The 72,089-nt window shown below is 35.8% G+C and overlaps 1 protein-coding gene across 1 annotated transcript; it reads left to right on the top strand.

Moving 5' to 3' along the window:
- The first annotated feature begins 31,180 nt into the window (after window positions 1-31,180).
- Window positions 31,181-51,120, top strand: LOC149829857 (polygalacturonase-like). The gene is made up of 3 exons (XM_090015316.1): window positions 31,181-31,600; window positions 32,200-32,413; window positions 51,059-51,120. The coding sequence occupies exons 1-3, from the start codon at window positions 31,181-31,183 to the stop codon at window positions 51,118-51,120; spliced, it is 696 nt and encodes a 231-aa protein (XP_089871442.1).
- Window positions 51,121-72,089: the final 20,969 nt, after the last annotated feature.

The following is a 72,089-nucleotide window of genomic DNA, read 5'->3' as shown; positions in this document are numbered from 1 at the left end:
ATGAAATTTGAAAAATTTGTTAAAACTTGACAGAGATGAGCAATAGCTTGAAGAAAATTTGTTCCAACCAAAAGTGAATTAGATGAAATGAAAATAAAGATCACAAGATCAATTGAGAATTAACAAAATTTGAGGAAAAGAGCTTTCGTCTAATCCTGCCTGCATATGATGAAAGAAGATGATTATAGATCAAAATAAAAATGCCCCAGTATCTTGGAGAAGAATGTGAGAATTGATAGAAGATCATTATTTTATTGAAATAGCTCTTTGAATAGTACAAAAAGGCTTAGAATGAACATTTCAGGTGTAAAACTTCTTCAGATGCAGAGCATTGATGGGATCTAGCATTTCCACTCCATCTGCGTTGATTAGACGATATGAATTGCGAGGAAGCACTTCTTTAACCACATAGGGGCCTTCCCAATTGGGTGACCACTTGCCCTGTGGTCGGTGCTTGAGATGGGCTGTTGATCTGAGCACCAAATCGTTGACTCGAAATTTTCTCTCAATGACGGACTTAGCATAGTGTCGAGCTATCCTTTGTCGATAAGCTTGAGCATGCTCTGCTGCCTTGAGCCTTTTTTCATCCAGTAAATCTAGCTGCACCAATCTCTGTTGCTGATACTGATCGAGTGGCAATTCTACAAGAGAAGCAAATTTGAGAGCGGGCTTTTGGACATGGAGAGGCAATACCACTTCAGTTCCGTAAACAAGTTCTGAAGGAGTGGCATTAGTCGGAGTCCGAATGGTGGTCCGATATACCCAAAGTGTGTCATGGATTTTCTCATGCCAGTCTCGACCTGTTTTCACAGTCCTTTCCAGAATACGGATCAAGATTTTATTGGTAGCCTCTGCTTGGCCGTTCCCTTGGGGATAATAGGGAGTTGAGAAATGATGGGAAATTCTGAATTTAGAACAAAATGTCTTCATCCTCTCATTTTTGAAATGGGTTCCATTGTCTGAGACAATATCATGTGGTATGCCAAAGCGGCAAAGAATGTTCTTGTGAATAAAAGAAACCACATGGCGGCCTTCTACTGTACGTAGAGTAACAGCTTCGACCCATTTTGTGAAATACTCCATCGCAGCCAGGAAGTATTTGTGGCCGTTGGAAGCAGAAGGAGTAATCGGGCCGACGATGTCAAAAGCCCACATAGAAAATGGCCAAGGAGAAACAACTGATTGTAGATATGCGGCCGGAGCATGAATATAAGGTGCGTGCAATTGACACTTGAGGCACTTCTTTACAAATCTATGACAGTCCTGCTGCATGGTATTCCAATAGTACCCTGCTCGAACGATCTGCTTGACGAGAGTCTGATAGCCGATATGGCCACCACAAATCCCTTCGTGTGCTTCTTGGATAACTTTCATAGCTTCTTCTTTGTCTAAACATCTGGCATATTCAGAACTGAAACCACGGCGGTAAAGGACATTGGCGAGAATGAAATAGCGGGTAGACATGCGCTGAATTGCACGTTGCTCCCTTTTTGGCATTTCTGGTGGAAATTCACCAGTCTCAATGAAATTTTTGATATCTTGATACCAAGGTTTCTCCTTTTGATTAACCTGGTTTACTCGCATAACTGAAGCGAAAGCAGGTTGCTCAAGTCTGCCGACTTCGAAAGAACGACATGATTCACCACCTTTGAAGGACAAAATGGAGCCCAAGCTGGCTAAGCCATCAGCTATCTGATTATGCTCTCTTCTGATGTGACTGAGCTGAAATTCTTCGAAGCTGTCCACAAGAGCTAAGACGATCTTCTGATACGGAATCAATTTGGAATCTTTCACTTGCCATTCAGTGTTAACTTGACTAACAACAAGTAATGAGTCGCCAAAAGCATGCACCCTCTTAACATTGAAACTTTGCAGAATTTTGAGGCCTTGTATTAAAGCTTCATACTCGGCCATGTTATAAGGGCATTGGAAACCAAGTTTGAGGGAATAAGGGATCTTTTCTTTTTCTGGAGTGATTAACAAGACTCCAATTCCGATGCCAGACATGTTCTTAGAACCATCGAAGAACAAATTCCAAACTGGGGGCTGTTGGATATTACAGATGTGCTCATTAGGAAAATCATCTTCTGCTTTAATTTCTTCTGTCAAGGGAAATCCGCCAACTAATCTGCGATCGCTTGGCCTTTAATCGACTTTTGAGAAACATACTCTAAGTCATATTGCATTAGGAGGACCTGCCACTTCGCAATCCGTCCAGTGAGAAATGGTTGTTCCAAAATGTATCTGAGAGGATTAAGCTTTGATAGGAACTTGATTTCAGAAGCCAACAAGTAATGTCTTAACTTCTGGCACATCCAAACCAGAGCTAGACAAGTTTTCTCCATCTGAGAGTACTTCTTTTCATAATCAATGAATGTTTTGCTCACGTAGTAGATGGCGTGCTCTATCAAGCTGCCCTCTTCATACTGAGCGAGGAATCCACCACAGGCATTCTGATTGACTGAAATATATAGTAGGAAAGGCTTTCCCAGCTTAGGCGGCTTCAAAACTGGCGGATTAAGGAGATACTGCTTGATGCGCTCAAACGAGAGCTGACATTTTGATCCCCATTCAAATTTAACTCCTTTTCTTAGTAAATGATTGAAAGGTTCACATCTCATGACCAAATTGGAGATGAACCTGCGAACAGACTGAATACGCCCTTGAAGACTTCGTAGTTCTCTATGATTAGTTGGAGGCGGTATATCAATAATGGCTTTTGCCTTGGCCGGATCCACCTCGATCCCTTTCTTGCTGATTATGAAGCCGAGCAGTTTGCCGGACTCCACTCCAAAGACACATTTTTGAGGGTTAAGTCTCAATTTATAAAGAATAAGTCTTTCAAAAACTTGACCAAGAGCATCGAGGTGATCCTCTTCTTCCTTAGACTTAACCAGAATGTCGTCCACATATACATCCATATTTTTATGCATTTGATCATGGAAAATGACGGCCATTGCCCTTTGGTAAGTTGCCCTGGATTTTTTGAGCCCAAATGGCATGACTGTATAGCAGAAGGTTCCCCATGGGGTAGTAAATGAAGTCTTGGACTGATCACGAACGGCCAGCTTGATCTGATTATAACCTGAATATCCGTCCATGAAAGAAAACATGGCATGACCTGTTGTGCTATCGATCAAGAGGTCAATATTAGGAAGTGGATAATCATCTTTCGGGGTGGCTTTATTGAGATCCCTGAAATCGATGCAAATCCGAACTTTTCCGTTCTTTTTAGGGACTGCCACGATATTTGCCAACCAATCTGGGTAATCAATGGCTCGGATGAAGCCTGCTTTTAGCAAATCTTCAAGTCCTTCCTTGACTTGCTGCTCAATTCGAGGGTCTAACTTCCTCAGTTTCTGCTTGATTGGTCTGGCTTCTCATTTCAACTTGAGTCGATGCTCAACCAGCTTGATATCCAATCCTGGCATATCTTCATAAGTCCAGGCGAATACTTTTTGATGCTTTTTGAGGAATTGGATGAGTCTAGCTTTTTCAATTTTGCTTAGACTCGACCCGATTTTGAGAATTTTCGAATCATCTTTCGACCCAATGTTGATATCCTCAGTTGGATCTTGCACCAAAGATGAGGGTTCATCCTGCTTCTGAATGTGAGCAAATTCTGGCAATTCCTGAATAGTGGAATCAAATTCGGCTAGCTCTTCAGTCTGCTCTGCTGCCTGAGTGACCTCTGCTTTGTCTTTCATCTCAGAAAACCTCGCCAATTTTAGATACTTGGGATTGATAACAAATCTGGTCATTGATTCAGGAGTTAATGGTCCTGAAAATGTAAGAAAGGTTGTTTAAGAGGAAGTACGAGCCAAATCAAATTTTTTTGTATAAAGCAAGAGCAATGACATAGACAAAGTATAAGAAGGAAATGATGGATACTCGAAGAGAAAATTTGATCTTTCATTGATTGAAGTAAAGTATTCACAAGACTTTAACAAAAGATGGGACTGTATTGTCCCTACAAGATAAAAAGAGAAGAAAAGAAAGCAGGAAAACTAAGGCATCATCTCTTCATTGGCTTCCTCTGACAAAAACTGTCTTTTTGCTGAAATCCTGGCTGGTGAACCCCAACCCTGAACTGTCTGAATGTTGAGCAGGAACGATTGGCTCCACTATACCATCTCCATTCTTTCCCATGCCCCAGAATGGCTGATATCCATGTTTTATCAGCAGATCAAATCCCTTTCCTGCTTTGGAAAACTGAGGGAATAAAGGATGATCTTTGAAGGAGGTGTAGTTAATGCGTCCTCCTAGCTTGAAGAAACAAGGTCCCTGCCATTGGACCGTGGCTGCAACATTCTCGTCTTCCATGACATCTTTTAGTTTTAACATCTCTAGACTGTCACTGAGATTGATTTCATCCGCTTCCCGGATACTGGGAATATCTGCTGTAAATGTCGGACGAGGAATCATAGGCTGTGGCAGCCTTTCCTCAGGATCCTCGCCCAGGATAGTAGTGATCATTCCGCCTTTGGACCTTGATGCATTGGTGGAGAGTTGATGGAATGACATTGGCATTGTGGATCCATGTTCGTCTCAACAACAAGTTGTAAGTTGGCGGCACATTGACGACATGGAATAAGACGGTATGCACTGAGTAATTGATAAAAATTTCTAAAAAGACTTTGCCTTTTGCAGTCTGCCCGTGATTATCGAAGCCATAGATAATGATGGGATCAGGCACATATTCTTCTTCCTTCAATCCCAAGGTTTTTGCTGTCATTTCTGGGCAAATATTTCAACTGCTGCCCCCATCAACAAGTACATGCGGGACAGTCATGCCCCTGGTTCTGACCACAATGTATAGTGCATTATTGTGGAATGAGTGAGGCTTTGGCAGGTCCTCATCAAAGAAGGTGATAGGCGCATTTGTCATCGCCTGATTTACTATTTGTGCCATGTCTTCGGGCGTAGTGCTCGGCTTTACCTTGATCTTCCTTAGTAGATCATCCAACTTTTCTTGATGTTTAGGAGAATCATGGGTTAATTCAAAAATAGAGATATTAGAGAGCGCTGTAATAGGCTTTTGAAGGCTTTTGGCCTGCTCTTCTGCTGCTTCTGAGGTTTTTGCTTCCTCTGTGTAGGTCTCCTTTCTCAGAAATCTCTTTGGAAAAACTTGGGTTTTCCCACTCTCTACTGACATGTTTCTTATATTCAGAAATGAGAGGATATCCCCTCTCTGAGATGCAGGCTGATCCTGACGTAGAACCATCACCTGATGCTGCAAACTTATCTCCTCGCTGGAACAAGGATGTATGTGACTCTGTGGGAGAAAAGAATCTTCTGAAATGGTTGATGCTGAATGCTTTGGGAATGGGGCGGACAGGATATCCATTTTGCCCTCTTCTTCATCCTCGATGAGGATGCTTTTATCAATGCAGTCCTGGATCAGATGCTTCAGGACGAAGCAATATTCAGTGTCATGGCCCATTGCCCTGTGGAACTTGCAATACTGTTCCTTGAATCTTCCCATGAGCACTGGCGGATCTGCAACCTTGGGAAGTTTTACCATCCCGTGAGACAGCAAGTATTCCAGAATTTTCTCTAAAGGCTGATCGAGGGGAGTGAATTTTTGATCCCTGCTCCAGTTTATATGTTTCGGCTTTTCTTGAAGGTCCCCTTTTTGTTGAGGACCGGTCGGGAGAGGTTTATCATTGTTCTTGAAGAATTTGCCCTTTCTGCCTCTATTATGCTCGGGCTTTGTGCCACTGCCGCTGCCTTGCTTGCTGCTACTGCCCTGATCATCCCCTGGAACCTCGGCGGAGTGGGTGAAGTGTGCCTTTTTCTTTGGGTCTGGGATATTTTTGGCCAAAGCAACACCCTCGTACATCCCGTTTTCTACCCCCATCTCGAGCCATTTTGCTCGCTCTGTTAGTTCAATGAATGATTTGGAGGGATATGGGAAGAGGAGGCTTTTTAGGGGTTGTGAGAAGTTATTGAGGATGACTTGGAGGGCATGTTCCTCAGAAATAGGGTTCCTCATTTTGTTGCACAGGCTCCTCCATTTGTGAATGAAGTCTCGGGCCTTTTCATTGGGCTCCTGTTTCAGGTTGCACAGGTGGTTTAGGGTGGGTAGAGCTTCCGTGTTGAATAGGAAGCGCTCAACAAACATGTTGACGACTTTGTCAAAATCTCTCAATTTGATGGGATTGACATGCTCAGCGAACCATTTGGCAGCTATCCCCTCCAGACTGCGGGGAAAACAGAGAAATAGGGCACGATTGTCTTCGCTGAACCGGGCGCATTCCGCAAAGAACATGGCAAGGTGAGCCTTAGGATCCCCGGATCCATCAAATTTAATGAACTTTCTGGGGAGGTTCTCCAGATTGATGTCCCCCTCTAAACCGAGGTAGAAATCCTGCCTGGTGTATGACCTTTTTCCTTTATCCCGGACTTGCAGGTCTTTAAAGATTTTGGTCAGTGCCTGGATCGAGTCCTCTGCAGGGGCCCCATACTTGGGCTTGTTCATTGACACTGGCTCTTCTATTGGCTTCTTGGATTGCCGCAGATGTTTCGGGATGTAAATCAGCTGCTCTTCTTCGGAGTTCTCTTCTGCTGATTCTGAATCTTCCGAAGTACTGTCACACTGTACTTTCTGCTTGTTGATCTTGACTGGCTTCTTCATGGGCTTCTTTTTAGTTTTACTCTTAGAAGCCGCCTTCTTGGGACCAGCTTTGGCCTGCTCGACCATCATCTTGGTCATCATTTTTTGAAAGATCTGGTACATAGCCGGATCAACGTCGCTCTCATCCCTTGAATCATGCTTCTTGGATAGTCTAGGAGAATTCATCTCCTCTGTTTCGCTGTCACTGTGTCGTTGTGCAGCCTGCTTACCAGCCCTTATCTGAACCATTTTCAGATGCCAAAGTTTTCCCTGTAGAATAATGGGAATGGTTAGAATATGGAGGAGATTTTTCGAAAATTATAACTTTTGAAGAAAAAGAATGAAGGATTTCGATAGACAATTTCAAGAGATTATCCCATTATCCGGGATTGGGTCATCACACGATTTGTGATAATTGTGTTATCATTTGATGATAACAGAGAAATGTGCCTTGTTACCTAGGCGAGGTCGTCAACCATGAGAAAATATATTTGAAGAAAATGTAGGAGGAATGTCCCATTTACCCGGGATGAGGTCGTCACCCAAAATTTGTGACTTTTTGTGCTATAAACAAAATACAGAAAACAACATTTTTTGCCAAAAAGTAAATTTTTATTGATATTTTTAACATTCAAAGACAAAGAGAGGGTGGACAGACAGTTTGCCACCACTCTTGATATTCAGATGATACATTTAGTCCCAGAAATATAGATAGAGAAATAAAGGAGTCCCAAGTATATTTGGCGACATGATATGCCCCAGACCACTGATCCGACTGCAGGTTGAATTCTGGCACGTTGCCTGTCGGAAAGCGGGTGTTGGCACAAACCTGTCGCTGTGAAAACTGCCTCAGACATTGTTCCGGCTGATAATCAACACAAAAGAAAGGGCCCATCAACTTGTAGCGCTTGTCTCGAGCATAGGTGTATCGAGAAACAATCTCTCTTCTGTCAAAGAAGTCCCAGGTAATCCCCTTCTGATACAGCTTCTCGATCAGAGCTCGGCATTGGATGACTGTCTTTGGCTGCTTACTGTTGAATCTGAAAGAACTGGCCTTCGAGAGAACGTGGCGTAGAAACCACGACTGCAGGGCGTAAGTGCATCCTTCTACCAGAATGGTCTCCCCAAGAGCAAATCGAGCCAAGCCTCTGTAAAGGAAGGCTAACACGGCCATGGAAACTTAAAGCTGACGGGTCTGTTTACTTCCCATCTTCGAAAGAGCTGGGCGACTCTGATATCTATGAAATTCTGACCATCTTGGAAGAAAGTTAATCCTACTGTGCATAGGATCATGGCATGCTGAATTCTGTCTTTCGCTGCTCGAGACAGAGTGCCAACCTCTTTGTAGGCTCCGTACTTTTGATATAGTTCGAATAGGTCGATGAACTGATTCCCACCAATCTCATTGAGAGGCCAAGATCTGCTCCCTGTTGCTCTGGCCAAGGCTTCTCGAACATCCACCCCTTTGATGTTGATCAAAAACTGTTGCTCGACAGGATCGTCTGGCTGACCAGCTGGTTCGGGCAATCCCATGATATCGTTAAACTCATCCATCAGTAGAGTCATCTCTCCCTAAGGAAACCAGAATGTGCAGGTACGTGGATTCCACCGTTCTGCCATAGCCTGAATCAGGGCTCCATTGATGGTTCGCTTGCCTGCTGCTGATGCCATCTCCAACCCACAGTCATCCAAGTGGTCTGGAAACATACGTGAGAAGGTGGCGAACCAAGAATAATACCACCGAGGGAAGAAAGGACGAGACTGATGACCCGCAGATCCGAGGATCCATCCCGAATCTGATAGAAGACATGATCTCGGGGAAAGACAACATCAAAGGAATTTGACGCCATTTGAAATGATACTGGGGTAAAGAAAATAAGAAGAGTTTAGATAGAATGCAGGACTTATGGATAGACTCTTGAAGAATCAAATCCTGGAATATTTTTGAAAAGGTTGATGAATTTTTTAAAGGAATTTTCTAGGGTTTTTGAAGAAAATTTGATCTAAAAGAAAAAAGAAATGTAGGTAGAGAGAAATATACACCTGGGGTTTTTGAAAATAAAGGTAAGTTTTGAATAATACACCCAGGGTTTTGAAAAAGGGTTTGATACATATATATGAAAGAATAAAAGAATTATCATACAACTAAAGCTGCACAAACAAGGATGCGCACAAAGCACTCCCTAAAGGCTGACTCTAAATGCAATATTTGAAATGGCTTGTAGGACCTTAATCCTAACTCTAGGGTTCAGATCATCTGATTCCAATCAAGATATGCCGATATACCCAAGCCGAAGCTTGAAGTACATGACATAGAAATATTTCTCCGGTTCTTAAGGTAATGGCTTCCCAACATCCTTGAGCACCTACCGATATACCTCGGACTATGGCCCTTAGGTACGTGGTAGGGGGGCGCAAACCCAAATAAGTGGTCCAGTTGTGAGGCTCTTTCCCAAACTATGGTTTAGTGAGACAGCCCAGCAACGTGAAGACCAGGACAATGTAGGTAAGGGATGTTTTTTGAAAACATGTTCAACATACAAAAATAAATCAGATGGCTCTAATGCAAGTCCTAAAGAGATAGATTAAAATGAAGAGAAGCATACACTTGCATACATTGTTTTGCATTCAATCCCTAAAATTGAGGAGAGTTGTATTTCAGACCTAAGTCTAATGTGAACATGGAATAATCTCCTCAATATGGTCCTACCAAACCATACTTAGATCCTATATGCAATGATGTCAGCTTAGGACAAGATCTAGGCTTCCTAAGGTTTGCATGGAAATGAAGCTGACATATATATAGAATAAAAACTTTAGAAAATATCAAAGCAAAGGAAAAGGCATTAAATTCGACCGGACGAAGACGAGTTCCATCACGGTCGCCAAAACTGTGATCATCGCAAAAATTTTCCTCTCGTAATGTTCTCTCTTTTCCTTTCTTTCTCCTTTTTGAAGGGAGAAAAATGAAAGAGAGAAAAAAAAGAGAGAAGAGAAAAGAAAGAAGAGAAGAGAAGAGGAATTACTTTGCGGGTTTCACTTGACATTAATTTTGAGAATATTTGAAATAACTCGCCTCCGTTTTTGAAATATTTGCGGGAAAACTGGGAGACAGGATCCGCTCGTCGGTACGAGGTTCGACCGTTCCTGGCGCCTTTACCAGGGGTAATCGAACCAAGGGTCGAATTAATGCCTTTTGCTTTGCTAAGAAATTATCTAAGAATTTATTCTAAGTCTAAATGCACAAAGAATCATGCTTGTGCAAAATGCAAAGATGTATGCTCTTTTTGAAATATTTTGAAGAATTCCCAAGTGTTTCTGAGATGAATCTGATAAAGTGAAGAAATGATTTTAACTTAGAACTTAAGATTTAAAGTTCTAAGTTTTTAGAATAATCAAGAGCTTGGGAATATGAATCTGGATTTTAGAAAATGATTTTGAAGTTTTGAGATAAAAGGAATTTTCAAAGTCATAAATGGACTTTGAATCAGAATAGAAATGAAAAAAAGTGGAATTGAATCAGAAAGAAAAGATAGAATTGGGAAATCTGAATAAAATTTTGGGAAATGGAATTGATTTGGAATTTCAAGATGAAATCCGAATCCAAGATCTGGATTCTGAATAGAGTTCAAAGTTTGGGCTTTGAATTTAGGATCTAAAATGAGAACTTGGTTTGAAATCTGGAATGAAATGGAATTGATTTTAAGAGTTGGAATTAAAGTGAAATTTGGATTTTGGAATTTTGAATGGAATTGGATTCAAGATTTGGAATCCAAGAAGGTATTTAGATCTAAAATCTGAGATCCAAGATAGGGTTGGAAGATGGAGTTGGATCTGAAGTCTGAGATCCAAAGTAGAATTGGATTCTGGATCCTAAGAGTTGGAGTTTGGATCTGAATCTGAGATCCAAAGTAGAATTGGATTCTGGATCCTAAGAATTGGAGTTTGGATCTGAGATTCAAGGTAGAATTGGACTCTGGATCTAAGATCCAAAGTGAAATTGGAATCTGGATCCTAAAGAGGAATTGGATCTGAAGTCTAAGATCCAAAGTAGAATGGGGATCTAGATCCTAGAATGGATTTTGAATCTGTAATCTGAGATCCAATGTAGAATGGGGATCTGGATCCTAAGTGGAATTTTAGATCTGTAATCTGAGATCCAAAGGTGGATTTGAACTCTGGATCCTAAGATAGAGTTTGGATCTGAATCTGGGAACCAAAGGGGAATGAGGATCTGAATCCTAAATGGAATTTTGGATCTGTAATTGGAGATCCAAAGTGGAATGAGGATCTAGATCCTAAATGGAATTTGGATCTGTAATCTGAGATCCAAAAGGGGAATTGAGTTTATACTTGGAAATCTGGATCCAAGTTGAGACTAGGATTTAACTTTGGATTCGGATTATGAAGAGTCCAAATAGGACCTTTAAAGATGGATTTGGGTTTTAGAAACCCAAATTTAAACTTGAGATTCAAATCCAAACCTTGATTGAAGATAAGGGGATGAACTTGATTTTGAAATCAGAAGATAATTTCAAAGTTAAATTGAACTTTGAAATTGGATTTTGAATTGAGTTGGAAATTTGAAGTTTGAATATAAAGGAGTTTCAAAGTCAAATTAGACTTTGAAATTAAAATTTTGAATCTTAAAATGAGAAAGAATTGGATTTAAATAAGATCTGATGAAGAAGAAGAAACACTTGGGATTTTGAAAAAGAAGTTTTGAAAATATGATGCAATTCTACCCTATATGATGAATGAATTTGAATAAGTTGAAATTGGATTTGAAAATCATATTTCATTCTTTAAATGAATTTAAATAAAACTAATGATATAATACACCCCTGACTATGGTCATTGAATGTATTATATAATAGTCATATCTAAATTCAAATGAAGGATACAATATCTTTTTGGTGCTTTTATAGAATTTAAAATGAAATTAACCCTCAATATACCCTGACTATGGCCATTGGTATATATTTTGGGTTAATTTTAAGTTAAATTCTGATAAAAGAAGAAAATATTTAAGAAAAATATGATGAATTTTGAAAATGGATCCGGTGTGGATCTAATGTTATTTTGTAAAAGATAAAAATGCTAAGTTTTGTTTACACCCCGACTATGGCCGTTGATGTAAATCATCAACTTAGAATTAATTTACCTCTTACGAAATGGTGCACGTGCCATTCGTGTTTCACCATTGTGAGCATTTTGAGAAATAAAGAAAAATGTATGAAAACAAATAATTCATGATATTTGCAATGCTCATTCATTCTATCTAAGACAGGAAATGTAAATTCGCATTCAAATCTAGCTATTACAATTTGATCTGAATTTGAGATCATAATCTAAGAAAGACATCAACATCTCTAGGGATTCCTGCAAGGATTGAGTTAGCCTTACCAAAAAGTATGAAAATGTAAAGAGATGAAGTTATATTGTGATTTAGAAGTGCCTATGGAAATGCTTATATACTAATAAAGGGGGAAAATGGAAACATAGGTAGTGAGTGTTGTGATGGGTGGTGCTAATGAATAAATGGTTTGAAGATGTCAATTGAGATGTAGTGATATGAAATAAGAATTAGTGTGGAAATAGTAGCAAACATCTAGGCATTACACAGTGTGAAATGAAAGCATTGTGAATAGTGCAGAAATATGATACTTGTAAATGTAAGAATTGATGCATACAAGGATACTGACACTAGTGGAAATGTGGGATTGAGGGAGATGTTGCAGAATGTATGCTAATACTGTTAGTGACATATGGAGTGTTCAGCAATGTGCTGATATGATAAAAAAAAATGGTGATATGCTGTGCAAGAGTTTAGTGACACTACAGCACCAAGGTAACAGGATTGGACAAAGGGGATAGGATCAAGTTTTACAAACTCTTCATCCAATAACTTCACCAAGCATGGCAAACCGTAAGCATTTGCCCTTGGTTGATCAAGACAGACAACCCATCATTCAAGATAACCCTGGCTATCAACCAGTGAACCTCATCCGATCCAACAGCAGAGAGGTGCCCACACTTGAGAAATTGAAGGACCAAATACAACAGAGATGGATAAAGTGAAATGGACATTGGTGAAGTGTGATGTGGTGACTTAGTGGAGAGTTATTCATGAATGGGGACACAAAGACATTAGGCAGGTAAGTGGTGGCATAAGGTTGCTGGGAATGATGTATGTGCTGAAGACATAAGGTGTAAAAAAAATGAATGTTGTAGGGTTAAGTACAACAAAAGGGTGATAAGGTGATATGAGAGTGTGTGTTGGGAACACTCACAGCAACATGAAGTATTTGTTGTGAGTGTTTTCAACAAAACAAGATGGTTGCTGTAAGGACTTACAGCAGTAGAGAGTGTTTGCTGTAAATACTTACAGCAGTACAGAGTATTGTGCTAACAATACTTAATCGGCTGAAGAATGGACTGTGGGTGTATGATAGACCGATGAGGATGTGGTAATGATATCATATAACAAAGGTGAAGTGTTTGTGTAACAGGAAAATGATTATGCATCTTGTAATGGGGAAGTAGCTCATACTACCTTGCTGAACCAAACAACTCAGCTGCGTTTTTTTTTTAGCCATCTAGTCTAAACAAGATCTTTCAAGTGACATACCCTGCAGATTGCACTGGCCTAAAACCCCTTTTCCACCACTTTAGGAAGTTGCTTCTTGGGCACATCAATCAGCATCAATAGACGTCAATGACAGTTCTCTATTGTTATATGGTTTTCTTTCCATTCATAGCAGGAGATTTTCTCTATAGAAGCTGCAGACAAAGCTCATTGAATCTATTGAATAAAAAAAAAAATTGTATAGACAACCTCATTCTTTTGAAATCCAAGACCCTATGTGATGACTCATCTGGTTGGCAACCACATTAGCTAAAGTAACGCAGAAGAGTTTCCCACTTTTGGATCCACGTTAAAACTTCCCTCAGGTCTTTGCTGAAGTGAACAAGAATGGAAGACCTCTTTAAGCATTTTCTGTTTACAACAATACACTCAGAATTTGGAAGGTGAGCAACTGTGGATAATTGGCAAAGGGGCAGGACCAGGGTCGTCTGCAAATCTTGTACTTGGAGAATGGTGAGAAAACTTGAAATACATCCGTTGTTGTAATACTCTCATGATTTTCACCAACAGTTTCACTATCCGCGATGGCTGAAGAAAGATCACTGGTTGATCTTCCATCAATCATGTTCAAAATCAAGATCACCTACTGAACCTTTGTCGGGAAACTCAGAGTTGAAAAAAAATAAAAAATAAAAAATAAAATAAAATTCAGACACATCATAATCTTCACAAATCCATTCACCAGCTGATGCCTGATAGATAAACTTAATGAGAGCTTCAATCAAAATGACCATAGTTTCTCTTGAGATCGAGAGATACATTTTAATGATAAAGTGGACTGCAGAAGCACTTGTCAAAAAAAAAAGGGGGCAGCAATAACACAATGAGATCTAATGAAACGAAACATTTCTAAATTCAAAGAAAACACCCAAACCGAAGTGAATGTTACAGGTGTATGTCTACCAAAACGCCAAAGTAACAACAAAACAAACAAAAAAAAGAAAAAAAAAGAGGGGACTAAAAGAGTGGGCAAACCGACCAACACTGTAGTGAAAAGATACAGAGTAAAACAAAAAGAACATAAAGTAATCGGAGATCTACTGAATTAAGTCAAAAGATGAATATGTAACAAAGTAAACAGGAGCCATATGCAGAGATCTTTGTTTAGATCGGTTTTGGTTAATTTCTTTAGTAGGCGACTGTGTCAAAATAAACTAGAAGAGGCTAAGAAAGAGGAAAAAAAAGGAACGACCCTGCACAATGAGAGGGTAAATAACAAGCAAGATGAATAGATAAACTCTTTTGATAAGATGGAAAATGAGATGTAATCGATCAAAGTAAGGGACTATTAGCCCCTGACTTCCTGACCTGAGAATTCACTCACTTCAACACGGCAATGCAGAGTTGAAAATTCTTGGATGATGAACACACACATAAAATTCCTGAAGCGAGGGAGGAGGAGCGTGGGTCAATCAGGGAATAAAAAAAAAAATGAAAACGGAGTATCCCAAATAATCCTGATTATCCCAAAGCCATAAGGAGACAAAGAAAATTTAAATTAAAATGCCGATCGGAACCCAAGAGGCAAGATATAATTAGAATATAATGAAAATGCAAAGCGTAAAAGAAGATGGAAAGAAGATATGTTGGGATAGAGTTATCCCTTTACTATAGCCACAGGTGGATCGACTCTGTAATATGTGCAGGTCGATCATGCCTTCTAGGCTTGGTGATAAAACAAAAATGAAGATGAAATTGGGCTACGAAGAAGGGAATAAAGTAGAAGTTCTTGCAGAGAATTGGGAAATAGAAGATGCTACTTACCGAGAGTTCGATGACATGGGAGAGGAAGAAGAGATAGATACACAAACTGAAGCAGAAATCTTACCTGAAACAGGTCACCTTGAGGGAGATCTCTTTCTTATGCTTCATGATTCGATGGATTTTTTTTTTGCACTTTGTTTATCGTGCTCGTTCTTCAAAGTTTAGTTAGGGCAGACGAGCACCAGGAAAAGAGGGAAGGAGAACTGTGATGAAATTGATGGGTTGCCGAAAAAAAAATCGATCTCAAAGAAAATAATGGATGCTTCAAGTAAGAGGAAAATCTCCAGAAAAATAAGGGGTGATCAGAAGAGGCTTGGGGGCCTCTTCTTAAAGATGAAAATGGAATGCTCGAGAAGGGAAATCCGTTGAGGATTGATGGTGGAAAAGAGAGCATGCGGTTTGCAGATGGAGGGTGGAAAGAGGAGGGGAAAACGCGCGGGAGGATTCCGTTGGAATTTTTGTGATATTTCCTAAAAGTGGCTCCCCTTAAAAAGAATTTTTTGTAAAACAGTTGAAAATTGAGGTTTTCAGCAAGAAACTTCTTAAAACCTTGAGAATCATTTGCTTTTCTTGTAATTTTTCCAAATTTTTTTTTGGTTTTTGTGTTTTCTCAAATTTTTTTGGTATTTTTAGAATAATCCTAAAGCTTTACGAGAAATTAAAGATTTAAAACTATTTTTTTTTTGTTTTTTTGTAAAATATTTACAAAAGAGAATTTTTCTGAGAATTTTAAAGCCATTTTGAGAAAATTTCTTCAGAAATGGGTTTGGATCCGGTTTTTGGGGAAATATAGATTTAAAGTTCTGGATTAGGATTCGAAGTTAACTTTGAATATACCAATATGAAATTTAATTCAGAAAATCTGAAGAATTTGCTTTGATTTCTCAGAAGATGGAGTCAGGGGAAAAGGGTCATTTTGTAAATCTTTGAAAAATTTGGGGTGTTCACAACACATCACAAGAATATTTAGAAAGATGAAATCACATTCATAAACACGACACATTCAATTTAAGCATGTTTTCATTATACAATTTTACATGGAATGTATAATCAAATCAAAAATAACTTTATGCAAGCATGGATAGTCATGTCAAACATTGCAATACATTTAATCATTCATATCACAACAATGTCAAACATGTACCTACAACAAACATACTCCAATATCCCGCTAACTACTACCACGACTAGCATGGAATCCGAACTACAAAAATAAGAGCACTTTTATTCCCATACATTCAAATCATGCTCAGCATGATCTCCAAACTCCAGCAAAACAATTTCAGATATCCACAACTATGTGAGTGTATGAGCAGAAAAGTGTTGTATCCAAGAAAGTAAATAACATGTGATATACTTGCATCACTTACTCACCACAGGTATTTACCCGATTTGCATGCTTTTGCATTTGCATTTTTTATGTTTCTTTTTGCATGGCATTTTAAGCCGCATGCGATGCTTAGCATTAAGCATCATGCATTTTGCTCTGCTATGCACCTGCAATGCACGTTTATATAGGTAATATAATGCAATTTCTAACATTTAGATTCTTATCATACAACATGAATCACATTCTAAAACTTTAGTTTAGGAATCCTACCTTTTCGATGCGACGAAAAGTAAAACAAAACTCAGGATCCTGAAAGTGCAGTGCAATCGTCGCACAACATGATCTACTTGTCTCTCTCGCAAAGAGAGAGCACTACAGCTGCACACACACACACACACAACGACCAACTTATCTAAATATGATCTCACATATGAACGATAAAAACAAAAAATGAACTTCGGTGACCCGATTTGCGAAAACCTCAAAGTGACACCCTAACAAGTTCAAAATAAGTTTGGACAACACCCTAAGGTCGCACGTTGCCCGTGCATCAACCCAGTGATGGCACACACATGGACGATAAATTCTAAATACACTTTCACTCACGTGCGACAAAAATTAAAACGCAAATTGGTAATCCGATTGGCAAAAAAACCACGAAGCAAAAAAACAAAAGAAAAACAAAAAAAACTATCGGCTATCCTCCAACTAGAAAACTCAGTAAATACGAATCATACATTCATGAAGTTAGGCATTTATCAGTGTAAATGATGAAGGAAATAACAATCCTAACAAGTCGGTTCTGCACTCGCGCATCTGTGCTTTCGAAACCCCGGTCGGGTTGTGTGACCAGGAAATACATGGAATCAAACAACAGAGAAAAGAGAAAAGGAAAATGCTATTTCCAAATGGTGAGACCCCCCTTTCGATCGACAGAGGAAATCCCAGATTTCTGAAACATACCCACATATTACTAGTAACTTACACATAAAAACCAAAATCTGCAATCACGATATCATGATACAGAGGAACCGGGTTCTCAAAATCAAAAAGGGAAACCAGTTTCTCAAAATAAAGGGAGACGGGGCTACGTTTCCCCCAAATGCATAATCCCACAACCAAAATCCTCGTTCAAACAGATAAGGAAAAGAACAAACAGGGAAGGTAAATGGGGTTTTACCGGATTTCTAGGAGATGGCCCCGACTGGATGGAATCTGGTGGACCTCCGGTGAAGGAAGGAAGAGAGTGGCTGACGGCAGACTGGTGGTTCCCAGCACTGGCAAAGGAGAACCGTTGTGATGGAGGGTTTCAAAAGAGAGAGAATCACCAAAATGGTATGGCGATGTCACAGGTTCCGGCAATGACACGACTTGCAACTGAGGTGCCCTCTGGTTGGCACTCAAATGGAGAAGAAACGAAGAAGAAAGGAGGTGAGAAGAGGAGGGAAGATGATGTTGCAAGCAGGTCTCACGACAACAGAGATGGGGGTTAGGGAAGAGGGAGATCGGCTGGTAAAAAGATTGCTCGCTGCTAGTCCTACACAAACAGGGGAAAGGAAGGAAAAAGAGGGAGATGGTATCACGGTGACGGCAAAGGATCGATCGTCGGTCGGCGCACCGATGGGTAAGAGAAGAAGATGAGGGGAGGAAAAAGAAGGGGGGAAATCGGGCTGTGTGAGAGGGAGGGTGAACAGGAATGGGAAAAGGAAGATGAGAAGTGGAGGGGAAGATAGCATCAGAGGGAAGAGGTCGGCGATGGCCCACAATGGTGGTGCCCTTTGGCCGGCAGGGGTGTTGACGACGATGCGGCTCCGGCGAAGCCGCAAATGGGGAAGAGAAGATCGAAGGAGAAGACACAGGGAGGGTGGCTGCGTACAGTGAAAGGGGAAAAAATACGAGGTCTCCAGAGTGAGCTGTCAGATGGTGGGTCACCGAAGAGCGGGGGCGGAGAAGGCGAGCAGCGTGGGGGCGATCGGCGGAAGAGAGGAGAGATAGAGAGAGAGAGAGAGAGAGCAGGGGGAGGAGATAATTTTGTGCCCTAGATGGACCATTTTACATCGAAAAATAGTGATGGATTAACGACGGAAAAATTCTGTCTCAAATTCTATCGCTAATTAGCGGCGTAAAAATTTTGTCGCTCATCTGTTGCGAAGTTGCAATAGAGTTTGAGACAAAATATTTTTGTCGCTAATTAGCGACGGATTTTGAGACAAAATTTTCCAGTCGCTAATTTCACAACTAATTCCAATTTTAGGGACAACTAGTTTTCTCTAGCTAATCTGTCGCAAATTTACGACGGATTATTTCTGACGCAAATTTCTGTTGCTAATTAACATTTTTCTTGTAGTGAAAGGGAATAAAAATTGGTAATTTCTGTTCCTCCCTCAGTTTGGAGATAGATCCCAATTCTCTAGCTGTACGCAAAATGAGCATATATCATCTTGAGCTACTATTTGACTTGGGACCTCATATCAAGGGTCCATTGAAATTACCTATATATTTCCCCTAGCTCCCCTGTCTTGCTTCAAGTCACCGTTGGGTTGCAATTCATCAAGTTCTTTGTTTGGATGTTCTTAAGCTACGTTTTGGTGGTTTGGGACCATCAGATCATGGGAGCCATGCAGGAGCGGAATAGAATAACCCGAGTCCATAAGGATCTATTTGGATTCATTTTGATATTTTTTAATATTTTTAGCATTTGAATCATTTTTTGTATTTATATATTGGATCATTGTGTTCAATTTATATCTTAATTAAGATAATTTTTATTTGTTTAAGAATTTATCAAATTAGATAAATTACTTGGATTGGGATTTGGGAGACCTCATCTGTAAAAAGGATGAGAGCTCTGTGTAGAATTCAGAGTTAATTTGAGATTGAAATTAGTATTTTCAGTTAAATTTTCTGTGATTTTCTGGCTTTCTAGTTATTTTCTCATATTTTTCAATTTTCTCGGTTTTCATGCATAGGAATAGCGTAACATATTTTTTTATTCGCGAATCAAAGGGTTCGATTTGCATCAGAGCCCCACTCCACTGGAGATATTCCCAAATCTAGAGAGGATTTAATAAGGTGTTCCCAAACAGGGAATTAACTGGATCCCAAATTCCTTATTTCCCTTGTAAAGTCAAAGCTACATTAATAAAATCCTTTAAATGGTTGCTAACTTGCGGCAGAGACTAATTCAGACAGCTAAAAGGAGCTGCTGAACCGTATTAGGATGAGGATAATGTGCGTTGGGTGTAGGACCATAACGTGGGTGATGTAGCTGACAGTTTAGGGTAATTAAGATAGTGTCCTGCATGTTGTCAGCATGCATACCCCTCGCTGATTATATATAGTTGCTCCCATGATGTGAGGTTCACACTAACGTGGCTACGTCATTAAGTAAACTAGAATTAATGATTAACATGATAAAAGGAATCATTAGGGTGTAGGTTAATACATGGGAAACAGAAAAGAATGATTTTATAAGGAGACTTAACGGGCTATTCACTTGAGGAATGAAAAAAGACAAGAGGAAACTGACGGGACCTTAGCACATCATGTGCCAAGTTCATGGGCTTCAACAATTTAAACGTACGGTCAAACGTTAGCCTTAATACGTACTAAATGAAGTTGCTCACATGGAAAGCACACTATTTTTTCTCTAAACTTTACTGTAATGACAAATGCAACACATTCCTATTGAACAAGTAGAAGCGTCTCATTTATTGAAACAGGCAAGTTGGCAAAGATACAAAATGTTGATATCCACTTAACACATTCATTTGATATAAGCAGCTACAGTTCATTTATTTATTTTGACCTAAGGATCGTCTTATCACGCTAAAAAAACACCTATATATATATATATATATATATATATATATATATATATATATATATATATGTGTGTGTGTGTGAAAATGCATAGGTACTTGATGAATAGGTGCTTAACTCATCCTTAATCACGCTGACCACGTTCTTGATGAAAGGTCAGCACGAAAAACAGTAAAAACACTAAAAAAATGAAATTTTGCATGAAATAAGGTTTCAGCCGTGAATAAAAATGCAGCTAAACGGCCCACTGGGATACGTGTGACATTTTGAAAATGGTTTTTAGCAGCATTTTTATGTGTCACTAAAGGTTCCAGCAGAATTTGGACCTTTAGTGGTGTTGTAAAAGTGCCGCTAATCCCCTTTTTGTGTTTTTACAAAAAAAAGTTTGCGCATCCATCGTGCATGGAATGAACGCTCATCAACATCAAGTAGGTGTTCAAGCACCTATTGGTTAAGTACCTGCAAATCACCTTATATAGATATATAGAGAGAGTGATAGGTAGCTGCACAATCCATAGGAACGCAACTCCGTGTGGAGTGTTGTTGAGTGTCCATCGCGTGAGTGATGAATGCCCAACATTTTTTTTCGCAAAAAAATGATCAAAGCATGAAAAAATCATAAATTGAGAATGATTTTTTTTTTGCCTAAACTCATCGTCAACTCAGCCTGAATCGGCCAACTCATCCTAAATAGTCAAACTCGGCCTAAACCATTCTAGTTGAGACATTTAATGAATATAAATTTTAAAAGAATTTTTATAAAGAAACCAACAAGAAGTAAAGACGGTAAAACTACCTATTTAGTTCTTCTTTCTTATCATTAATGCTGAGGTTTTCCTATACCATGCAAATTTGAGAAGTGAGCAGACATGGCTTAGTGTCCTACTATTTGCCAACATTGAGTGTTAATTGCATGGGATATTAATTTAAAGATAACCGTTTAGGTTGGGCTTCACGCTTTTGACCTTCAATTGTAGTTTTCTCTCTCTCTCTCTCTTGGGGGTATGGACTCTAATTACCTAATACAATGATATCGCTTGACAGTTTAAACTCTAATGACCTGATGTGATGATCTCTTTTATTTTTTGTATATTCTCTTAATTTATTAGATATTTAGAATTTAGATAAATTTTATCCACTGTTCTTTTGCAATTAAGTTTTGCTGGCCAAAGTTGAGTTTAACTAAAACTTATAGGCAAAACTTATTTTGCTGGTGGTCGAGTTTCACTGAAATGTTGAGATTTGCTAAAACTATATATATATATATATATATATATATATATATATATATATATAGGTGAATCTTAGTTTCAATAGCGATGAGTTTCACTAAAATAGTATAGGCAAATCTCAATTTGGCTGAAATGGTGAGTTCCATTGTTTCATGTTTTAGCTAAAAGGGTAAAATCATAAAAAAACATTTTCAAATTCAACAAAAATGGAGCGGGTGGGTATTGAGAAATATTGAGATATTTTAAAGCTATTTTGTGAAATAGCATTATTCTTAAGGATTATTTTTCAAAAAATTAAATTGCCAGACTGTTCAAAGTCATTTTTTATTTGTTTGTAAAGAATAATAACCCTCGAGGGGTGATATGACTCGCAACACACAAGCCAACGGCCTCTGTATTCTCAACTCTCAACTGCCATACAACGAACCTTAAAAAAAATAACCCATACGAAGCTGTACTTTTAAGATTAGCTTATAAGCAATCGCTGCCTCATCTTTGCTTCAAGTACATCTGAGAGTGACAGCCACTAACCGATCGGTTAATTAGGTCAATGTCTTGGGGTTTGCATAAAGGGTGCACACTCGGCCTGCAATCCATACGTGTAACCTCTGCTTATGTATAGGTACTGAATTGAAAATCTCCAGATCAGGAAGGGGAATTCATGAACTTGATTATTGTTACCGAGAAATGGCCAAACATGCCCTTAGTTGGAAAGGAAGACCTGTAATATACAAAGGATGCAAGATACAATACAATATCCACAGGTAGAATATGTAAATTCTTTTTAAGTTATTGGCTTATGGATTGGATTTAGTTAGGACGTGACATCATTTGCTTGCTAATGGAACTTTAGAGAAAACTTTTGGTGACTTCAGAATTCATGTTCAAAGCAGAGCCAATGAATTCTTACTGATAACCTTTGTCATGTGATACTTACGCGAGCAGCCTTTAAATTATATAACTTGGGCGGTATTATAAATTAACAATGATTACTTAAGGCACAAAAAAAGAAGAAGAAAATGTTATTCAGTGGCTTACCGAAGCAGGTTATATGTTACCCCTCCCAAACAGGACATCTCATGATCGAGGGTCCCAAAAAGCACCACGTATATAAGCATGTGTGTCTCGTATCCCCATGTTTGTCAGCATCACTTAGTGTTGGAGTTTGATGCGATTGCAAAGACTTAAGTACCCTTTCCTCCACTGGTGCAAAAAAAATGACGATTCTAGAAAGGAGTGGTTGTAAAGACTTAAGTACCCCGAAGATGGTTATTTAAGATCCAGTCCCTCACTGTAGGATTATCCGAGAAAAGAATCCCCCCTGGAGAAGGCCATGAACATCAACCCTTTCACTTACACTCTCTTCTCTTTCTGCTTCTGTGCACATCCAGTAGACGATCCTACATTGCTCCATCAAACACCGACTGACCTGTACATTGACTGTAGCATCTTTCAACTTGATGAGTTGTGGAGTCTGATTCAAAGTTTTTGCCCTTACAGAAGGGGGGTTTGGGGGCTCCTCCCAGCGTGGGTAGCATAGTTTTTGCCCTTACAGGAGGGGGGTTTGGGGGCTCTTCCCAGCGTGGGTAGCATCATTCAACTTGATGAGATGTGGAGCCTGATTTAGATTTTTTTCCCTTACAGGAGGGGGTTTGGGGGCTCCTTCCAGCATGGGTAGCATAGTTTTTGCCCTTACAGGAGGGGAGTTTGGGGGCTCTTCCCAGCGTGGGTAGCATCATTCAACTTGATGAGTTGTAGAGCTTGATTCAGAGTTTTTGCCCTTACAGGAGGAGGTTTGAGGGCTCCTCCCAGCATGGGTAGCATCATTCAACTTGATGAGTTATGGAGCCTGATTCAAAGTTTTTGCCCTTACAGGAGGGGGGTTTGGGGGCTCCTCCCAGCGTGGGTAACATAGTTTTTGCCCTTACAGGAGGGGGGTTTGGGGGCTCTTCCCAGCGTGGGTAGCATCATTCAACTTGATGCACTGTAGGATTATCCTAGAAAGGAATCCCCCCTGGAGAAGGCCATGAACATCAACCCTCTCTCTCTCTCTTCCCTTTCTACTTCTGTGCACATCTAGCAGACAATCCTACACTGCTCCATCAAGCATCGACTGACCTGCACACTGACTGTAGCATGGTTCAAGTTGATGAGTTGTGGAGCCTGATTCAGAGATTTTGTCCTTACAAAAGGGGGGTTTGGGGGCTTCCCCCGGCGCAATAAAGTGTTTTGTTTAATCATGGTGCTCATGTTTCCTTTGATTGTTTCTTGCTAAAGGTTTTTGTAACAACCTTTCTCACGATTTTTTTATTTTTTTTTCTGTTTTGAAGATGGTGACTTCTGAAAGTTATCATTCAATTTTAAGAAATGAACCTGTTACAGAACCTAAAATTCTGTAACCAAATATGATTTTTAATAGATTTGAAATATCAAATGAGTATATAAAGTTATAAAAATTTCTAAATATAAACTAGACAAATTAAAAAAGAAAACCCTTTTTACAGATTTAGAAAATAATCTTCAGTTGGGGAGATATGACTCTTGCAAAATGAACTAAAAATCTGAGTAACTCAAATGATATAGAGTGTGATAGGGTCTTGGTTTTTGACCAAAAACATGTATGAAATGACCATAAAAATTGCTAAAAATTGGCAGAAATAAACTAGACTCAATAACAAAGACCGCTTTTTATGGATCGGAAATCCGATCTCTGGTTAGGGAGATACACCCCCGACAAGTTGGTTTTGATTCAAATAGCGATTTACGCGTGACGGCTTTCTGAATAACACTACAAAATAGCAATTTGTGGTGTTATTCAGTAAATCATTATGTGTAAATCGCTATTGTGACTTACAGTGTCTTCAGAAAATCGTTGTGCGATTTACGGTGTAAATCGCTACCTGAATCAAGACCAACTTGCCAGGGGCATATCTCTCTAACCGAAGATCGTATTTCAAATTCGTAAAAAGTAGTGCATTTGTTATTGAGTCTAGTTTATTTATTCTAATTTTTAGCAGTCTTTATTGTCATTTAATTCCCTATTTTGATTAAAAATCAGAACCCTATTATTTTGCATTATTTGAGTTGCACGATTTTTTAGTTCATTTTGCGAGAGTTATATCTTCCCAATGGAAGATCATTTTCTAAATCAGTAAAAAGGTTTTTTTTTTTATGTGTCTCATTTATACTTATTTGCTTTGGAGTTTATTTGCTTTGATTTCAATTATTTTCAATATATTTTCATAAAAAATCTTAATTTCAAGGTTAAATTTACTTTGAATTCAAGTTTTAAAGTGAATTTATATGTTTTAAACCCCAATTTTGAAAGTTCAAAACTCCAAAGCACCATTTTCAAATGCTTTGGAAAGTCATACATCATTTACTTTTATTTTATCTAATTTTCTTTATTTCTGAGGCATAAAATGCTAATTTTGGATATATTCTTCAATTTTTTAATAATTAAGGAAAAATCCATAAAAAGCCTACATTTATTTATAACAAGTTTGTTCATTTTACAGGATTTCCTATTTTTTATTATCTCAATTATTGTAATTCATTTAAGGGTTGTAATTAATCAATTTATGAGAAGTTTACTTTATGCCTAGTTTAGAATGAATGAGCATATAGTTTAGGTTTTCATTCTCCATAATTGATATGTTGCATTTTGTTTCCATTTTTCAATAACACTATGGTCAAACACGAATGACACGTGCACCATTTAATAGAGGATATATAAAATAAGTAAAGTTTGTATTTACGGTCATAGTCGAAATATGAATGATACTTAGAATTATTATTCTTTATTAAATAAAAATGAACTTACACTCTCAAGTCATTTTAAAAAAATCATCATATTTTATAAAAATTCATTTTCTTCCTTTATTAGGATTCAAAATGAAGATTAATTCTAAGTATATTTTTTACCATAGTCATGAATATATGGAAATTTAATCTTGTTTTAATTTTATAAAGGCACAAAATTAATTTCATTCCTTATTGGAATTTGAATAAAAATTAAATTAGAATATGTTTGTGACCATAGTCATGAATATATTAAAATTTAATCTTATTTTAATTCTATTAAAGAATAAAATTTTCTTTCTAAATTCAAATTAAAACAAATTCTTTAAAGCATTCATCATTTAAGATAAAATTGCATCACCATTTTCCATCATTTTCAAATCACTTTTCAAATTTCCAAGTGAATTTTGAAATAATTTTTGAAAACATTTTCATTCCTAAAATCATTGTTTTACTTTATTTCATAAATTCAAATTTATTTTTCAATTCCATTTTCAATTCCCTCTAACTTTAAATCCTATTTTAAATACCTATTTTCAAATTCCAATTTTCAATTTTATTTCTAAATTTCTATTTTTGAATTTTACATTCCAACTTTGAATTTTATTTCAATTTCAAATATTTAATTTAATTCTTTACCCCAATCTCGAGTCTCTATTCAATTCAAATCTCAAAATTCTAAAAACTTGACTTTGAATTCGATTTTCAAATCTTCGATTTACGAATCTTTGATTTCAAAACTTTCAATTCGAATTCATTTCAAATTATGAAACTTTAAAGCTGTCATTTGATTTGTGACATCTTTCAGCAAATCGTTGTGCAATTTATAATGCCTTTTAGTAAATCATTATGCGATTTACAATGTTCTTCAGTAAATCACTATTGCGATTTACAATGTCTTTCAGAAAATCATTGTGCGATTTACAATATTCTTCACTAAATCACTATTGCAATTTATAATGTTCTTCAGTAAATTTCAATGCAAAATCAATTTCTGAATTTCAAGGCCGTTTCCTAAAGGATATTTTCAGATCCATTCCCAAACTCACTCAAAAAATTTTAAATTTTCTGAAATATTTTTAAAAAACATACATTCTTCTCAAGTTCAAAATCATAGCACAAGCCTGATTCAATGTGCATCTAGGACTTAGAATAATAGGGGTCTAGTTTTTAATTTTCAGATATAAACTAGACACATAAATAAGAAAACCTTTTTTACAGATTTGGAAAATGATCTCCCATTGGGGAGATATGACTCTCGCAAAATGAACTAAAAACATGTGCAACTCAAATAATGCAGAATAATAGGGGTCTGGTTTTTAATCAAAATAAGAAAACAAATGACCATAAACATTGCTTCAAATTGGCAGGAATAAACTATACTTAATAAGAAAGACACCGCTTTTTACGGTTTTTTAATCCGATCTCCGGTTAGGGAGATATGCCCCCGACAAGTTGGTCCTAATTTAGGTAGCGATTTACGCCGTAAATCGCACAACGATTTACTCAAAATACTGTAAGTCACAATAGCGATTTACACATAATGATTTACTGAACAATATCATAAATCACTATAGTGACTCATGAAATACACTACAAATCGCTATAGCAATTTGTAGTGTTATTCAGAAAGCCGTCACGCGTAAATTGCTATTTGAATCAATACCAACTTGTCAGGGGCGTATCTCCCTAAACGGAGATCGAATTTCCGATCCGTAAAAAGCGACATCTTGGTTATTGAGTCTAGTTTATTTCTGTCATGTTTTAGCAATTTTTATGGTTATTTCATACCTGTTTTTTGTCGAAAACTAAGACCCTCACACACTCTATATCGTTTGAGTTACTCAGGTTTTTAGTATATTTTGGAAGAGTCATATCTCCCCAACGGAAGATCATTTTCCAAATCTGTAAAAAGGGTTTTCTTTATTTATTTGTCTAATCTATATCTGAAAATATTTATAACTTTATATATTTATTTGATATTTCAAATATGTAAAAAACCAGAACTGTTTTGTTTAATCATGGTTAAATAAGATTAATCTCTAACCAATCTTGAATTTTAACAAATTTAAAATATCAAATATGTATAAAAAGTTATAAAAAATTTCAGATATAAATCAGACATATAAATAAATAAAACCCTTTTTACAGATTTGAAAAATGATCTCCCATTGGGGAGATATGACTCTCACAAAATGAACTAAAAACATGTGCAACTTAAATAATGCAGAATAATAGGGGTCTAGTTTTTAATTAAAATGGAAAAAAAATGACCAAAAAAATTGATGAAAACTCACAGAAATAAATTATACTTAATAAGAAAGACACCATTTTTTACGGATTTTTAATATGATCTCCGGTTAGGGAGATATGCCCTCGACAAGTTGGTCCTAATTCAGGTAGCGATTTACGCCGTAAATCGCACAGTGGTTTATTGAAAACACTGTAAGTCACAATAGCGATTTACACATAATGATTTACTGAACAACACCATAAATCGCTATAGTGACTCATGAAATACACTACAAATCACTATAGCAATTTGTAGTTTTATTCAGTAAGGTGTAACGCATAAATCGCTATTTAAATCAATACCAACCTGTCGGGGGCGTATCTCCATAACCGGAGATCGGATTTCCAATCCATAAAAAGCAACATCTTTGTTATTGAGTCTAGTTTATTTGTGTTAATTTTCAGCAATTTTTATGGTAATTTTATACCTATTTTTGGTCGAAAACTAAGATCCTTTCACACTCTATATCGTTTGAGTTACTCAGGTTTTTAGTTCATTTTGGAATAGTCACATCTCCTCAACGGGAGATCGTTTTCCAAATCTGTAAAAAAAGTTTTCTTTCTTTATTTGTCTAGTTTATATCTATAAATTTTTATAACTTTATATATTTATTTGATATTTTAAATATGTAAAAAACTAAAACTATTTTGTTTAATCAAGGTTGAATAAGATTAATCTGTAACCAGTCGTGAATTTTAATAAATTTAAAATATCAAATATGTATAAAAAGTTATAAAAATTTTCAGATATAAATTAGATAAATAAAAAATAAAAACCCTTTTTGCAGATTTGGAAAATGATCGCCCGTTGGAGAGACATGACTCTTGCAAAATGAACTAAAAACATGTACAACTTAAATAATGCAGAAAAATATGAGTCTAGTTTTTAAATAAATTGGGAAAACAAATTACCATAAAAATTGCTAAATATTAGTAGGAATAAACTAGACTCAATAAGCAAGACATTGCTTTTTACGGATTTGAAATCCGATATCCGGTTAGGGAGATATGCCCCCGACAATTTGGTCCTAATTCAGGTAGAGATTTACGCCTAAGTCACAATAACAATTTACACATAATGATTTACTGAACAACACCACAAATCGCTATAATGACTCATGAAATACACTACAAATCGCTATAACGATTTGTAGTGTTATTCAGTAAGTCGTCACCTGTAAATCGTTATTTGCAACAAGACCAACTAGTCGGGGGCGTATCTCTCTAACCAAAGATCAGATTTCTGATCCGTAAAAAGAGGCAGCTTTGTTATTGAGTCTAGTTCATTTTTGCCAATTTTCAGCAATTTTTATAGTCATTTCATACCTATTTTTGGTCAAAAACTAAGACCTTGTCACACTCTATATCGTTTGAGTTACTCAGGTTTTTAGTTCATTTTGCAAGAGTCATATCTCCCCAACGAAAGATCATTTTCCAAATCTGTAAAAAGGGTTTTCTTTTTTTATTTGTCTATTTTATATTTTAAAATTTTTATAACTTTATATATTTATTTGATATTTCAAATATATAAAAAACTAAAACTGTTTTATTTAATCATGGTTAAATAAGATTAATCTGTAACCAGTTCTGAATTTTAACAAATTTAAAATATCAAATATGTATAAAAAGTTATAAAAAAATTTAGATATAAACTAGACACAAAAAGAAAGAAAACCCTATTTGTAGATTTGGAAAATGATCTCCCATTGAGGAGATATGACTCTAGCAAAATGAACTAAAAACATGTGCAACTCAAATAATGCAAAATAATAGGGGTCTGGTTTTTAATCAAAATGGAAAAATAAATTAATATAAAAAATATTGAAAATTTACAATAATAAAAAAGACTCAATCAGAAAGACACCGTTTTTTACGGATTTGAAATCCGATCTTCGGTTAGAGAGATATTTCCTCGACAAGTTGGTCATAATTCAGGTAGCGATTTACGCCGTAAATCACACAACGATTTACTGAAAACATTGTAAGTCACAATAGCGATTTACATATAATGATTTACTGAACAATACAATAAATCACTATAGTGACTCATGAAATACACTACAAATTGCTATAACGATTTGTAGTGTTATTTAGTAAGCTGTCACACATAAATTGCTATTTGAATCAATACCAACTTGTCGGGGGCATATCTCTCTAACCGGAGATCGGATTTCCGATCCGTAAAAAGGGACATCTTTGTTATTAAGTCTAGTTTATTTTTGTCAATTTTCAATAATTTTTATGGTAATTTCATACCTATTTTTGGTCGAAAATGAAGATTCTGTCATACTCTATATCGTTTTAGTTACTCAGGTTTTTAGTTCATTTTGTAAGAGTCATATTTCTCCAACGAGAGATCATTTTCCAAATCTGTAAAAAGGGATTTCTTTATTTATTTGTCTAGTTTATATCTGAAAATTTTTATAACTTTATATATTTATTTGATATTACAAATCTTTAAAAACCTGAAATTATTTTGTTTAATCATGGTTTAATAAGATTAATCTGTAACTAATCCTAAATTTTAACAAATTCAAAATATCAAATATGTATAAAAAGTTATAAAATTTTTTGGATATAAACTAGACAAATAAAAAAAGAAAACCCTTTTTGCAAATTTAGAAAATAATATCCCGTTGGAGAGATATGACTCTTGCAAAATGAACTAAAAACCTGTGCAACTCAAATAATGCAGAATAATAGGGGCCTAGTTTTTAATCAAAATGGAGAATAAAATAACCATAAAAATTGCTGAAAATTGTCAAAAATAAACTAGACTCAATAAGAAAGACACCGCTTTTTACAGATTTGAAATATGATCTCTGTAAAAGGTTCATTTTTTGAAATTGAATGGTAGCTTTCAGAAGTCACCATCTTCAAACAAAAAAAAAAACAGAAAAATTGTGGGAAAGGGTGTTACGAAAACCTTTAGCAAGAAACAACCGAAGGAAACATGCGCACCACGATTAAACAAAACACTTTATTGCGCTGAGGGAAGCCCCCAAACCTCCCTCCTATAAGGGCAAAATCTCTGAATCTGGCTCCATAATTTATTAAGTTGAACGATGCTACCCACACCGGTGGGAGCCCCCAAACCCCCCTCCTGTAAGGGCAAAATCTCTGAATCAGGCTCCATAACTCATCAAGTTGAACCATGCTACACTCAGTGTGCAGGTCAGCTGATGCTTGATGAAGTAGTGTAGGATCGTCTACTGGATGTGCACAGAAGCAGAAAGAGAAGGGAGAGAGAGAGGGTTGATATTCATGGCCTTCTCTAGGGAGGATTCCTTTCTTAGATAATTCTGCAGTGCAAGGACTTTCTGAATGGAGGACATGTTTGTTCTTTTTTTGATCCATTTGTTTCCCTTTTTTTGAATGAAGGACATTTTTGTCATTTTCTCAAACTCTCGTTTTATGTCAAGAATAGTAAGAAAGGATACTTAAGTCTTTGCAACAGCACCAGAGTCCGATGCAAAGTTATCGCAACATACACGAGAATACGAGCCCCATGTGCGTAAATATGTGGCGCTCATTCGCCCCCCCCCCCCGCCCCGAACACATACGTGGGATTTAGTGAATCATCAGGTGAGAGCATACACCACCCTCCCCTCTATATAAGCAGCACCACTCCCTCATTTCTTCCAATCATTGGCAACTCTCTCTCTCTCTCTCATATGGAAAAGCCCATTAGCATCTTTACCCTTCTCATTTCCTTGGTTATTCTACCATTGGTAAATGGAGACTACAACGTGCTGAGTTTTGGTGCCAAGGGTGATGGAGTCAGTGATAACAGCAGGGCCTTCCTTAATGCATGGGCAGCGGCATGCACATCACGTGTACCGGCGAAAATGTATGTGCCCAAAGGGACATTTATGTTGTTCGCAGTATCGTTCACTGGTCCATGCTGTATCACCGTTCAGATCGATGGAAACCACGTGGCATCAACCAATTATGGTGTGTACAGTACCACTGGATATTGGCTCAGGTTTGCCAAAGTAAGTGGATTGAGAATACAGGGAGGCAATTTGGACGGGAAGGGAACCACATTGTGGAAATGCAAGGCCAGCAACCGCCCCTGCCCTACTGGTGGGCGGGTAAGTCAGCAAAAAAAAAACACAGACACGAAGAGAGAGAGAGGGGGGGGGGGATTTGAAAGGGGAATGAGCAGGACAAGTTTCATTTCTTGTCCAACCAGCAATTGCGCTTGGGAGTGCTGGCCATATATGTCCATGAGTGGGGCCCAGCATAAGTGCCACATGACGTAAGTGTTGGTGGGGGCCCATCAACTTGTGGGCTGCACCTCATATGTTTCCTGTCTCTCTCTCTCTCGTCCTATTTCTCTTAGACGTAGATTAGATGGATCATAATCTCCTTTTTTTTTTGAAGAAAGGCAATCAAAAATAGTATATTGATAGATGTATCGATAGAAACCGTTTACAAAAGTGATGAGGCATCACCTTAACAGAAGACAATATTAACACAGATTACAAAAGGTTTGAAAACTGACCAATTGCTTCAGAAAATTCCAATTCCGTTTAACCATGCAGAATCTGATTCGAGACACTTAATTATCCACACACTAGATCTCCTTAACCTCCCAACTGATTGTAGTCAAAATGTTATCGATTGGCCGATTCAACGACCTTCTACGACAACATCATGACTGATTATGTACCAAATGGGCTTTTTGCAGTCACTGCTTCTGAGCAATGTAAAGGATGCCAAGGTGAGCGGCCTAACCTCAGTCAACAGCCAACTCTTCCACATGGTCATCAACGACTGCATGAATGTAGCAGTTGAAGGTGTGAAGTTGATCGCCCCTGATGCAAGCACCAACACGGATGGCATCCACGTGCAGCAGTCCATCGGTGTCTCAATCACAGACACCGGCATCAAGACGGGCGACTGTGATCATCGCAAAATTTTTCCCCTCGTGATATTTTCTCTCTTCCTTCTCTTTTCATTTCCAACCTCTATTTCCTTCTTTTTGAAGGGAGAAAATAAAAGACAGAAAAGAAGAGAGAAGAGAAAAGAAAAAAAGAGAAAGAGGAACTCTTTTGCGGGGTCTCACTTGACCTTAATTTTGAAAGTATTTGAGAAAATAACTCACCTCCGTTTTGAAATATTTGTGAGAAAACTGGGAGACGGGATCCGCTCGTCGGTATGAGGTTCGACCGTTCCTTGCGCCTTTACCAGAGGTAATCGAACCAAGGGTCGAATTCATGCCTTTTGCTTTGCTAAAAAAATTATCTAAGAATTTATTCTATGTCTAAATCCACAAAGAATCATGCTTGTGCGAATGCAATGATGTATGCTCCTTTTGAAAATGATTTGAAATTTTCCAAGTATTTCTGAGATGAATCTGATGATAGAGTGAATAAATGGTTTCTAACTTAGAACTTTAAGATTAAAAGTTCTAAGTTTTTGGAATAATCAGAGTTTGAGAATAGATCTTGACTTTGAAATGAATGATTCTGAAGTTGAGATAAAAGGAGAAGAAAGGAAATTTCAAAGTCATAAATGGATTTTGAATTTAGAATTTTGAATCAGGATAGAGATGAAATTTGGAATGTAATTTTGGATTTCAGTTGTAAAGCTTTGAAATTAAAATCAAATTTGAGAAATCAAAATAGAATGGAGGAATAGAATTGGTTTTTGGATTTGAGGTAAACTTGGAATGGAATTCAGATTTGGAGATAGAATTTGATTTGAATTTTAGAGTTCAGAATGGAATTTGAATCAAAAGTTTGGATTCCAAATAGAGTTTGAAAAATCCAAGATGAGATTGAAGTTTGGATTTAGAATCCTAAATGGGAATTGGATCTAAAATCTAAGATCTAAGATGGAATTGGACTCTGGATCCTAGAATGGATTTTGGATCTGAAGTCAGAGATCCAAGGCGAGTTGGGTTCTGGATCCTAAAAGGAATTTGGATCTAAAGTCTGAGATCTAAAGTAGAATTGGGTCATGGATCCTAAAATGGATTTGGATCTGAAGTCTGAGATCCAAAGTGGAATTGGATTCAGGATCCTAAAAGAAATTTGGATCTGAAGTTTGAGGTCCAAAGTGAAGTTGGATTCTAGATCTAGAATCCTGAATGAGGATTGGATCCAAAATCTGAAATCCAAGATGTAATTTGGATCTAACTTTGGATTTGGAATTTCAAAATTGATTTGAGAATTTTGAATTTTGAATATATAAATAAATTTTAAAGTTGAATTGGACTTTGAATTTGAAATTTGAATTTAAAATTTGAATTTAAAATTTAGAAAATTAATTAAGAATTTCAAAGTTAAATTGAACTTTGAATTTGATTTCAAAGTCAAAATTTGGACTTTGAAGATGAGATAGAATTTGATGAATTTGAAATAGAAATTGAAGAAAAGATATTCACAGTCACTTGGGTTTTTGAAAAGGGAATTTTGAAAATATGATGCAATTCTATCCTAAATGAGGAAATTTAATGGATTTGAAATTGGATTTTGAAAATCATATTTCATTCTTTAAATGAATGTAAATAAGATTAATGATATAATACACTCCTGACTATGGTCATTGAATGTATTATATAATAATCATATCTAAATTCAAATGGAGAATCAAACATATTTTGGTGCTTTTATAGAGTTTAGAAAGAAATTAACTCTCAGTATACCCTGACTATGGCCATTGGCATACGTATTGAATTAATTTTAAACTAAACTCTGATAAAAGAGGAAAATATTTGAAGAAAACATGATGAATTTTGAAAAAGATCCAGTGTGGATCCAGTGTTATTTTATAAAAGATAAGAATCCTAAGTTTTGTCTACATCCTGACTATGGCCATTGATGTAAATCATCAACTTAGGATTAATTACCTCTTACGAAATGGTGCGCGTGCCATTCGCGGTCCCATTTATGAATTTTTGAAAATAAAAGAAGAAAATGATGTGAAAAGCAAGTAATTTATGATATTTACAATGCTCATTCATTCTAATCTAATGTTAAAAATGACAGATTATAATCTAGCTATTACAATAGAAATCCGAGAATGAAGCTCTAATTTAGAAGAGGGAATCAATGTTTCTCAAATACCCTTGCAGAACAAATTTGGTATAAAACAAGATACAGGAAAGAGTAAAGAACATATAAAAATTGATATGTACAGGAGATGCCTTATTGTTAGAAATTAGAAGGTATATTCAGGCAAGGTATAACTACATGATCAATTTATTTGCATATCAAAACATAATATGAGGAGATGATTTATGCTACATATATTATTCAAAACGAATCAACCCCTATAGACTAATTACAGTATATACTGTAGAAGGCTATCAATAGAATCATTAGAGGAACTTCAGGGGCCTTGCCTGATGTATCTTGATTGATTAATTCTAATAAGATCTGAGCAACAAAACTAAATAATAATAATAAAAAAAATAGATATCAATGTTAGCAGGATAGTTTTACCCTGGAGACCACAGCCTTTCAAATTTTTAGATAAACAACAGGGAATTAATATTCCTCAATGAGTAACTGACAGGGGTCTTCACACAGCTATATTATAAAGGAGGTCTTAATAACATTAACAGTAAGCGTCTATCTTGCGACAATAAAATGGAAGATAATATGCAGGTGGATAGATAACATGCAGTTGTAACAGATAAGATATAATGATAAAAAAAAAGTGAAGGAGTCGTGAGGTAAAGCAAATTAAATGCATATAGTGTTCAAGCAATACATACAGTGGAATGTTGAATGTACCTATGGCCCAAACTCAATGCAACCAATCAAGCTCTGTTGTTTAGTAAATCAAAAGAAAATCCATGTCTCAACCAAGATTTCCAAGCGATTTCGGCTGATGTATCTATTCAACATGAAATTCTGATATTATAGACATGCCACAGAGTCATCACAGATGGAGCCCTACGCCTCGATGATGTCAAGCCCACCAATTTCTAACTCAATCTGTCATAACGGAGAAATATCAGGATGGTAATGAGTAAGGTGACGTTAGAAGAATACATACAGATTTGCCCAAGTTTATAATATAAATTATGACCTTAGAAAAATACACCCTGCTGATAAAAATAATAAATAAAAAAAATGTTTCAGACATTGATACAAACCTTTTTTTTTTATACATATGCTTTAGTCGCAAGATTGTGGCACCTTGTCCATCCTTAAGCATCCTTCTACTACAAAGCCTAACTTTCTTTGTGACTGGTTGGTCAGTTGGTTTTCAACAAAGTTCATTTTAAATATTCAGAACAATACTGAACATATTGATGTTACAATGAACCTCAAATAATTCTAAGACTAAGGACATCAAACAAGAAGGGAGAGTATGTGAAGGCTGGATCAGGTTATCCTCATTTGGGTTGAATAATGAAATTGTTCAACACTTTCCAATATCCAGATTTGTCATAAAAATAAGGCTGAAAACACTCAATTGCAGCCATGTAGCATTAGAGGGCATGATCACAAATCGGTTTTTGTAAGTGGATGGACATTTAGACTTTGAATGTTCTAATCTCTAAATTACCAGGATGATGTAAGTAACAGGTAAAGGTTAAAAAGAACATGCAGATGTAATGAATGGTATGATGTGTGCTGCAAATGCAAAAGAGCCGCACGGGCCTTTTGCCCCCTGCACCTCCCCCACCCCCTCCCTTTTTTTTCTTGGTCGTATATAATTGTGTTTTGCAGGTGCGTAACTGAACTAATTGCATGATGTTTAGTGCTAAGCATCGCATGCAGCTAAAAATGAAATGCAAAGACAATAGCATGCAAATCGGGTAAATACTCGTGGTGAGTAAGTGATGCAAACGCATCTCATGTTATTTAATTTCTTGGATGCAACAATTTTCTGATCACACACTCACTTAGTTGTGGATATCTAGGACTGCTTTAATGGAGTTTGAAGATCATGCTAAGCATGATTTTAATGTATGAAAATAGAAGTGCTCTTATTTTTGGAGTTCGGATTCCATGCTAGTCATGGTAGTAGTTAGCGGGATATTGGAGTGTATTTGCTGCAAATACATGTTTGACATTGTTTTGATATGATTGATTTGAATGTATTATAATATTTGAGGTAACTGTAACCATGCTTGCATGCATTTATTTTCAATTTGATTATGCCGTCTATATGAAATTATATCATGAAAATATGCTTCAAATGAATGTGTCATGTTATGAATGAGTTTGCACATGAAAATGAATAATAAGTTATTAATGCTTCAAACATGCTTTAAATGAATGATTTTGCACATGAAAATATTAAGTTATCAATGCATGCATCATTGTTCTTGTAATTGAATGACATCATATATGTGTGTGTGTGTGTGTGTGTGTTTGACATACATATATATATATATCAAATCATTACATCTACCATGAATGCATGATAAATTTGATATTTTCTTCATCATAGCATTCTTATGATTCTCTTTTAACTGGTCAGGATAATATTCGTAACATCATAGAACAAAATGACTGCAAATCATGAATGAATGTACCGTAAGATAGTTGACAATGAGGTATCGTTTGAATATATAGATGGTGTTGACACTTTTATTGAATTTGCAATGGCAAGTATCAGTACAGTGGATCCCACAGGTTGGATCAGGTGCCCCTACACGATGTGTACACGATGTGTAAGAACAATCGATTTGCAGAACCTCATGGCGTTAGACATCACCTATACAGGAAGGGTTTTGTGAGTGATTATCAAAATTGGATGCTTCATGGTGAAAAATTTTGGAATAATTTTGACACACGGGTGGATGTGATGCACAATAATCCATATGTGGATTTGATATTTGATGCTGCAGGACAAGAACTGGGTTCTGCTATGGATCCTAGTGATGTACCAATGGGGTAGAAGAAGAAGCAACAAACGATGCAGCTAGTAGATTTTATGATTTACTTAGAGATGTTGATGAGCCACTTTGGAATGGTTGCGAGAGTCATCTTGTTTGCAGTTCTTCAACTAATGAATTTAAAGTTCGAGTATAATTTGAGTCAATCATGTTTTGACTATCTATGCTCTATTGTGAAGAGTATGTTTCCCAAAGATGAGAAATTGTCACAAAATTTCTATCGTGCAAAGGTTATGGTCAATGCTTTAGGTATGGGGTATCAAAAGATAGATGCTTATCCAAATCACAACATGTTATATTTCAAATATCAAGAAAATAGCAAATCATGTTCGTTATGTTGGCATCCTCGGTTCAATCCAAAGACAAGGGCAATGGTAGCACGAGGTCAAAAGAAGTGTTATATAAGTTGCTCTACTACCTCCCTCTCACTCCTAGATTGCAATGATTGTATATGTCTTCGAGGACAGCTACACACATGATATGGCATGCAAATAAAGTTTGACATGATGAAGACAAGATCACGCATCCTGTCGATACGGAAGCCTGGAAGCACTTTGATCATACTCATCAGACTTTCGCAATGAAAGCGAGAAATGTTAGGCTCAGTTTATATACAGATGAATTTAATCCATTTGGGGGTAGATCAACCCAATACTCGTGTTGGTCAGTATTTGTCATCCCATACAACCTTCCTCCAAGCTTGTGTATGAAGCGTTAAAATCTTTTCTTGTTTCTATTGATCCCTAGTCTGACATCTCTGGGCCAAAATCTTGATGTATATTTAAGGCTATTGATTGATGAACTGAAAATACTGTGGGACGACAGTGTTCTCACGTACGATACCCACAAAAAACAAAACTTCAATATGAAGGCTGTTGTTCTATAGACAATTAGTGACTTCCCTGCATATGTTATGTTATCTGGTTAGAGAACACATGGGAGGTTGGCATGTCTATACTGCATGGAGGATACAAAATCTTTTGATTGTCACCATCGATTTTTACCCAGCGACCATCCGTTTCGACGATAAAGGAATGCATTCAAAGCATGCATAACTAAAATAGAAAGTCCACCTACACGGTTGTCTGGCATAGAGATTTTAAGACGATTGTAATACTTTCCATATGGACTGACAGATGCCCGTAGTGAGAGGCCCTTCATTGGATTTGAGAAGGATCACAATTGGACAAAGAAATCTATATTTTGAGAACTACCATATTGTTCGACCTTATTAATACGACATAATTTAGATGTGATGCATGTGGAGAAAAATGTGTTCAATACGGTAATGAATGTCAAAGGTAAAATAAAGGATAATTCGAAGGCCCGTATGAATTTAAAAGTAATTTGTAAAAGACCAGAATTGGAACTCAAAGAGTATAATGGCAAAGTACTGAAACCAAAGGCAAGGTACATGCTTGGACTAGATCAAGTAAAGCAGGTACGCCAGTGGTTGAGACCATTGAGATTTTCAGATGGATACGTCTCTAACATTGCTCTGGCTGTGAAGATAGATGAGGGACAATTATATGGGTTGAAGAGCCATGATTATCATGTTGTCATGCAAGGGTTGATTCTCCTAGCATTCTATGATATGTTAGACAAACCTATATGGGAGGTATTATCCGAGTTGAGTCAATTTTTTAGAACATTGTGTGCATCAGAAGTTGTAGTAACTGAGGTAAAGAATCTAGAGGATTCTGTGAATGATTTGAATGTATTGCAATGTTTGATGTGAATGATTTGCAATGAATTGCATGAAGTTATTTTCGATTTGATTATGTATCCATGAAGATATAGAGTTGTGTAACTGATCCAAATAAAATTTTGATTTGTTAGAATATGGTTCGTGGAGGTCGCAGTGGTTGAGCACCCAGTGGTAGCCAATCTCATCCTTCATCTTCACGGGCTGCTTCGATAGGTATATCATTTAACTAATTGTATATTTGATTAGTTTAAATGTGCATTGTGTGAATTTTTAACTTAATTTTCTATAAGTGATGTTTTGCCTGCATATGACCCACCTACACCATCTATTCATGCACGTCACGAGACAACGCTGGATGCAGGGTCTTCTCAGTCTGACACACGATGACTCATTCAAATAGTATATATCGATAGTCGACCGTAAGTATTTCATTGTTACTTGTCCAATACTTATCTTATAAATAGTATATATCAATAATCGATTGTTAATATGTATCAATTCATGTGAAGTGCGAGGTTTGAGCCACAAGAAGTAGTACAAGAAATTAGGAAGTCACTACTGCAGCATCTTTCAGGACTGGTCGCTCAATGAAAAGAGTACCCGAAGGAGGTGTTGGATAGATTATTGTCCTCATTCATGGTATGTAATCGTTTATTATAACTAATGTGTTTTATATTTAATTTTTTGTTATAGTCATGTGTGCTAACTTTCTGAAAGTATTTGTAGGCTTCGCATCGCTTCGTGACTACGAACGAGAAGAAGGACGCGAGGGTAGTGTGGCAAAAGGTGGCTGCCAATCGATTTGCTGACATATTGTATAATATGAAGACTGCAACAATAAAAGCAGTTGGTGGGATAGATGATCCACTATAGTAGAAGGGTCATGGCCCTTCTACTATCAAGAGAGATTATTGAGAGGGAATGTGCAACAAGTGGGCGAGCAATGAATTTCGAAATCGCTCAGCAAAGGCTGCACAAAACCGAGCAAAGATGCTCGATGCTCTTCTACACACAGGTAGATCTAGGACTTTTGGAATCCACAAGAAGAAAATGATAACTCATCAATATATATGTTGTCAAATTTTAAAGTATTTCTATATACTTTTTAATTGATTTTTTTATCATTTAACTTTGCAAGAAGCAGAAAAAGGAGACATTGTGCCTTACAAGGATGTGTTTGTTGAAACACATAAACGTAAGAGCACGGGAGAGTTTATATCAGAGAAGGCGAGAGCGACATCAGTATGTATTTTTTGTATTAATAAACATTATAATATACAAGTTACTATGAATTACATTATCATAAACATTGTAATTCTTAATTCTTAATTCATATTGTAATCATTACTTTGTAGGAGTCATACGAGCAACAGATGGTAGAACGATATGACGATGACTCCACTCAGCATCTGCCTTTTGATCCTGCAGCATGGTTGACTGCAACCGATGAACCCAAAAAGGGTCGTGTGTTTGGGTTTGGGAATAACAGGAATATCACACCAGTCATTTCCTCCTGCAGCCAAGACTCTCATAGTTCACCCGCCAGCATCAACTTCCACCGTCCGATTGACCCTGCTATGTCTTGGGATGGTGTCTGTCAGCGTCTTGAGGACAAAATGTATGACTTTTTACATGAAGTCATTCAAAACCTTGTCTATAATGAGTTGTGCAACTTTTTTCGAGACAGGAGAACTTCGTCTAAATTCAACATGAGCTCCGGTGACCGTCAGGTATAAAGATTCATATAATTTGTTTCATGTCATTAGATTTCAAGCTAGTATATGCATGATTGAACACATATAAGCATGATTTCATCACTATAAAAAATTTTGACTGCCTTATAACACATATATGCATGATTGAATCATTATGAAAGTTTTTTGACAACCTTAGAACATATACAAGCATTCTTTTATCACTATGACAACTTTAGAAGACATATGAGCATGATATTAGCATATATGAAAGTTTTTTGACTGCCTTATAACACATATATACATGATTGAATCAATATAAAAGTTTTTTGACAACCTTAAAACACATATATGCATAATTGAATAACTATGAAAGATTTTTTACTGCTTTAGAACACATATGAGCATGATTGAATCACTATGAAAGTTTTTTTGACAACCTTAGAACACATATGAGCATGATATTATCATATATGAAAGTTTTTTGACTGCCTTATAATACATATATGCATGATTGAATCAATTTGAAAGTTTTTTGACAACCTTAGAACACATATATGCATGATTGAATCACTATGAAAGTTTTTTGACAACCTTAGAACACATATAAGCATGATTTCGTCACTATGAAATTGTTTTACTGCCTTAGAACACATATATGCATGATTGAATCACTATGAAATTTTTTTACTGCCTTAGAACACATATATGCATGATTGAATCACTAAAAGTTTTTCGACAACCTTAGAACACATATAAGCATGATTTCATCACTATGAAAGTTTTTTTACTGCCTTATAACACATATATGCATGATTGTGATATATAACACATTTATTTGACAGCCTTATAAACATTATATGCATGTGTGAATCTCTGTGACATTTTTTTGACAACCTTAGAACACATATCTGCATGATTGAATCACTATGAGTTTTTTTTGTCAGTCGTGGAATACATATCTGAATTATGTTATTGTCCTTCACTTTATTGCTAGTCTATGTGTCATTCAACCATTTACTTTGATTGCATTAGACTAGGTGCATTGCATATAATTTATTTCATTATATTTTGTTTATCAATACTAACATTTTGGTTCTCTTGTAGGATGCTGGAGATGATCAACGTAGAGGAGCTGATGGAGGCATGGATGGAAGGGCAGATCGAGACAATGAAGAGGATGATGCTCCAAATCTTGGCGAGGATTAGATTCATCTGTTTAATTTGTTTCACGTACTTGTAACTAATTAAAACTTGGCAAGGACTGTACTGTAACTTATAACTTGTGTTAAATTTGTTTCACTTGCTTTATATATGTATTTTTTATGTGTACTTTATTTTTTATACACAGGTTATATAAATTGTATAACGAGAAATTTTTCTCGATATTCATATTTCAAAAAAAAAATTTTTTTTTTTCAAAATTTGTGATAAATTAGCGACATATATTATCCGTCGCTAATATCTGCTGCCAATTTAAATCAGTCGATGTTTTGCGACAGAATTTAATCCCTCGCTAATCCCTTGCTCAATTGGCGACGGATATTAGCGATGAATATGTATTTGTCATTAAATTTTAGCGACGAAATACATTCCTTCGCAAAACCACATCAGTTCTTATTTAGCGACGGATTAGTGACAGACATTATCTGATGCTAATATGTCGCTAATTAGCGATAGATTGGCGATAGATAAATTCTATCGCATTTTAGCGACCAAGATTATGCGACGATCAATTTTTGTTGTTAATCCATCGCTTAACACATTAGCGACAGAAATCAACCATCGCTAATCTGCATTTTTCTTGTAGTGATTGTTCTTTTCCATAATGCAATACATGCCCGTGCTAAATGTCCCTGCCTAAAGGTGAGTGGTCCAAATCATTTGGGTTAATCTTGTGCTCTTGTGTTACCACTTATTCTTTATTACAAAACAATAAGTGCATGATCTTGACAAGATGAACTCAAGCTAAGTGTTACATAAAAAAAAAGTCATTACTTTTAAAAAAATTCCTAAAAATAGAAACTACCTTAAAAGGGCAAAAGGGAAATATGACAACTTTTCTATTCATTCCAACAATAGAATTTTTTTTAAAAGAAAAGGTTTTTCTATTTTAAGCTGATATGGTCAGGAAAATTTTCTCTCATAGAGATGGAGAAAATTTTCCTACAAAAGATTTTCAGTTTTGATGGAACCCCTCACCCTAATCATAATATTGTAGCATTTTTCCAACTTGATTTGCTCATGTCACACAAAGAAGTGAAATTTCTTCATAAAGAAAGTTTCTCCTATAAAAAATTCTCATAGGCAATTTTTCCCTTTCATAAAGGATTTTTTTCCAAATTTCAAACGTGAATGAGCAATTTTCGAATCCATGGAATTTGGGAAAATTGTAAACCAGTTCCCCTCAGCTCCCTTTTCTTTTATTCGTTTACAAAATGCCAAATATCAAAGTTGACAAATTTTAGGATGATTATAAAGGATTTTACATTTGGAAAATGATTGTACTATTCGCCAAACATGGAACATTTTTGCAAATTCCTAAAAACATTGTGAAATTATTCACATACCCAAAATCATTGATTCTTGGCCTATTTTGGACTATTTTACCCCTCACATGTAATTTACGCAGACCAATGGACATTCGACAAATAACTGGCTGACTTCCAAAAGATTAAAACTAAACTAAGAAGATTCACATGGTATTTGCGTGGACCTACAAACATTCACACAAATATCTTATTAAGCTTCAAAAAATTAAAATCAAATTAAGGAGATTCTTATGATATTTGTGCAGATGTGTTGACATTCACATAAATATCCTGAGAACCTCCAAAAGATTAAAATCAAATTAAAAAGATTCATCTGATAGGTATGCAAACCTGTAGATCACCTCCAAAAGATTAAAATCACAAACTAAGGATATTTACATAATATTTGTGTAAACTTGCTAACATTAGTAAAAATATCTTGCGAACCTCAAAAAAGATAAATTCAAACTAAGGAGATTAGTATGATAGTTGTGTAGACATGTGGACATTTGTACCTGTATCATATGAACCTCTCAAAGATTAAAATCAAACTAAGTGTGCAAATATGCTGACATTTGCACAAATATCTCACAAATAAGGGGTGGTCATCGAGTATGGTTTGGTCGGCCCGATTGGAGGTTCGTAAGGGCCTAACATGGTCCAACATAGTCAGAGCCACCAAGATCCTGACTCGACCATTGTTGGACTCAGCCCAAGTTCTTTTGGGCTTGGGTAATTAAGTTTAGCACAATACCCGCTAAGTTGGCCTATATCAAGCTACTCGTGGCGGAGCCTGAGGTCAATGGCAAGAGAGGGGCTTGCCAAACAGAGGGTGTGGAGCCATTTTCAATCCATCAAGTGATGGCAAGAAGAAATTCCAATCCCAACAAATTCACCAATTATTATGAAATTCACCAAAATCCCAACACTAAGAAAGAGATGGCAACAAGAAATTTTTGATAAAGCAAGAAAAGACATAGTGAATCTCTTGATTCCTCCGCAGAGACTAGAACAAAGGAACCAAAACTAGATCCAACTAGGATTAAACAATGCTTGAACTAGACCATTTGTTTACCAAGAAACAAGAGAGAGAGAGAGGAGCCAGCCATTTCCAGCCAACATTCGAGAGAGGTACCGGGCATTGCCAACACTTTAGTAGTGTGCATGCTGCACCACAAAACACCCGCTGATGGTGCTTCCAAGTTTTCTTCAGTGGAGAGAGAGAGAGGTTGGGGCACGGCTCCCCACCTCACATCACAGAGACAACTGTCTCATGACACTATTACCCGTCAATCTTTAAAGACTGCAATACCTTCAATTTTTTTTTATTTCTAAAAATGGTTTTAATGCAACGGGAAAGTGTTATCACCCTAAACTCATGAGACTAAGAGGGTGTTGTGTGTTCTCTCCGAAACACAAATTGCCTGTTCCGGTGTGTATGGAGGAATATTTTGGGACCTGCAATAATTCATATGCCAATGTTGCCCATGATGACTTTATAATAAAATAACATATAAAAAAGGTAGATATGCTTTTGACAAAAGTGTCCTCCCGTAAGATAGATATGTGTTGGACGAAAATGTCCTCCCGCTCCCTCTAAATAGATTTGCACATTCTGCCTTTGTTTTTAGCTTGTGTTACAACACGTGGCCGGCTTCTCGTTCCTGCCTCGTGTTAGATAGAAAACTTTTTCGGGTTCGTTCCTACCTCATGGAGATAACTATAAATCGAACGACTAGTTCGATCATTGTTGGGCCTCATAGGGGGATTTGTCGGCCATCGCTTTTTGCAGTCTTCTCTTCTTCTTCGTTTTCATTAGGCAGTATGGGAAAAAGCAATGACACACAAACATTCCAACAAGTGCCATTAAGGTCACATCGTGAGTATCTTTCCATGTCATTATGTTATTGTTGAAGAACGTATGTCATCGTGAGTGTCATTAAGGCATTGTTTTGTTATTATAGGTAGATTTTATCATTTCAACGGTCGAAAGCTTGAAGACATTTGTAAGACGCTGGGACCTGTTGACAAGAATGCTTGGTTACAGATGCGAGCAAGGGCCTCTACCCCATCCAGTATCATCCATTCACTTAGTATATTCAATGTAACGCAAATCGCGGTTGTAGTAACATGTATATCGATTTATGAGATATTGTTTTGTTTATTAATATCAATTTATAATATATTATGCTGAAATATTGTATATCGATTTGTAATATATTATGTGTTTTCTAGTGTCAATTTGTGAGATATTGTTTTGCTTGATAATATTGATTTGTAATATATTATGCTGAATTGCCGTATATGGATTTGTAAGATATTATGTATTTTCTAGATTTGTTTATGAGATATTGTTTCGGTTGAAAATCTCAATTTGTAATATATTTTATTGAATTTTCGTATATCGATTTGTAAGATGTTAGTTGTTTTCCAGTGTTGATTTGTGAGATATTGTTTTGTTTGTTAATATCGATTTGTAATATATTATGTTGAATTGTTGTATATCGATCTATAAGATATTATGTGTTTTCTAGTGTCGATTTGTGAGATATTGTTTTGTTTGTTAATCTCGATTTGTAATATGTTATGTTCAATTTCTGTAAATCGATTTGTAAGATGTTATTTGTTTTTCAGTGTCAATTTTTGAGATATTATTTTGATTGTTATTATCGATTTGTAATATATTTTGCTGAATTGTTGTAAACGTATGCACTGGCTAACGCAAATTGATGTTTTACTCATGACAGTGTTGAGTATATCAACTGGTTGTAATGAAGATGATGTGTCTCAATCACTGGAAAGTCATGGAGCAACGGACATCCGTACTATTGATGCACCTGAACAGGTGAATATGTGCACTATTGATGCACATGATAAGAAGGGTTCATGCATTGGATTCACTCTAGACTTGAATATTGCAGCAGACGAAATGCAATTCGATAATGATATTCCATCACATAAAATGCAATTTGATAATGAGGTAGACGATCATGACAATGCACTTGAAAAAGGTGCATGCACCACAAGTCTGCATGATATTACACTTGACTTTGTTCCCGTAGAGGAAATGTAGTTTAATAATGAAGAAGCTACATACAAATTTTATAATGATTATGCCTTAAAACTTGGATTTAGTGTTAGAAGATATTCTTGGGCAAAATCTAGTTTGTACTTTAATCAATTATCATAACCATGAATTAGCCCCTTCTTTTATGACTCCTATGTTAAGGTCACATCGTAAAGTAACTGAAGTGCATGCTGTAGTTGCTGAAATAGCTGATAGTGTCGGCATTGCACCAAGGAAGACATACAATTTGTGTGCGCGCATAGATGGTGGTTGCAAGAATGTACCATTCACACTTATGGATCTAAGAAACCATTTGAGAAGGAAGAGGTCAGACAACATGAAGAATGGAGGAATATGTTTTTTGGTTGATTACCTATAGAAGAATTCAAGCAATGACCCTGGTTTTTTAGTGCAATGTAACTAGATGAAGATGGGTATGCTGTGAATATGCTTTGGGCAGATTCAAAGTCAAGAGTAAATTATGAATGCTTTAATGATATGTTTGTCTTTTATACGACAATGAAGATTAATACAAAACAGTGACCATTTGCGAAGTTTGTTGGAGTGAACCATCACTCACGGAGTTGCATATTAGGCGGCACTTTTTTGTATGACCAGACCAAGGAAACCTTTGAGTGGTTGTTCAGAGTATTTACATAGGCAATGGATAGAAAGCACCCTAGAGTTGTACTTACAGATGGTGATCATGCAATTGCGGTTGCACTGTCTCATGTATGGCCATATGCACATCATTGCCTATGTTTGTGGCATATCTTTCAAAATGCAACAAAGAACATAGGACACATTTTTAATCAGAAGACAGGGTTTGATAAAATGTTTAGAAAGTATGTACTTGAGAGTATGGACGAGGTCACTTTTCTGTCTGATTGGGAGCAAATGATTCAGATGCACGACCTTGAAGACTATGTGTGGTTACAAAATTTATATGCAAACAAAGAGAAGTGGACATTGGCATATGGAAGACAATACTTTTGTGCAGGTATGATAAGCACACAAAGAGCTGAATCTATGCAGGCCCCACTGAAAAAAACCTTGTATTCATGTTTAACAATGTTTCACTTCATGGAACAGTATGAATTATTTGTAGATGGTCTTAGACAGAATGAGCTTGAACAAGATGTGAAATGCTTCAACACCCGTCCTGTAACTTTGGGCATGAAAATATTGATGCTACCTGTAGATCTGTATACACTAACTGTATTTGAATGGACTAAGAAGGAGGTTATATAGGTCATGAATTATAACATAGAAGGATGTGTGCAATATAGAAATATGCATAAATACCATATTGTATGGGAGGGCGAAGAGCAAGCAAACATGAAAGAAGCACATGTTACGTACAATGTTGACAACAGAACAGTTGAATGTACGTGCAAACTGTTTGAATTCAAAGGTATTTTATGTTGTCATGAATTAAAGGCACTTAATCACGAGAAGATATAAGAAATACCTGAGTTATATATAATGCAAAGATGGACAAGACAAGAAAAGATTGAACTGCTGGATAGAAATAATGTCAGTTCATCTGGGGTTGATGAGAAGTGCCACATAGCCTCCCGTTACCAACAACTATGTAAGTCACTTATGCATGTTACAGATTTGGCATCGAAAAGCGAAGAAGCCTATGCATGTATGAGAAAAGTGTCAAGGGAATTACTTGAAAAAGTGTAGTTAATTCACCATGAGTCTGTTGCAGCTCATGAAGACCAATCTAAGAAAAGGATCTCGAACAACGTAGGTGAAATTCACATTTCCCCTGACTCTTATGACAAGTTGTGCCGAAGCGTTAACAACATCTTCGACAAGTCAAGAGTAAACCTTGTAGATTATGATGAAAATATTCACCTAGCGAAGGGTATTAAAAGGAAATCTGCCTCTGATCGCAGTTGTCGGAGGACAAAGGGTGCACTGGAATTGGTTTGCAAGAAAATGTGTAAGAAATAACCAACCCTTAAGCAACCAAGCCCTTCACATGAATAGGTATGTAATACAATATATTGCTTACCATGTAAATTATATTACGTGCAACTTATCAATATCTAATTTGTGTAATTTTCAACATGCAGCAATACCCTACAGACGTGCATTACAACATTAGGACCTGCAATCCCTCTGACCTATTTCGGTGGAACAATGGCATGAGTTTGACAAGTCTTTTGGTATGTAACAATTTTGGGATGATGTTTGCATTTCTTGTTGAACTTAGTGTAGTGCCTAATATTGTTTTGTTTAATGACAGGCTCAGTTCAATTCAAAAGTGAGCAACATAACACATGAATCGAGTGTGGAGTCTTCAGCTACAAAATACTTGTAGCATTTAACTTTCATTAGTGTAAATCGTTGTAATGTTTAGCATTCTATAATTCTTTGTTGTAAATCGATAATTCTTTCTTCTAATTCTATAATTCTTTGCTGTAAATCTATAATTCTTTGTTGTAATGTTATAATTCTTTGTTGTAATGTTATAATTCTTTGTTGTAATTCTACAATATAAATCATACTACAAATATCATAAAACTCATTCCTAGAAAATACATAATATCTCACAAATCGATATAGAACAATTGTGCATAATATCTTACAAATCGATATACGACAATTCAGCATAATAGCTTACTAATCGATATTAACAAATAAAACAATATCTCAACAATCAACACTAGAAAACACATAACATCTTATAAATCGATATACGACAATTCAACATAATATTACAAATCGATATTAATAAACAGAAAAATATCAACAAATCGACACTATATCGGGAAGCTTCATTTTTTGCCTCATTAATTTCTTCGAGAGAAGAGAGGGTGTGCTGACAAAAACAATAATCAGACTGACATTAAGAAGCCAAAGATTGAACCCACAGATGAACCCACAGATGAACCTTTCCCTATTTCATTATTTAATGACCTAAAAATGACCATTTCTAAGAAAGCTCATAAGAATTTTCACTTCTCTTTGGCTTGATATCTTACAAATCAATTTATAACAATTCTACATAATATCTTCCAAATTGATATATAGTAAATTAGCATAATATATTACAAATTCATATTAACAAACAAAAAATATTACCAAATCGTCATTCGAAAGCACATAATATCTTATAAATCGATATACCGCAATTTAGCGTAATAGCCTACAAATCAATATTAACAAACAAAACAATATCTCATCAAATCGACACTAGAAAACACATAACATCTTACAAATTGATATATGAAAATTCACCAATAATAGCTTACAAATCGATATTAACATACAAAACAATATCTCACAAATCAACACTATATCGGGAAGCTTCATTCTAAAAAAGGTGGGTTGCGGATAAGGTTTTGCCTCATTAATTTCCTAGAGAAAAGAGAGGGTGTGCTACAAAAACAGTAAACAGACTGACATTAAGAAGCCAAAGATTGAACTCGTTGATGAATCTTTCCATATTTCATCAATTAATGACCTCAAAGTGACCATTTCTAAGAAAGCTCGTAAGAATTTTCACTTCTCTTTGGCTTGATATCTTACAAATCGATTTACAGCAATTCAACATAATATCTTCCAAATAGATATACGACAAATCAACATAATATATTACAAATCGATATTAACAAACAAAACAATATCTCACCAAATCGACACTAGAAAACACATAACATCTTACAAATCGATATACGACAATTCACCAATAATAGCTTACAAATCGATATTAACAAACAAAACAATCTCACAAATCGACACTATATCAGGAAGCTTCATTCTAAAAAAGGCGGGTTGCAGATAAGGTTTCGCCTCTTTAATTTCCTAGAGAAAAGAGAGGGTGTGCTGACAAAAACAGTAAACAGACTGACATTAATAAGCCAAAGATTGAACCCGCTGATGAATCTTTTCCTATTTCATCAATTAATGACTTAAAAGTGACCATTTCTAAGAAAGCTTGTAAGATTTTTCACTTCTCTTTGGTTTGATATCTTACAAATTGATTTACAACAATTCAACTTAATATCTTCCAAATCGATATACGGCAAATCGGCATAATATATTACAAATCGATACTAACAAACAAAACAATATCACCAAATTGACATTCAAAAATACATAATATCTTATAAATTGATATATCACAATTCAGCGCAATAGCTTACAAATTGATATTAACAAACAAAACAATATCTCACAAATCGACACTAGAAAACACATAACATCTTACAAATCGATATACGACAATCCACCAATAATAGCTTACAAATCGATATTAACAAACAAAACAATATCTCACAAATCGACACTGTATTGGCATAATAGCTTACTAATTGATATTAACAAGTGCGAGTTGCATAATTTTATAAGATGTTTCGATTTTTAAGATATTTGTATTATAATTTTGAAACATGTGCCTGCACAATTGACATTGTTGCGATTTGCATACTCGAAGTGGCGATTTGCGTATTCAACACACATGTGCCAGTGTGTAATATTGGTTTATGGATCAATGTGAATTTTGAATAGTCTTATAAAATTTGTATACACAGTCTACAAAATCTGTTACAAATGTTTGTACACAAAAAAATTCTCGTGTTTGGGAAATTGAATGTTGAACCAAAAATTGCTATTTCTCTCTCTCAGCAGTAGAATGTAACCCTCTTCACGTTATCCTTGAGAACAGGTAGACATTTAAAACAGTTTCCTCTTACTTCTGGGGGCCTCGCGTCCTTCGTTGCTTTCTAGGTATTTCTGTAATTTGGGATTTTATATCCATCGCAATTAGAAAATCCATCAGTTTTTTGTATAGTACCATGCGAAATCCAGGAATATCATCCTAAAAAAATAAAAACCGATAGTCAGACCAATATAGAAATGTAGTCAGCAATAATATAGGATAATAAAACATGTTTAAGTGTACAACATACAACAGAGAATTCTGGTACTCATCCATAGTATATTGCTTCAATATACTTCATTACAAAGACGCCACAATCGATGCCATTATTTTGTAAAGACGCATCCTCGGCGACGTGAATCCTCCATGGGCCAATGTTGACACCCAACATGTCTCTGAAAAATTCAACCTGTGGTTTATGCAAAAGCAAGTAAATTTTGGGCCATGGTAGAAGATACAGTAATCTTATAGATAGAAAATTACCAAATGCACAATGTCATGGTCTACACCATTGTTATAGTCCAAGGAGTTGTATAATCATATTTTTTGTTTTCGTACATCCAACACGTATAAGACCCAATGCTTTTTCGATTGCCACAATATAGGAATCAATATCTGAAATTTGATGTTAAGAATCAGCATAATAATCGATTTTAAGAATCAAAACAATATCTTAAATTGATATTAGGATTCAACATATAAATTCATATTAAGAATCAGAAAATATCATAAATCGATATGTAAATTCCTATTGATAGCTTAAAAAAGATATTAAGAATCAATATATAAATCGATATTAATAATCAAAACAATATCTTAAATCGATATTAGGATCCAACATATAAATCGATATTAAGAATCAGAACAATATCTTAAATGGATATGTAAATTCCTATTGATAGCTTAAAATAGATATTAAGAATCAACATAGAAATTGATATTATGAATTAAAACAATATCTTAAATTGATTTAACATCTTGCAAATCGATATGGTCATAAACCTTTTCACTTGACGAGAAGTCTGCCATTTGGTCATCATCACCCCAGTATTGTAGTTCATCTAGAAATTCAGCCGTGTATGGCATTCGACGGACGATACTCTTTTGAACGAAATAGTAATAATAGTAATTTTAAAACACGCAGGTACATTAGTAAATAAAAAAAATGAACATATAAGATAACCAATGTACCATAAAATAAGGGGTGACAACGCGTATCGGCATGGATAATCCCTTGCTTTGAATATATATAACGAAATCGTGTATAGTCTGTTTACAACAAATATGCACTTGTTAATATACATGACCATAGCATACGTAAATGTATAACGAATAGTGCTTTCATTCGTACAAAATTACTGATAATGTATCCTTCTGCAAATTCATCCCGTATCCGATCAATGTTCTCTTCTAGCATTTTATTGAGTTTTCGGGCACCTTGTTTTGTGGATGTTGCACTAAAATTAGCTAAATATTCAGTAAAGGAACTGTTGCATTGTATTCAGCAAGCGAAATGTAAACTATATAAAAAAGATGAAGCATGTTAAAATAATCGAAGGTAACCTTTTTTGTGGATGGTTGACTGAATCACAACTTCCTTCTTCGACATCGATACAGTTTTTGCGATGAAGGTGGTTAATTAAAACGTTGGGTTTTCTGTTCGTTGTTCACAAAGCAGAAAAATGAAGCGTCGCCTATTCCTTGCTCTTAAAGGAAACGTCGTGTGTTTCTTGCATAACACACTACCAAAGTTAATCATTTCACGTCGTTTCACGTCTTGCCCATTTTCAAAAATACCGCCTCCAAAGATTATAATAAATAAATTAATTAAATTACACATTAAATCAAAGACATCATTTTATTTGCTAGTATCATCGTAACGACATTAGTACATGTAAATGAATGACATGTCGCTTAACATCAATAGTGTGTCAGATAACGTTTACCTAAACTCTAGACCTTAAACCTAAAACTAATCTTATTCCTTGCACTTAAAGGAAATGTTGAAAGTGCAGTAGGATCGAGGCACCTTCAACCTGTTTGTTGTTAGTAACAAGTAGGCTGGTTGGTAATTGATCTTTCTCATGTGAGGGAGGTTATATGCCCCTGATGGCAGTACATAGAGATTTACATAATGAGGTCATAAGCATAAGGCAATAAAAACCATGGGTAATGTTGCATCTATGTTCATCAGAAGGGTATCCTCATATTTGTTTCCTATTTCATAGCATAACTTCACACCTCTGATTTGCCTCCACCGTTTGAAGTCAAGAAAGGGCCTTCGCAGGATCTGGCAAATGCTATAGATATATCCTCAAGGAAAGCAGCCCCTGTGGCTGTAACAAAAACTGAGGAAGAAGTGATAGAAGCTTTGTAGAATTCATCAAGAATGTTCACTACAAGATCTATTAGGAGAAATAGTGACGAAGAGATTGAAATGCCTTCTTCCTCACTAGATGAGAGGAGTGGTACGTTCCTTTTGAGTTATCCTGCTAAAGCATCTAGAGAGAAACATCCCGAGGTTACTGAAGCATTCACTAATGATATGCTGAGAAACACTTCTGAAGTTAAAATTTCTGCAGAAGCTATTTTTGTTGCACAGCCTATTACTATCTCTTTCAGCAAAAAAAGCTTGATCTAGAGTCCCATGCTCGGATAGATCAGAAATACTCTGTCCAAAGGAGCAACCGTCAATAATAGCCTCTGTAGCATCCATCACCTCAGTAGTCACCTTGCAGCATTCATTTCCAGCACAACACATTACTATTTTTAGCATTACCTGCTAAAGAAGATTTTCTGTATCAGTGCATCCACCATTTACCTATTATGCTTCTGACAGTCACAGCCACACCTTCACAATATCACCACTCACGTTTTCAATGCCACAACACCTTATTACCCAGCAGCTCCTTTGCATCATCTCATCACCAGCCATCCACTTTTCTGCACATTCATGTCATTAGTCCACACAGTCACCTGCAAATCACCCTATTACACATCCTTCCCTGCCCTCATATTCGTGTTTTGTTACCACCCTGTATCACCTTACTAACAGCGCCTCCCCACTATGTATCATCATGCTGCTACTGTTTGCAGCAGCATACCCTGTTATAAACCACCTGCTGTTTTCCACAAGATCATCTTGTAACATTTGTCAATGGTTATTTGCTGCATGTTTTCACTACCACGTCTGTTACTCTCATGTCTACACAGTGGTTACCTCACTCTTATTCCTAGCACTTACCTCATAGGTGTAACCACTTTCAGCACACTATGTTACTTCACACTGGCCATCATGTTGTCTCCACTACCACTGTTCACTGCATATTTGTCCATCTATCACTTATAGCAACACCTACTGCTATCCACCTCACATATTTCACTTGCTATCTTCTCCTACCTGTATACCTTTCACTGTTGTGCTTTTTACAGAACCGCCTCCATTCATTTCCCATTCAGCCACAGCAGTGCTGAGCATGGCTGTGACTTCCCTACACCTATAGCAGCCAATGTCCCATTCTGTTTTATAACAGCACAACATGCAGTTCATAGCGAATTCTCGCTAGTTCTTACCTGCAATATAACTCCAGGTCCCTCTAGCATACCCTCCCTAACATCTGCTGCATAACACATGTCAACACTGCTATGTCTTTAGGGCTACTTAACACTGTAAATACAGTTGTGTTTTAGCACAGGTGCACCTTTGTCACCTTTCCCTACACTTATACAATTATCTTCTCCATTTACTACTCTCAACAGCCCTCTGTTGTTGCCATCAACAATACTTCTTCGCACCCCTTACCACCTAGCTACCTCCCACTTCATCCCTTCACTCAACACCCTGTTGACATTCACTTCCTGCACAACCCCTTTACTTGGTCCAGCCATGTGTAATCACCATTTACCTCCTGCAACTTGCTGTCCACCACTCGCACTTGACACTCCCATTGTGCACATACTACCACCTGTGTTAGTATCACCTATGTCACATATATGATATATACCTATACATATATATACATATAGATATACACACACACACACACACACACATATATATATATATATATATATATATATATATTGGTATGCAAATATACATTATCTCTCATCATCTTACATGAACATTGTGGCACATGAATATCCCACCACAAGCATCTCTGAAATCCATGTGATGTATGCCATTTCTCTTTCATTTTTTTTTATATACTAACCAAATATGTTGCAGGGAACATGTGGAAAATATCATTACTTGGAGTTGTAAATTCAATTTTATGTGCTGTAATAGTTAGATCTTAATAAAAATTTGCATTTCCTGCTTTAGATAGAATAAATGAGCATTGTAAATATCATAAATTGCTCATCTTTCATGCTTTTGCCTCTTTGTTTTCCAAAATCTCACAATGGTGAAACACGAATGGCACGTGCACCATTTCGTAAGAGGTAAATTAATCCTAAGTTGATGATTTACATCAACGGCCATAGTCGGGATGTAAACAAGACTTAGGATTTTTATCTTTTATAAAATAACACTGGATCCACACTAGATCCTTTTTAAAAAATCATCATATTTTCAAATATTTCCTTCTTTTATTAGAGTTTAACTTAAAATTGGCTCAAAATATATACCAATGGCCATAGCCAGGGTATATTGAGAGTTAATTTCATTTTAAATTCTATAAAAGCACCAAATGTATTTCATTCTTCACATGAATTTAAATATAGATTATTATATAATACATTCAATGACCATAGTCAAGGATGTATTATATCTTCAATCTTATTTTAATTCATTTAAAGAATGGAATAGCTTTTCAAAATCCAAATTTCAATTCATTCATCATTTAGGATAGAATTGCATCATATTTTTAAAATCCTTTTTCATAAATCCAAGTAATTCTTTCCTTCATTTCTCAGATCAAATCCTATTCATAAATTCAAATTCAACTCTATTTCTCAAAAGGATTCAAGAATTCAACTTCAAGGTCCCATTCAACTTTGAAACTTCAGAATCATCTTGAATTTCAAATTCCAAATTCTATCTCAAATTCAAAGTCCAATTTAACTTTGAAATTCATTTGTATATTCAAGATTCAATTTCTAAAATTCGTTTTTCAAGTTCAATTTAAACTTGGAAGTTCTTGATTCATTTTCTGAATTTAACTCCAAATCCATTTTAGGATCCAGGATTCAACACTCATATTGGATCTCAGACCTCAGATCCAATTTCCTTATAGGATCCAGAATCCAACTCACCTTGGATCTCAGACTTCAGATCCAAATCCATCTTAGGATCCAGAGTCCAACTCTACATTGGATCTCAGACTTCAGATCCAAATCCATCTTAGGATCCAGAGTCCAACTCTACATTGGATCTCAGACTTCAGATCCAAATCCATCTTAGGATCCAGAGTCCAACTCTACATTGGATCTCAGGCTTCAGATCCAAATCCATCTTAGGATCCAGAGTCCAACTCTACATATCGGATCTCAGACTTCAGATCCAAATTCCCTTTAAAGATCCAGAATTCAATTCCATCCTGGATCTCAAATTTTACATCCAAATTCTATTTTAAATCCCAGATCCAGTTTCATCTCAGATATTAGATCAAGATTCCATTTCAAATCTAAATTCATCTCCTATTCTCAAAAGCCAATATTCTTTCTCAAGTCTAAATTTAAAATTCAAATTCCTATATTGAATTCAAAATCGACCCTTAAAAATCGATTCTAAAAGTCCATTATGACTTTGAAAGTCTCAATTCTAAATTTCTCTTTCCACAGATTTATCCCTCCTAAATCCAAGTCCAAAATTCAAAGTCCATTTCAGATTTTGAAATTTCCTTTCTTTTTCCTTTTATCTCACCTTCAAATAATTCTCTTTCCCAAAATCAAGATTTATTCTTCTGACTCTGATTTGCTTCAAAGACTTAGAACTTCTCTGATCTATCTCAAGTTCTAAGTTAGATTAAATCATTTCTTCACTCCCTTACCAAGTTCATCTCAGAATACTTGGAAATTTTCAAAACATCTTTTAGAAAGAGCATACATCCTTGCATTGCACAAGCATGACTCTCTGTGCATTTAGAGTTAGAATAAATTCTTAGATTATATTTAGGCAAAGCAAAAGGCATAGATTCGATCATTGGTTCGATTACCCCTGGTAAAGGCGCCAGGAACGGTCGAACCTCGTACCAACGAGCGAATCCCGTCTCTCCATTTTTTTCCCGCAAATTTTCAAAACGGAGGCGAGTTATTTGCTAAATATTTTCAAATCAAGGTCAAGTGAGACCCCGCAAAAGAATTCCTCTTTTCTCTTTTCTTTCTTTCTTTTCTCTTCTCTTCTCTCTTTCTTTCTTTTATTTTACTCCCTTCAAAAAGGAGAAAAATAGAGGTTAGAAAAGGAAAAGAGAAGGAAGAAAGAGAAACCACAAGAGAGGAAAAATTTTGCGATGATCACAGTAAGGAAAATCCTTATACATTGATTTATGTGCAACGACCTAGTTAAGTATTCAGACAAACACTTTTGCAAATCCACATACTTGGAAACTACGTTGAATTACAAGTGTGGTTTAAAATAACTTGTTTCGGGTCCGCAAGCGCGGCACCCAATACTGTGGAATAGATAATGTTATTTTGATAAGACGGAATATCCCAGACTTCGCTATAAACACATGAGTGTGTTGAACCACGTGTAATGATCTTTCGTGTCGCAATTGCATCTTCCCTGCAAGAGCGACGATCCACCTTGGAAAAGCCAATGTTATTCCCATTAGGCGGGATGTTGGTTTAGTTCAATTCCAAACCCTTGAGAATGCAAATGTAATTCCCATACATATGAAAATATTGTTAAGTGCAATCTCGACACTGAAGTATGCAAATTAGTGCATTTTAATCTAAGAATTATTGCATATTATGCAATGCCTTTGGTGTCTATACTTGTGCAAAAGATAGAGACATGTGATACTCTTACACTTTGCACTGGGCACATCCTGACATGGTTACTTAGTAGTGCGTACCATGGGGATGTACATTGCTTGAGGCATTGGTAAGCTCACCAGGTGCACTTACTTCAAGAATGAAAAGACTGAAATTGAACACCATAGGGTATGAATAAAATGACTTGTTGTGGGCTCAGTTGGAGTCCTGGGGCAGTGGCCCTTGTGAGTTAAATGGACTCTTGTGTGATATACCCTGAAACTGAAATAAATAATATGGTGTTGTGACTGCTTTCACGAGCAGTGTGCTCTGTTAGCCGCGTGAGGCTGAGCACGTGAATGGGCAAGCCAAGTCCTCGTTTTGCGTACCCCATGAGGACCACGAGACAAACTCTTCGTTGAGAGGTATGAATGAACATGAGCCTAAGAAAGATAAACCTGTTTCGCCCCATTCACAAAATGGTTCACCTTGGGAGAGGGTGGATGGTACAACCCTGAGTGACTTGTCGTTACTACGACACGTGTTTTGACAAGAGCTATAGCATCCTTTGGCCTCCGGTCACTCAGAGTTAGGGAGGTCGAGGTTGCCTTTTTAGGACCTCACTATTGCAGTAGTATGGATTGCAATCCTTGCCTATGCGAGTGTTTTCTCCTAGCCGTGTGCAGCTCGCATATGGTTGACTCGGTCTGTAGCTTTCCCGGTTACCACACTAGAATTGAATAACAAACGTCGGGTGCAAGTCTCACATAATGCGAGGTTCCTTTGCGTACTTGAAAGAGTAATCAGAAGAACTTAAAGACTAACCAAACAACTGACTTACAATAGTTGTTACTTTACTTGTGCTATAGACTTTACTTCAGTTACTTTACTTGTTTCAGTTGTTACTTAGTTACTCTACTTGCTGTCAACACTTGTTACTGCTTGAGTACTTATTTTACAGTTACTTCAGTTGTTACTTAGTTACTTGCTGCTCAGTACTCGTTACAGTTCAGTTTGCTGCTTTAGCTACTTGTCTCACTGTTACTTTTCAGTTGACTAGTACTTGTCACTTTCGCACTTACCTGACACAGGCACTTGTTAGTGTTGATCCTGTTTTACTTGTCAAAATTGTTATATATATATATATATATATATCTGTTTTTGGTTGTTTTTTCACCACCTTGCAAGAGGCCTGACCCCGTTTTATGGGGATGTAGGTGATGAACCGGTATAGTGCGGATGCGATGATATGCGGTGGAGGCTCGGAGGACCCACACTTACCTTGCAGATCCTGTACCTGGTGGTTTTTGGGTTTTGGGATTTTGTTCGGGATGTAATCCCTATTTTGAGACTTGTACTCTGATTTTGTAAACTTTTAACTATTGGGGTGTTTACCCTTTTTACTTAGTAGCTACACTTTTGTTCACACTGTTTACTTATTGCACTCACCTGTGGTGGCCGCCCAGACTTACGGCTTTGTTGTTTCTCTCACACTTTGCTTTCCGCTAATTTCTACTTAAACCCTTCAAAAAAAATTCATAGAAAATTCTAAGTTTTTCCAAAGTCGGGGTGTGATCATCGCAATTTTTTTTTCTCTTGGTGTTTCTCTCTCTTCCTTCTCTTTTTCCTTTCTGACCTCTATTTCTCCTTTTTGAGGGGAGAAATGAAAAGACACAAAAGAAGAGAGAAGAGAAAAGAAAACAAGAGAGAAGAGAAACTCTTTTGCAGGGTCTCACTTGACCTTGATTTGAAAATATTTAGAAATTTAACTCGCCTCCGTTTTGAAATATTTTGCGGGACAAATGGAGAGACGGGATCCGCTCGTTGGTACGAGGTTCGACCGTTCTTGGCGCCGTTACCAGGGGTAATCGAACCAAGGATCGAATTTATGCCTTTTTGCTTTGCCTAAATATTATCTAAGAATTTATTCTAAGTCTAAAAATACACAAAGAGTCATGCTTGTGCAATGCAAGAATGTATGCGCTTTTCAAAAAAAATGATTTGAAAATCTCCAAGTATTTCTGAGATGAATTTGATAATAGAGTGAAGAAATGGCTTCTGAATGATTAAATCTAACTTAGAACTTGAGATAGAAAAGAGATTTGAAGTTCTAAGTTTTTGAAATAATCAGAGTTTGGGAAAATAAATCTTTGAATTTGAAAAGAATGATTTTAAAGCTGAGATAAAAGAAAAATAAACGAAGTTTCAAAGTCAGAAATGGACTTTGAATCTGAATTTTGAACTTGGATTTAGGAGAGAAAATAAAATTTGAAGTGGGGTTGGATTTCAGATTGGAAGTTTGAAATCAGGATGGAATTTGGACTTGAGAAATCCGAATGGGAATTTAAAACGAAAATAGATTTGAGATTTGGATTTGAAATCTGGAGTTGGATCGGAAGTCTGAGATCCAAAAATGAAGTTGAATTCTGGAACCCTAAATGGAATTGGATCCGAAGTCTGAGATTCAATATGGAATTGGATCTTGAATATGGATTCAAAGTGGAATTGGATTCTGGATCCTAAAATGGAATTGGATCTTAAATCTGAGATCCAAAGTGGAATTGGATTTTAGATCCTAAAAATGGAATTGGATCTGAAGTCTGAGATCGAAAGTGGAACTGGATTCTGGATCCTAAAGATGAAATTGGATCTGAAGTCTGAGATCCAAAATGGAACTGGATTCTGGATCCTAAATGGCTTTGGATCTGAAGTCTAAGATCCAAGATAAAGTTGGATTCTAGAGTCTTAAATGGAATTGGATCCGAAGTCTGAGATCCAAAAATGTGGAGATTACGTTTGGAAATCTGGATCCAAGTTGGGATTGGGATCTAACTTTGGATTTGGATTTTGAAAGTCCAAATGGGACTTTTGAAGATGGATCTGGGTTTTGAAAACCCAGATTGAATTTAAAACTTAGAAAAAGACTTGAATTTTGAGATTCAGAATCAATCTCAAAACTTGGATTTTGAATTTGAAGATAAGAAAATAATCTTGATTTTTGAATTTGAAATTAGAAGAATAAGAAACTTCAAAGTTTAAATTGAACTTTGAAATTAAATTTGAGATATTGAATCGATTTTGAATTTGAATTTGAATCTTGAAAAATGAACTTGGAATTTCAAAGTTGATTTGAATTTTTGGATTTGATTTAGAATTTAGAAATTGAATATACAAATGAATTTCAAAGTCAAATTGGACTTCGAATTTGAAGTTTGAATTTGAAGATGAATTGAGAATTTTAAATTGAACTTTGAATTCGATTGGAGTTTTGAATATAAAATGAATTTTGAAATTTCAAAGTCAAATTAGACTTTGAAATCGGACTTCAAAAATGAGATAGAATTGATGATTTGAAATAGAAATTGAAGAAAAGATATTCAAGACCACTTGGATTTTGAATTTTTTTTTTGAAAATATGATGCAGTTTTATCCTAAATGATGAATGAATTTAAAGAATTTTGAAATTAGATTTGAAAATCTTATTTCATTCTTTAAGTGATAAGATTGAGGATATAATACACTCCTGACTATGGTCATTGAATGTATTATATAATAATCTATATTTAAATTTTGGTGAAGAATGAAACATATTTTGGTGCTTTTATAGAGTTTAAAATGAAATTAACTCTCAATATATCTTGAATATGGCCATTGATATATATTTTGAGTTAATTTTAAGTTAAACTCTGATAAAAGAAGAAAATATTCAAAAATATGATGATTTTTGAAGAGGATCTAGTGTGGATCTAATGTTATTTTATAAAAGATAAAAATCCTAAGTTTTGTTCACATCCTTACTATGACCATTGATGCAAATCATCAACTTAGGATTTAATCACCTCCTATTAGAATGGTGCATGTGTCATTCGTGTTCCCATTTGTGAAATTTTGAAAATAAAAGAGGAAAATGTCTTGAATCAAGCAATTCTAGAAGATATGCTCATGCATTCTATTCTAAGACTGGAAATATAAAGTTTTTATTTATAATCTAGCTATTACAATCTTGATCTTGAAATGATAAAGTTCTAATCTAAGCAGGAAATCAACACTTTCCACATATTCTCTGCAAAACAGAGTTAAATGCACAGCAAGATGCAGAAAAACATATAAAAAAAAATGAAGAATTTTACATGGGAACTAGCATGTATGTGAGAGGACTTATATCAAGATATATGGAGGAATGATGGGAGTAACATATATATATATATATATATATATATATATATATATATATATATATATATGACATGGATGTAGAGTAGGTGAGTTGTGGCAAGTGAGTGGAACATGTAACGGTTATGCGATGGTTGTGCTGAGATGTGAGGTGAAACGCAGCAGAGCGGTGGAGAAGGTAAGTGCCTATGATGTATAAAGAATATACACAAATGGATGGGTTATGTAGCTGTTGTGCAAAGGGCGGAATTGCAGTGAATGTTGTTGTGCAACAGCAGGTATAGAAGATGGGTAACATGCTGAAAAGGTGAGCTGGACAATGAAAGTGAATGTGGGCATGTAACAGGTGGAAATGGGTGTAAGAAATGGAAGTAGATGCTGACAGCAAGTAGAGGTTTACGGATGGGGAGTGGAAAATGCATAGCCAGTAGGGTACAAATGCTATGAAAGTGGAATTAGAATGATGATGGTGATATGGGTGATGAAAGGTGTTTTGGTGGATGCAACAATATGATTTGCAGTAGTGGAGAAGATAGAGTTGTTGCTAAATGGAAAGTTGTCTTTAAACATGCGCCATAGCCATGATCAATATCAATTTGCTTCTGGCTTTTCAACATCATTGAATATTTCTTTCGCTAATCATACCAAAGATATTTCTTTCATCTTTTGGTTGATCAACAGAGAAAAGTTTTGAATTTTATCCCTTTTTCGCAAAAAGTTTCACCCTTTTGGAAAGAATACTAGTGACAATCTGAGGTGATTTTTTTGTGCAGTAAGAATATTGGAATCAACAAATATTTTTAGCAAATTGGCAAAGTTTTCACGAATTCTGTGTGAAATAATCACTCAATATAGATTTTGAAGAGACCTTGAGTTGAACTTTTAATTTTGGAAATTCCGACCAGTAAAAACTGGGACCTTTCATTTAACGACCAGCGAAGGAGTTGGAACCTTTCATTTAACGACCAGTGAAAACTGGGACATTTCATTTAACGACCAGCGAAGTAGCTGGGACATTTCATTTAACGACCAGTGGAAACTGAGACATTTCATTTAACGACCAGTGAAGTAGCTGAGACTTTTCATTTAATGACCAGTGGAAACTGGGATATTTCATTTAACGACCAGCGAAGGAGCTGGAACCTTTCATTTAACGACCAGCGAAGTAGCTGGGACATTTTATTTAACGACCAGTGAAAATTGGGACCTTTCATTTAATGACCAGCGAAGTAGCTGGGACTTTTTATTTAACGTCCTGATCTAAGATTGAGACTTTCTGAGAGACAAACAGTACGAGGATTGAGTTTTGTGAATGAACTTGACCTTTAGATTTAAAGATTTTGAGAGGTAACCCTGTGCGAGGACTGGGTTTTCCAACTGAGAGTCGGGAAGGAGACCGTCATTCTTAAGATATTTAGAGATCGAAGCAGGAATGATTGCCGGGGTTTCAGGATTATCCCTTATCCTGAAGGGGAAATAGAATAGACATTTGATGAGAATTCAGAAAAATGATTCAGGTTTATCCCTTAACCTGAAGGGGAAATAGAATAGACATTTGATGAGAATTTAGGGAAAATGATTCAGGTTTATCCCTTAACCTAAAGGGGAAAGAATACCTCGAAGGCCGAGGTTCAGGTTTGTCCCTTCACCTGAAAGGGAAAAGAATGTTTTGAATAAATAACTTGAGACTTGAATTTAGATGGGATATGACAAGATTTATGATTTATGATCTATGATTTAGATGGACCAGCATATTTAGCTGTATGCGGTCCAATTTTCAGGATTAACCCCCTATCCTGAACGGGGAAAAGAAGGAATAAAATTTGAGAAGATAGAAGCAAATATAATTTGATGAAAGATTAATAAAAATGGAGAAAATTTGAGGAAATTGATAAAAATTTATTTTGTAAAAGAATTCTCATAGGTAGCATTGTTGCTCCTATGAGTGATCTCAGGATTATCCCTTATCCTGAGTGGGAAAAAGAATACCTCGAATGTCGAGGTTCAGGTTTATCCCTTAACCTGAAAGGGGAGAAGAATAAAATTTATAAAAGTGGAGAAGAATCGAATAAATTTATGAAAATTTTGTTTTTGAAAAGAATTCTCACAGGTAGCCTTGTTGCTTCTATGAGGGGTCTCAGGATTATCCCTTATCCTGAATGGGAAAAGAATAGAATTTAAGGAAAATTAGTGAAGTGAAATTGATATAAATTTAGAAAATAAAGATTGAGGAAACTTGTGTTGTAAAAGAATTCTCGTAGGTAGCATTATTGCTCCTACGAGGGTTTTCAGGATTATCCCTTATCCTGAATGGGAACACCTCGGACAACGAGGGTCAGGTTTATCCCTTAACCTGAGGGGGGAAAAAGAATAAAGGAATACCTCATTGAAAAGAGGCATTAGGTTTATCCCTTAACCTGAAGGGTTAGGAGAAATAATAGAATTTTTGAGGAAAATTAATAAAGAGAAATTGATAGACATTTACAAAATCGAGAAAAATTGAAAAATTTTCTTTACAAAAGAATTCTCACAGGTAGCTTTATTGCTCCTATGAGGGGTTTCAGGATTATCTCTTATCCTAAATGGGAACACCTCGAACAACGAGGGTCAGGTTTATCCCTTAACCTGAAAGGGTAGAAGAGTTGATAAAATTTAATAAAAATTGAGAAAAAATTGATAAAACTTGATAAAAATATGAATAAAATGAATGAAACAAATAAAGATAACAAGATTAACTGAAAATTCATAAGTTTTGAGAAAAAAAACAAGTTTTGTCTGATCCTGCCTGCATATGGGATCTTTAATGTAAAAGGAAAATGTTCATTTTTAAAAGACAAGTGAAAAAACATTTTTGAGAAGAAAAATCAACCGCAAGAAGAATGATCAGTGCGAGATCTGATCTTTGAAAGAGAATCAAACATGAGAGATCATCATGAGGGTCAATTTTTGAAGACAATGGTTTGAAACCTAATTTTTGAAAAAGAAGATCAACAATAGATCTGATTTCTGAAAATAACAGTTTGAAATTGATAATAAGATCAATACAATGGCTGATGTTTTGAATACAATGTTTAAAAACCAATCTTGGAAGATAAGACCAACACAAGGGTTGATCTTTGAATATAATGATTTGAAACCAATTTTAGAAGATAAGAACAACACAAGGGTTGATCTTTAAATATAATGTTCTGAATCCAAATTTTTAGAAAATAAGATCAATATGAGGGTTGATAATGGTTCGAACCCCATTTTTGGAATATACGATCAACACGAGGGTTGATAATGGTGTGAAACCCATTTTTTGGAAAATTTGAACAACACGAGGGTTGATAATGGTTCGAAACCCATTTTTGGAAGATACGATCAACACGAGGGTTGATAATGGTGCGAAACCCATTTTTTGAAAAATTTGATCAACACGAGGGTTGATTTTGGAAGAAGATTTGGACTAAAAAGTATTTGAATTTTTCGGTTATTATGATGAAGATTTTGCATAAATTTTCAAAATTTCATGATTTTTGAAAGACTCTCATAGGTAATATCATTTCTCTCATGAATGATGTCAAGATTGTCCCGCATTCTGAAAAAAAGAACAGGAATTTAATGCCCTAGTATGGCAAAAGAAGGAAGTATTGATATCAAAGATATAAAGAAAAATTGACATTTCATTGATAAGCAAAAGTTGATAACAAAACCAAATATTTACAAGAACTTTAAAAGGAACGATTCATAGAAGACTGGGCTGACTTGCCCCTACAAGACGACTAACAAAAAGAGACGAAAGCAAAAAACTTTGGCTTTATCAATTCTTCGAGTGGTCCGGGAATGGCTCTGTCAGGACTGCTGGGCGCTCTTCTTCCTCGTCCTCCACCAGCTCACTTTTGTCAATGCAATCTTGTATCATGTGCTTGAGGACGAAGCAGTGCTCTGTATCATGCCCCGTTGCCCTATGGTACTTGCAGAATTGGTCTTTAAATTTTCCCAAGATTACGGGAGGTGATTGAGTTTTTATGAATGCTTTTTTTAAAAGATAATTTTTCAATAAAATCTTTGGAAAATCGTCACCCAAAGTAAATAGCCGACTTTCCACAAAAGTGGCAAGCACGGGTCGAATCCACAGGGAACGAGAATTACTCATATATTTCTAAAAATTCAATTTATTAATTCACAAATCTAAGTTAACAATTACAATGCTAATAACAATTACAAATTAACACTAAAGCTAACTAGAAAAGCACTTCAAATCTTCTGTTGCATGCCAAGGGTATTTCTGACTTTTCGCCACTTATCGATTTTTCGCACTTGGACAAGAATCTCCTGGAATTTTTAATATGCTTTTCAACCTAATAACACAGGAAAATGCAAAGTTAGTAAATAATTCAATGAAAATAAACTAAAATTTTAAACTAAACCTAATTCTGAAAAACTTAACACAAGCAAAACCTAATTAACACTAAAATAACAAATAAAATATCAAAATAATTATAAAATTAAGAAATCGAGGTCTAACTATGATGAATGATGCAGATGCAGCAACTAAAATGTAGAAAATAATGAAAATTGATCGAAAATGACTAAATTAGCAAAATGACAATCTTACCCCTAAATAGTGCAAAAATGACTTCTGACATCTTTTCATAAACTGACTGTTTGACAGAGCAAATGAAATCCAAATTTCCCAAAATTTCTTTTATTCTGTAACTAACAAATTCAAGAATCTGACAGTTTTTACAGAATTAAAAAATGATATCGGAACTCCAGATATAAGTGTTTCAAAACCAGGGAAAATCTGGATATCGCAGGTCCCGAAATTTAAAAACCCGAAAAAGCTGTTTTCACAAAACGCTTAAAAACCAGACCAAATCAACTCAGAATGAGCTGAAATTTGGTATGCAGACAGTGAACACGCCAATAAAGAGAATAGAAAAAAAGTTTTTAGAAAACTCAAAAATTTTGCACATAAAAAAACGAGTGTGCAACAGAGCAAAAATCGGGTTTCAAGTTCAATACACTATTCACTTTGGAAGTCTATCTTTAGCACTAAGAATGCAATCTAACACCAATACAGACCTAAATGCTGCTGAATGATAATCACTATGCAATCAATGAATGCAATTATGCGAAATACACGAAAAAGCAACTAACACACTCACTTCACGATTGAAGCTATTCTATCAAATGCAAATTAATCTAACTAAAATAACAATCCTAACTACAATATCTAAGTGTTTACACTAAGTATTTTTAACCCAATACTCTAACTGAAATACTACAATAAAACATGAACTAACTAGTAAAATCTAAATAAACATGAACTTATCTAATGTTAAAACAAATAAAGTTAAATAGGCAACTAATAACCAATGGGGTGCGGTTATAGGTTTGACTTAGACTAGGTTCACGCCCCACCTAGATGGGTCAACTAGGTTGACTCACTTACAATGACTAAATTAGAAATCGAAAAATTAAAATCTAATTAATTAAAATGACAAGGACAATTAACACTAATGACTCTATACACCTTACACGCCTAATGTATTAAACCCTAATTAAGACCTACCAAATTAATAACCTAATTACTAACCTAAGGTTAATACACAATTAACTAAAATAATTAATCCTAAATCTATACTATGCTACTATGGAAAGATAGACAATGATTAGTAAATGCTCAAAGATATGTTTGGAAAACTTAGATTATCCAAAAATCGTCCAACCAACAGAGGATCTTTTCCTTAATTGATTTGTAAATCAAATAGGAAAGTAAGAAAACCGTCCAACCCAACAAGAATCTACACGTTTTGGACTTTCTAAAAATTATCTATCAATTAAATCATTTCCAAAAGTCGTGTAAACACTTTTAGCACACGAATTTTGAAATTACAATTTATTTCCAATCTTGAGAAGCTTGATTCTTGCTAGCTTGGTTGAAAAACAAAACTTCCAAAATCTCTCTTGGCTGAATTAAATGTTCAAAACATTCCCAAAATGAGGTTCACGAATTTGGATGATATCAATCTTACCAAAAACCGTTTTCCACCCCAATTGCCTCTTTGCTCTCCTTCCAAAGATGATAACACCTAACTAATTCAATTATGCTATTCTAATCCAATTAACTAATATCTACCTACAACAATGAAAAGATTAATACTACGAAACAAACATTTTCAAACATACTAATTGACATAATCCTAAAATCAAACTTACCTTACACACCAAAACGTTTCTTAAGCTAACACCAATGAACCTGGACACTTTAATGAACTTTCTGCATTCGACTGAATCCTACCAAAAGCAGCCTAGAGCTCTAGTGGAGCTCCAATGGCCGACAGCCCCACTTGGGGAAGATGACTCTCTACACCTAAGACTCGATTTTACATAAACCAACAAAATCACAATTTTTATTCTTGTTTTTCAATATGACAAACTGACCCTAACAACAACTACTTAATTATTCGACCAATTGACTATTGAAATTACTGAGCATGACCTACAGGGATTTCAGCAAAGACAAAACAGAAAAACAAACTAAATCAACAACAATACATCAAATGAGACATGACCTAATTAAACAATCACTCGAACTTGACAATCCTAATCTATGACCAATGACCCAATACGAACACTACTAGTTCGCTGGACTTTGTTGAACAAAATAAATACTTGCACACACCCTATTGCTGGAAGTATTACAGAAATACGAAAATGAAGAAATAATAAAATCAGCTAGACTAGATCTAGACGATTGAGCTCTGACTACACGACCTTTCAAACAGGAACCCCACAACACACTTAAACTCTCCCAAATTAAAATGTCTAATCAAATCCTACTGGGAATGACTGGAACAAACTCTGTTTAACACGCTTTACCTGTAGAAAAATGCAGCACACAAACACGATGCAATACCAAGATCGACTAGGATGAATGTAGTCGATTCTTGGGTTTTGATTCGAACAAGACCCCAAAACAAATCCAATGACAACCTGGATCAAAACTAACTTTTAAAACTTATTTTGCTGTTGAAACCTTACAGAAAACCAAAGATAACCAAAGACTTAAATCGGCTAGAACAAGATCTAGCCGATTTTCACGTTTTGGGGTTAAAACACTGAAAATAAAGACTCTAACACCTCTAAACGCAAAACAAAATAGATTCAATGTGTTGATCTCTGCACGAATGCTACACTAAGGTTGAAAACACCAAAACACACAACACACACATAAAAAAAACTGAACAATACACATGCACATACGTTGGGTCTTAACTAGAAGAAAGGGAAGAAGAAGACCTACCTCCAGGGCAATCCGACGATTGTGGGGAAGGAGAGAGCGGAAGATGCCTTTAGATTCACATCCCGTATTGTTGAATGATGCTGGAATGTCACCATGAGAGTGGGTTTTGCAGCTGCACCACGTTGGAAATCCACCGAGGATGGAAAAGGGGCCGATTCGCGATCGGAGGGCTTAGAAAACCGGATGGAGGTAGAGCCGGTTCTTCTTGTTGGAGTGTCTCACACTTCCACGCAATAAAAGTGCTTTCCACCTCTTCTACACCTGCAAAAACACAGCAAATCAATGGTAATTCCAGAAAGGAAGATAAAGAAATGAAAAGAGAGATAAAGAAATGCTTGTTTTTCAAGCAAAACTTGATCTTCAATGGCAAATGGCATGAGATGGGAGGTTGGAAGAGGGGATGGAACAAGATTCACAAGGGAGGGCGCAAACTCCAAAGCCAAAAATGTCTAGGGTTTGCTGAAATGTTCTATTTATACTTTTGGTATTTTTCAGAAACAGGTTTAGATAAAAATATAATACCCTGTGCCACTTTCTGAGGGGGTTTTCTGAAAATATTTTCTAAATGGGTATGGATATGCGTGTGGGTTGGATTTGTGCTTTCTAAAGATTGATCCAAGGTCCAAAACAGCCTAATTGGGTCAGATATGGATCTGATCCACCTCGAAATCCGTGCCCGAACACTAAAATAGCCATAACTCTCTCATTTTAACTTTGATTTTTCTGAAATTCGAACCATAACCCCTTGACATCAAAATACATCTAAACATGGGTTTTAAACCTTAAACTCACCACAAAATTCATTTATAAATAGCTAACATGATGTGCATTTCATGCATCATCAAATACCCCCATGCTTGAACGTTTGTTAGTCCCTTAACAAACCACTAACTATGTTATGCAACATAAACAAGAGATGATAGATATATATGCATGAAAAACTAACTCACTTTCGTAGGAATCACGGTTGCGTTTAGCTTATGCAACAAGTCCTTTAAACCCCTGGGTTACCCCAGTGGACGAGTAAGGTCTCGTGAGGGTTTGTAGAGATGCTACCCACAAACATCAATGATATGCAAGAATGATTTTTCAAAAATAGTAGGCAGTTAAGAAAACAGTTGGAGCAAATATTTCATATAATGAACACTCTCCAAACAAATTCAGAAATCTCATGCCACAACAGTAAAAATCTTTTTCCTTCACTTTTCTAAAATTGTAGCTATCTATGATTTTTCTCAGAAAGTCAAGTATTATCATATATTACTCATTTATCCTCACCTGTATATTTTCTGCACAGTAATTTACAAATATTCCTAAGCAATGAAATTTTTCTCATTCAACACATTCTTTTTCTTCTGATTTTAAACTTTTCACCCTTTTCAATTCTCTCTCTGGAGCATTCTTTTCAACCTTTTGAGCACTATTTCGAATATCCAGTTTCGTGACCCATGTAGCAAGCTTTGGGTTAGTGTGATCATCGCAAAAATTTTCCTCTCTTATGGTTTTTTCTCTCTTCCTTCTTTTTTCCTTTTCTAACCTCTATTTTCTTCCTTCTTGAAGGGAGAAAAATAAAAGACAGAAAAGGAATAGAGAAGAGAAAAGAAAGAAGAGAAGAGAGAGAGGAATTCTTTTACGGGGTCTCACTTTACCTTAATTTGAAAATATTTAGAAAATTTACTCACCTCTGTTTTGAAATATATTGCGGGAAAATGGAGAGACGGGATTCGCTCGTCGGTACGAGGTTCGACCGTTCCTGGCGCCTTTACCAGAGGTAATCAAACCAAGGATCGAATTTATGTCTTTTGCTTTGCCTAAATATTATCTAAGGATTTATCCTAAGTCTAAATGCACAAAGAATCATGCTTGTACAATGCAAGGATGTATGCTCTTTTTGAAAGATGTTTTGAAAATCGCCAAGTTTTTCTGAGATAGACTTGATAATAGAATGAAGAAATGATTTCTGAATGATTTGAATTTAACTTAGAACTTGAGATAGATCAGAGAAGTTCTAAGTCTTCGAGGTAATTTAGAGTTGGAAGAATAAATCTTGATTTTGGAAAGAGAATGATTTAAAGCTGAGATAAAAGGGAAAGAAAGGAAATTTTCAAAGTTTAGAAGATGGACTTTGATTTAGGAGAAGAGATAAAATTTGAAATGGAATTTAAATTTAAAATTTGAAATCAGGACGAATTTGAGAAGTCCAAATGGTATTTAAAAATAGAAATGGATTTAGGAAGTTCAGATGAGATTTAAAGATGGAATTGGTTTTGAAATCTAGAATTGGGAATGAAATTGGATTTGAAAGTTTGAATTTGAAAATAGAATTTGATTTGAAATCTGGAATTCAAATTCAAAGTCTGGATCTTAAGATGGATTTGGATCTGGAATCTGAGATCCAAAGTAGAATTGGATTTTGGACCCTAAAATGGAATTGGATCTGAAGTCTGAGACCCAAAGTGGAATTGGGTTCTGGATCCTAAAATGGATTTGGATCTGAAGTCTGAGATCCAAGGTGGATCTGGGTTCTAAATCTAGAATTGGATTTTTGGAATTTAAACTCAGAAGATGAATCAAGAACTTCCAAATTTGAATTGAACTTGGAAAATGAAATTTAGAATTTGAATATACAAATGAATTTCAAAGTCAAATTAG

This window comes from Nuphar pumila, chromosome 8, assembly GCF_984573655.1.
Source record: "Nuphar pumila chromosome 8, dmNupPumi1.hap1.1, whole genome shotgun sequence".
NCBI classification, from domain to species: Eukaryota; Viridiplantae; Streptophyta; class Magnoliopsida; order Nymphaeales; family Nymphaeaceae; genus Nuphar; species Nuphar pumila.
Note: the sequence above shows the minus strand (reverse complement) of the source record. Positions and strands in the feature narration are given on the sequence as shown.

What these genes read in the sequence shown, in the direction of transcription:
- LOC149829857 (XM_090015316.1), top strand. Translation starts at nt 31,181, where the DNA reads ATGGAAAAGCCCATTAGCATCTTTACCCTTCTCATTTCCTTGGTTATT. An exon ending in CCTGCCCTACTGGTGGGCGG is followed by an intron (nt 31,601 to 32,199) that starts GTAAGTCAGCAA and finishes GGCTTTTTGCAG; the next exon opens with TCACTGCTTCTGAGCAATGT. An exon ending in CGGCATCAAGACGGGCGACT is followed by an intron (nt 32,414 to 51,058) that starts GTGATCATCGCA and finishes CCTTGAGAACAG; the next exon opens with GTAGACATTTAAAACAGTTT.